The following is a 72,089-nucleotide window of genomic DNA, read 5'->3' as shown; positions in this document are numbered from 1 at the left end:
CAGATCTATTGGAACTGTGTTTGTCTATAATATTGCCAGAGAATGTTGTATTGGAAGTGGTTGAAGCAGTCGAATACTGTGGAGCAAAGGATTCTGCTTCCACAGTAACAGTAGTAGGAGGGGGTTGTCGAGAGAAAAGCAACACCCTAAGAAGAGGTATCCTGACAAAGTGTATTAAAGACGCTGCAGAGGTTCTAAACATGTGGGCAGTTGCTGAAGTAGAAGTAGTCCTTTTGTCTTTGAACTGTTACCAGAATATCCTGGAAGGAGGATATCCAGGATTATCAATGGTGCCGTTTTCTTTGCTGGAATTGGAAGGGGAACTTTTCAACAGAACGACAAAGAACTTTTATCAGTGGATTTTTGTTTGGTGAACTTTTGTTTCTTTTGGAAAGATTGACTTTGGAGAGATTGACTTTGGACAATCCTAGGAAAGGGACAGGACAGGTGAAGATAATCCAAGTCACTGGTTGTTTGGTAAACACTTGTTTATGATTTATTTTAAATGGTTTGTTGTTTAGTGTGAGGGCCAGTTTTGTGTATGCTAGGAGAATTTTCATTAGAACCTAGACAAGGTAGGGAACTCAGTGGTAGAGTAGGCTTATTTAGGTTTTCTATGCAATTTGTATTATTAATAAAATGTTGAACATTGTGAAAACTACAAGTAGTTGTCTGCCTCGTTTTACTGACCTCTCACATAATCCAGGAGTTCCAGAGACCAATGCTTGATACAATGCAACAAGGCTGTTGCTCTCTGACCGCAGGTTTGTCCACATGTGAGACCTAAGGACCTATGCTAGATACAATGCTGCAATCCAGTGGTTTTCCGACCGTGTATTACTCCAGGGAAAAGATACAATTACCAATTCATCTTCATCCAGCGAAGACCTGAGTGTTCACATGGCTAGCACTTGCTCTTCTTTCTACATGTCAGAGGAGGTGGCCATTATTGCCCTCAGTTTCGACTGGCATATGCAGATGCCTGCCTGAGTTTGTGTGGATGTATTCCTTTGTTTCAGAGCCCTTACTGTGTGCATTGGTGTACTTGGAAGTATGACTGGCCATTGGCTCACCATCCCGCTGTTTGAATGAAGATTAGTATGTCAATTGGGGCTGTCTTCACTCACTGCAGACCCCCTTGCCCACTTACCTTGTCAGAAACTGGAAATCTGAACCTGCACTCTGGAAAACCTGCTGCTCAAGGAAGGACCGAAGCCCTACACCATCATCCTTTGACACTCTGAATAATATGACAGCGAGGCTTATCCTCTCCAGGATGACCAGAAGGAACCCACAACAGTGCTCCTTTCCTCTAATTGAGTTGGGCCAACTGGATCACATCTCCTGTTCTAAGGCCTCCTCTCTCTGAACCTTCTGGTCATGGCTCCATTGGTCATTGGCCATGACTTGGAGGCCGAATTAACCAGAGAATCTTCGACCCAGGACACAAAGCAAGTGCCCTGGTTCTCTATGCCCCAACTGGGAAGTTCCAGGGACTTATGCTTCCTCGATCTCTGCAATAGCAGGGCTGAATTAGCCTGCCATGTCCTCTTCGGATGGCTATTCTCCAGTGTGACCTCTTCAACCATTCTTCAATATTTATTCTTCCTTGGGGTCCCTTTAAGCCGGCTCAATCCTCAGAAGTTGAATCCTGACAATGTGGGACTTCTGCATCATCAGTAACTGCCAACGGCAGATGACTCGCATTTCCGCTACTCTGTCCCTGACACGTTAGCTGGTGATAACTGGATCAAGAGTAACTGCTCTTCCCAAGAGTCTAAAGGTGCCACCTGAAAAGGTGTGTCATCGCTGGAGCCCTCAGTGTTCACTGAACAACTGTTACGCTCACCTGGTATCCACAGGGACGCCACCCAGCCGGGTTACTCACTGGTATGCTTCTCAGCTTTGCCCTGATGTGGTCTGCGGGGAAGGTTCTGCCTGAAAATACAGGAGAACTGTGTTCAAGACTGACCGACTGGGGTAAGTATACTCCCTCCACCCCCATATGATTTCAGTCCCTCTGGCGCCCTCTCCTCACCTTGTGGTAGAATTAGGCGTGCTCTCTGTCCTGCCTTCTTTGCAGGGACGCGTTGTCTTTCATGGGCGAGTGCGGTCCAGTTACTTCACTGACGCCGACCCGTTTGATATTGTTCAGGTAGGTCTTATTGCTGTTCTTTAGTTTTGTTGCTATCCTGCATGCCTTTCTTTGTTTAAAATGTCTCTTTTGTCTCCCTTAGGTATGCTGAGCTTCAGCGCGGCGAGCTGGCTTGGTTGAGCCCCGCTGGTAAATGATGGCGCATTAAGAGCGCTATGATGCGGTAAGTAAGCGCTGTGCGCAGCGCTGCGAAGTCTTGCTTTTGCTAACCTGTGTTTTCCTTCCTTGTAGGTCGCGGTGTTCTTCAGAGCGAGTGGAATGTCCGGACTGGTGCCAGCCGAGAGGCGACCAGCCAGGTAAGCTTTTTGAGCAGTTCGTAATTTGTAAATGTATCTACTGCTTTCTTTAATGTTGCCTCTATCTTCCTCTTTCAGGTCGTTCTGTCCGGGAGGCGTGCAGATTCGAGGAACCTGTTCTCAGTAGCTGTGAGTGTTTAAAGATGAAGACTGCAGGTAAGGTGCTGCTGCTAATGATGTTTCTTTTGTCTGCTTGCAGGTTCTGCTTCTCCGAGGTTCGAGGGAATAGCTGGGCACAGTGAGTGTCACGTTGCAAGCTGCAAAGTAACGCGAAGCGTGTTGTCTTGCTCGGGTGTGGTTTAAATAGCCCCAACAAAATAGTCCAGGTAAAGTAGTCCCTAGGCTACCACACCCAAAACACTAGACCGCATAACTTGGTTCTTAGGAATCAAGCTATGTGGATGCCTCCATGTTGGCTGACAATACAATGAAGTAGTTCCCAAGCACATTGTTTTTCATGGTGTATGAGCCTGGCCCCATGAGGGCTTTTGAAGAGGATGCCCGGCTCTAGAGGCTCGAGTCCTGACTCCACCTGGCCAATGGGTTTGCCAGAGGGGGTTTTGGGCGAGGGCCGTGACAACAACATGCACATCAGTGCATCAGGAAACCTCTGTCCACCTACAGCAGAAATGCTTTTTTGGTCAAAAGTGTATTGGTCTCCTGGCTATCCGGTGCTGCTGGGTAGTCTTTTCTTCATACATTTCTACATCTCTGAACTTCTTCATCTTTAAGGAACTCTTGAGGTCTTCCCTCCATTGGAACATCAGGAACTGCTTCAGGCAGTACTATTACACAAAGCTAATTATTTCCTGTCAAAGACTGCTCCTATTCGCACTACCAGTGTCCTCTTGAACTGGCCAGCCTAGATGGAAAAGTCTTTCCATACCTGGTCCTGGACTCTACTAACTCTTAAGAACTCTCGGTTGAAACTGTGTTACATAGCTTATACATTGTGGCATCTTCTCTTTTACAACGTTACTTACCTATGAGTGTACTGCTTTTTCTCGTTTCCTTTTCTTACATAAAGAATATATTCTTTTTAAAAATATAGCTTGCAGACATTATATAATGTTTATTATAATTCGTTATTTATAACGCGCTTAATACCAAAGAGGTTTCTATGTGCTGACCTGGGATTCAAACCTGTGTTGCTCTGCGTTGTCTAGCTTCCAAGATGAGTTACCCATGCCTTTTGCTTGGTATTAATGCAAAGTGTGTATTCTACCTGTGAACCACTACTCTACACCTCCTGAGAGTTAGACTTGGGCTGCTCTGTCACGACTATCAATTGGAGATCCTGGGGAGCTTGAGGGAATCACTAGCATTGTTGAGTCAGGAAGATATAGCTAAAGACCCTGACCACAGGGCTTATGAAAATCTCCCCAACAACAATGTTGCAATTTTCATGCAAATCAACACTAGTACATATTCAGAGAGTTTAGAAATATTTTCATAAATTCCTCCAGCATACAATTCACATGCTAATGGAACTGAAAAAAGGTTCCTGCACAAGCAACACCATAGCGAGCTGGGAGGGCCGAATGCAATTCAAAATGGTGGGCAGGCCGGATGAGGGCATGATCTGGCCCTGTAGGCCTGAAATGCACACAGATACACTCGGGAGCTGCATCCTATCCCAACCTTGACCCAAGATGCAGCCATCACTGTGAGCCCTGCTCAGGGAAAGCACCAGGGAGCCCAGTCAGCTAGAGTGGGTTTGAGGAGCAGGTGACTTAAATTTGATATTGGCTGGTGATTGGAGAGATTTGAGAGAGCAGTGGCTGGAGAGATGAAGGAGGTTGGGGAGGTGGCAAATGAAGAGCAGGAGGAGGTGGTCAGAGCTAAGAGGGTCAAGAAGGCAGTAAGATCAGGAAAGCAGGAGGAGGTGGCAACTACAGGAGGAAAGACTGAAAGTCAGTAAGAGGTGGTAAGACCAGTGGAGAAGGGGGAGGTGGAGCCAGCAGGAGGAGAGGGGCAATGTCAGGAGGAGGTGATAAGACCATGGGTGAGAAGGAACTGAGAGTCCAGAAGTGACAGAGAGGAGGTAGTAACATCAAGTGGAGAGAGTGATACAGAGGAGGTGGGGGTAAAAACATTTACTGGAGAAAGTAGTATAGAAGGTGGTGCAGAGGAAGTGGGAATTAAAACAAGGAGGGTCAAAAGTAGTCAATAGTAGATCACACCAAGAGGTCTATGTGGTTTGTAGGTGGTAACAGCAGCTGGCGAAGGTGACACAGACCAGGTGGTAACAGCAAGAGATGAGAAAGACAAGGTAAAATCTGGAGGTGAAGGAGAGGCAGAAAAGGAGGATGCACAAACATCATTCAGTGAGGAAGTGATGGTGGAAAAAGGAGAACACAGTCCCTTAGGCAAAGAGAATTGGAAGGTTCTGACAGGGCAGGTCAGGCCTAGGGAGGGCAGGCCATTGAGAGGAGGAATGGGAGGAGGACGCTGAGCTTATTTTGAGATCATTGAGGCAAGGAAAGAAGAATCAGAAAGGAGTCCAGGAGAAGAGGAAGACCCCCAGCGACACCTCTATGGCTCTTCCTGCTGGCTACTCCAACTGACCTGTCTGCTGGCAAGACTACACATCAGAGAACGTCTTGGGATATGAGACCTAAAAAGCTTTTAACTAGTTTATAAACAGAAGGAAGGTTGGGTGTCCCTAAAACCTTCAACGACCAGGAAGCAAGGTGACAGTCCCTTTGGAACTGTAAGGTCTGGAACTGTCATTCAAGGGGGCAAGAAAGGACTGAGAGCCCTAGGAACCTAGGACGATTTATTTAGGGTTCTCCTAGGGGTGAAGAGACCCAGCAAAATGAACGGGAAGATCCATCTGTGTCATTTAATTATTGTTGGAAAAATCGCCAATTCTATTGAACTTAGGCGTATGGTCTTTGCGTCCTTTGATCCTGTGAAAGGTGGTGTCAGAGTGGGATAATGAAAGCTTAGACTGGTGTGGAAGAAAAAACATAGTCCACATGATATAATTTAGAAGATTAGCAAGGAACAGAGACAGTTTATTGCACTGCAATGCAATACAAAATTCGGCAGCATATCTCTGACTAATCTTTACAATGCAACCTCAACTCAGACCCCCAAATTAGAGATTTGTATAGCCCAAAGACCTGATAAATAAACCTTTTATCTCTATGAGCGCACTGTTACGCTCACCAGGTATCCACGGGGACGCCACCCAGCCCTGGTTGGTTGATTTGCACTCTCAAACCCTCTCCTGGTCCCTTGGTAAGGCCTCTGGTTAAAGATGGGTCTGCAATATAGGAGAGCTGGATTGTCTTTATGTGTTCCCACCTCCCTTGGCCTCAACTCCTTCCTCCCCCTTGGGCCTTCTCCTTACCTTAATATTGTAAACGGTGTATTCTCCGTCCTGCTCCTCGTGGTAGGGGCGCATAGATGTGGGGAGCGAGCAGCGACCAAGTTACTTCACTGGTGCAAGCCCCCCTGTGGGAATCCAGGCCTGCTGCGACTCTGTAGGTTTGCTGCTTTACAGTCTTTATATGCAGTTCTTATGTTTCTCTTAGTTCGAATAATAATGTCTTGCTTCTTTCCTTTTAGGTATGGAAAGGTATTTTGGTGTTGTCATGCAGTTTGAAGATGAGCATGGGCCGGTAGGCGAAATCGCGGTGTGCGCGGTGCTGTCCGGTGAGTAATGCGCGATGCACGGCGCTGTTTCGCCTTTTATATTGCTAACCTGTGTCTTTTCTCTCCTTGCAGGTTGTGATGTTCCTCGCCGAGCGCCGTAATGTTCCAGCAATGATACTGACCAGGAGATGACTACCCAGGTAAGAATTGTGTGGCTTTCTTCATTCGGGAGGAAACGTGAGTAAACGCTTACTAATGCTGTCTTTCTTTCTCCTCTTTTCCGGTTATGGTATTCCAGGATGCATGCGGTGCCGGATGATGGAGTTCGTACCTTCAGGTGAGTGGAACTGAAGTTAGCGATGGATTGAAGACATGATACTGGTCCAGGTAAGCTTCGTAGTGTTCTTTCTCTCTCTGCTGGTCCTTAGTTTCAGGTAAGCTGGCATCAAAGAACTGGACACGGTGAGCGTTACGCTGCCCACAGCAGAATAACGCAAAGCATGTTCTGCTGTTTGGGTGTGATTTAAATAGTCTCAGGTAAAGTAGTCCAGGTAAAGTAGTCCCAGGCCTGCCACACCCAAAGTAGTTCAGGTAAAGTAGTACCAGGCCTGCCACACCCAAAAGACTAGACCTCATAGCTCAGTTCCTTGTAACTGAGCTATGTGTGTGCCTCCATGTTGGCTGAACCCCCCCAAGTTAAATAGTCCCAAGTAAATAGTCCCATTCTAATGTTGGTCTTCATGATGGTTATGAGCCTGGCGCCAAAGGCGCCAGGACTGACTCCAAGAGAGTCTTGGATGAGGTTTTAAGGCCTTTGACCTGGCCCTAACTGGAAGGCTGACTTGCCAGTGAGGGCCAGGGGCAAGGGTCATGACACACACTTGATCTTGGGTGGACTACCAGTCCTGGGAAAATATATTCTTGCCTCAGAGAGAAAACGATATCTAGTTCATCTTCACTTTGCTGTGCTGCTGCATTTAGTAACATGACTTGAATATCCAAACACATGGCCTCATTACACGGACAGCGGTAAGGGTTTACCGGTACCGGTAAGGGCACCGGTACCGGTAAACCCTTACCGCCTTACTACGAGGTCCCTTTGCGGTTTGGTACTATAACGCCTGCTGTTTAGCAGGTGTTAAAAACCAACCCGCAAAGGGACCAGGGTGCTAATTACGGTACTGCAATTTGCGGCACCGTAATTAGCGCCTTCCCTATTCCCATAGAGCCCTATGGGGCAAAAATGGGAATGGGGAAGGGCAATGGGGGAAGGGGGAATTACCGCCCCGCCAACCTTGGAATAGGGCAGTAATTCCCCTTTCCTCCAAGGCGGTGCCAGTATTTTACCGGCATGGACCAAGGTGCTATTAGCACCTTGGTCCTCCGCCTACCGTGTAATGAGGCCTTTGAGGGCCACATGCTACTTTTCTCCAGTATTTGCCATTTTCTATTTTTTGATAAGTTCACTGTTCCATCAGTATACCCCACAAATCCACTCTTGTTTTGTCCTCCAAAGCCTCTCGGCGCCAAAGGCTTTCAAGAAAGGTCAGCATTTGTTATCATGCCAATAGCCCTAATGACTGAGGACTCATAACATTGTCTGTTAATGTTTCAGTTCATCTACAATTTAGAATCTATGCTAATCAGGGAAGAAGAAACATTAAAGGAAGGAATGATTGTTCATCTCCACACTGGTAAGCCGACCCAACATATTAACAAAAAGACCAGACCTGCAGGGCAGAACACTTTCTCTCTCAGACTGGGCAAATAATTAATGTGTTCTCCCCTTCTCAATTCTTAGGAATGTAACCGAGGTCAAGACCATAGCATATACCACTAAGAGTAGCAAACCACCCATGCTCCCTAGTGAGATAAGTGAGAGGAGCAGCCACAGTCAAAGCTCAGAGCCAAAGAAATCCACCACTTGGGCATTGTGAGGAAGACCCTAGCTATCCACTGTGGCACGATTTCTGGGGCTCCCTCCAGATCCGGGGTACAGGGTCCCTGTACCAGCCAATGCACTGACAATGAAAACTCTGACAACAGCCACGACTTAGAGAACTCTAGCAGAAACATGGAGTGGGAGCTCTTGGGAACCAGGACCTAGACCAGAGAACTCATGTCTCATGTAGGAATACAGTGAAACAGGACCCTTGGCAAACTGGCCTCTGCTACTCAAACCCAGTGTTCTGCACAAACCCAAGCGAGAGGGTGACAGAAAGGGACCAGGGCGGATTGTGTCTGTCCAGGCCACCAATCTCTTTTGACAGTGCCAGATGAGCCTGAACAAGATGCAGGCACCCCATTGCTATCCGGTCTCCTGGATACACTGGTGACAGGACAGCTGGTCTGTCTAGGCTATTTACATACTACCACACATGTGCCTTCCATATCCCTACGGTAATAATATCTGGAAGGAGAAGACCATGAAGCATATTTTAATAATTTTGAGTGTGTAGCGGAGGTTGCCCAATGGGAGAATAACAGCTGGACCCATAATATTGCACTTATTGGGAAGCTCCAGGTGGCTTTCCAGTTGCTGAACGCAGATGAGCAAACTGTTTATGTCACTCTCAGGCATGGCATCCTGGAGAGGCTCGGCCAGGATCTTAATACACACTGACATCCTTTGAGGGATATGTGACTACAAAATCACGAGAGTCCCAGAGAGATACCCTAGAGCAGTGGTCTTCAAACTGTGGGGCCGGCCCCCCTCTGCTCGCCTGAAGGATGTCGAAGGGGGCTGCAAGGATCTTCAAAAAGTGAGTACAGTGACTGCTTTGAATAGAAAATATAAGCAGATATGGCATTTGGGGGTCCCAACAACCATATTTGTACTCAAGGGGTGTGTGGGCCCTACAACTATCTTTCTACATCATGACAAAGACAACGTTTGAATACCAGTGCCCTAGAGGATTTAATCTGGTAGAAAAATGGATGGGTGAAAGGCGGGGGATGAGGTAAATGAAGAACCAGTGCTAAAGCAGTTTTTATCCTCCCTAGCCATTCTCCTGCAACTCCCCAAGCCAACCTGGGAATCTGGAATTCCACTGGGGTGCAGCGGGAACAACAGTGTTGACCCACCAGACCGGAATAGTCAGGTTGGAGGCCAGGTGCAGTGCACCCCAAGGAGACAAAGCATTTGTTGGAGATACCAAAAAATAGTTTCAGTGTTTTATTTCAAAGGCTAAAAACCATCATTAAAAGGTCCAGTACATATTGAAAACAGTTATGCATGGAAATCACAACAATAAAACCTTGTACAGAGATTGCAATAACTAATTATTTCTTCTGACAGCATTCTTCATTTAGTGTTACTGCTCCTTCAATAAATAGACAGCATGAGCAACATGTTTGTTCAGCACAGAGCGCAGGTTTTTTTGCGTCATTAATTGTTCGCCACCGTTCTCTTTTAATAGCGGGATTAAGAGCCTCGACCTAAGATTATGTGATAATGAACAGAAAAATAGAAAATGTGAGAGATCGCCCTGGGATATATTGCTACAGGGACAAAGGGCACTTAGATGATGACCGTTGATGTCTGTACGACGGGTCAGCGCAAAGAGTATGGGTACGCAATTAGCCTTTAAGATGAATAATAGTCCTCTCTGACGCGGGCTCAGGAACTGGTATACATAATTAGCTTTTATCTCATGACAGCCACGCGCAAAAGTCATGGGAAACTGAGTTCTTTCTTAACTCGATACTAAGGTGCTGATTTCTTCTTTGTTCTATATATCTCGTTTGAACCTAGATTACATCTCTGTTCAGTGTATTAGAAAAGGAGCTAAATAGGTTGAGGAGATCTAGGGAGTTAAATTCCTTTATTCGATTGATTAAACCAGAGGATTTTTGTACATATATCAGAAACCAATAATTATTTTATAGTATCATGTGTTAAATGTGGCTTTGGATTTGACCATAGTCTACCAAAGTAGTAATGGTTAAGACTGATTAGATCCCTAATATAATCCAAACCAGCTCCCTGATTCAACAGATATGTCGGGGCACTTTTTGCAACTCCACAGAGATATCGTAGGAAGTTCGTTTCTTTCATTTGGATTAATGGCACAGAGGAAAACCCCCACATGTTTTACCAATACACACCGATTGCAATAGACCTGGCCCGATGGATGGGAAGTACTGAATCAAAGGTTAAGCCACTCATATCTCTACCAAAGTTAATCAATTTCCCGTTTTCCTGAGCACATTTTGTAGCCGAACTGTTAAGATCACGCCAGTTCACTGCGCTATTAAGCACCTTCCCCAGATATGTGAATTTGTTAACCCACTTCAATTTTTGTTCAGACTCAGAAATACATGGTAGATAGGTAGACTACCCCATTGAAAGTCAGGCCAGTAACTTGTAAAATGTTAACCTCACCGTCCCAAATGGTCTAAACATTTCTTAATACGATACCTATGAAGCCTAAGTATGTTGAGTGTTGGGATAGGCTGCAACAAACTTGGGCAATTAAATTGAACTGTGACATCTCAATCAAAGACACGGACCATCTGTTGAGAGCAGGATTTAAGGAAAAATTGGACTTGAATCTACAGTTTATCCAACAGGTTTTAGGATGGCTGTACTGGAAACCTGTATGGATGCACTAATTGGCACTTTTGGACAATGATGCTTGTGGGATTGCTGTAGGGAAAAAGGTAGGTTGGTACACACGTTATGGGATGGTCCCAGTGTTCGGGACTTCTTGAGGCTGTGCTGGATAGGCTAGATGTGATATTGAATATAGCTTTCCCTAGGAATCCCATTCAGGTTATGTCATTGTTGTGTAAAGAGAGATGTGAGATTGCCAGAAGGCATAAACAGTGGATCAACAGAACGTAATTGCAGCAAACCAGGTGTTCAAAGTCTGGAAGACCACCGAAAAGCCAAGGGTGGAAGACTGGTTGACTGAATTACAGGTTTGTCCAGCTATGAAAAGGATATGTTTTTAAAGCAGGACCGGGAAGATTTATATCTAGAGTTATGGGTGCTTTCTAATGATTTATATGGATGGTATTGAGACTCTGTGTTGCGCTGCAACTAGATATTTGGGAGGGGCTTGGTTGTGGTGTGTGTGTGTGTGCGCTTGTCAGTTGTGTGTTTTGTGTTTGTTAAGTGCTTAGTTATATTCTTTGGGGATGTTTGATTGTGTTTGTTAATCACCATGTTATGATATTGAAATATGCTTGTTGTACGGTACTGTGAAGATACCTACTGGTACAATGAATTTACTGAACAATGTAGTGTATTTTATCGCAGTTGATGTACTGTGTTTTGCTCTTTGAAATAGATAAATCAGTTAAAAAAAAAAAGACATACAGGGTAGATTGCCACAAGGCTTGATTAAAATGTTAGATGTATCAGGATTCAGGGTCAAATCTCTCAAATCCATATGGAGAGCCTTTGGGGTACAGACCAATAAAACAGCGTTGTCTATGTAGGATAGGGCACTTATGTTTGGTTAAAATAAAAACAGGGCCCACACACACCCTTGGCCGACTTCATGGGAAACGCAGCATGGTGATGTAACCTTGCCCATGCTATCTAGTCTCACCACAGTGCTGAGGTTATTATGCAGGGAAATTAGCAGATTAAAATTGACCAATGCATGCTAAGAGAATGCAACAGGGGCCACAATGTGTGCCGGTTTACACTGTCAACTGCCGAACTCAGGTCCAAAAAACGCAGGTAGACTTGTGCCCGGATATACTTGTCCAGTATCAATCTGAGGTTGAGGACCTGCTCGACTGTCCCAACTCCTGCTCTAAATCAATATTTCTCTTCTGATAGATGGTTATTATTCTGTACCCAGTCAATTATTCGGTTATAAATCACCCAGGCCACTCATTTGGCTGTGGAATCAATTCATGAGATTGGGCGGTAACATCTTGGGTCCAATCTATCACGTATCTTAAATAAGGGTATTTTATTATTGATTCCTTCCAGCTGGAGGGAATTTGTTTATTAGCCATCATTGCATTAAAGATGTAAGTAAATACAGGCACCCATATAAGATGATTACTCTTAATTACATCCAATGCAATTTGATATGGACAGGGAGTTTTTCCTTTGGTAGTGGAGAACAAATCACTCCTTAGTTCTGCACCCTTGAAATCCAAGACATAATAATTGGATGAAACTGATTCCCAGGGCAAGGTGTTTATTTGAGCTGAATTCTCGGCTTGTACTTGAGGGTTGCGAAGCTGGGAGAAATGATTGGCCCAGGCTTAGGCTGTTGTAATTCATTAACAACAATCGGGGATAGTCCAACCCCCTTGGACACAATTTTCCAGAATTCTTTTATTTTTATTTTTTGCTGCTGCTTCTAGCAGTTGCCAGGCCTTGTGTTTCCAGATATCTTTAGCTTGTTTCAGTGTTCTTTTAGGAAGCTGTCTCAGCTTGGCCAGACTTTCTTTGTCTCTATTGGGCTCTTTTATGCTTTTTAGTAAACAGGATTTCACTGTTTTTGTAATCCTGAGTGTCTAGTAGGATGGCATAATTCGTTTTATATTGACTGGGCCTGACATCAGAGGTTAGGTGCTGCCTTTTTTCCATTATGCTGGCGAAGGTTTATAAATGCCCCAAATCTGTGTCTCTGCTAGTAAGGCAGGTTTCTGTGCAACTCAAAGAAGCGCTAATCAGTTTGCTAGAAATTCTATCATTATCCACATTTACCAATGTTAGTGGGTTCCTCGCGGTACGATTTGATGTAACTGATTCCCCCAGGGAATTTGTGACACTTTTATAAGGAAAGTTCACAGATTATATTAGTGGATTGTGATCACTCTCTGGATGCTGTAGAGTGCATAGATCATACAGATTGTGCCAGTTTTGTTGATCTGTGTCTAGTAGTCCTGAAAGTGAATTAATAATAATCTCCTTTTAATTGTATGTATTTCCATTTCTAATCGTTTCAAAGGAACAATTCACCAGCCTTTGATGTAGTCCTGTCCAACACACTGGGAAATGGAATGTTGAGATCAAGGTTAATTTCCTTGGACATGCTGCCCCCACCATTACAATCGCCTAGCCTTAAGTTGAAGTCTCCCCATCTATGCATATTGATCTATTACCACAGTTCAATGGTTGATGGATACTGAGCTTGTCAAATGCTTTTAATAATGTTTTAGTGTCAGGGCTCAGTGCTGGTCTTTGCGAGGCATTATAAAATTGTATAATTGTCAGTGGTTTGCTAAGTCCGCCACTAATATTGAGGCTCAGTACCATGTTTGGAAAATATTTCGGAGTTACAGATGACACGTAATTTCATATTCACCTATGTAGTTTAACCACATGTGCTCCTTTGTCTATTGCTTTTTAGGACCGGAATGTGGAAGCTATGAAAACTGTTCAGTTGATTTAAAGTGAGCTCCTAAGTCTCCCGGAATAACAATATATCCAAAGAGGATATAAAGGTGATAGACTCTGGGTCCCCCAGCTTGTTCTTTAGTCCAGTTATGTTCCAGGAGACTCGTGTTAGACAGCCTCATATGGATCTAGTCAAACGTAAACCTCCCTCTGTATGGAAAAAAGGATTGCTGTTGTTGTAGGCAGGACCCCTGACCTGTGCTGACAATTCTGCTCTTGTAGGGCCTGACAGTACTCTTTCAAGAGCCATGGGATTCATATTAATAATTTCTGCAGTGCCCAAGGATCCTGCATATGCCAAGCCCACTAATGGCCTTGTGTTGTCAGTTAAACAATAAAGGTTATTGTGAGAAACCTGAGGGTATTCTCCCAGGTAGACCCCGGGTGTCCTGTATTCAGGTGGCCAACAAAGAACTGGCCCTCTCAGATTCCAACCTGAGGGGTAGACGAACAGGGGAGATGCAGTATTATACAGAGGGAGAAGGTGAGGAGGGTGAAATCCATGAAGATTTTGTAGGCTGCTCCAGATCTACCCCCCTTCCTCGCAATGAATGTACCTTAACAAAACATCACCGTTCCCACAATCCCCTCTGTTCAGTTCACAATCCCGGTTATTCCTGTTTGCTTCATAAACCCTACCAATCACGTTGCTCTGATTATAATTTTCTGAATTCTCAGTCGAATGTGACCAACAACTACAGTCCCCACACACCCTCTTACTCATTGCACAAGCCATACAAAAACACCCTTCTGAGAGTACCACAAACCCCGCTAGTGCAAGGGTTATAATCCAATACAACACCTTTTCATCTCTATATCCCGTAGGATACTCTAACATTCTAACCCCCCTTTCTGACATGAACACTTTCGCACACCACAGACAACGGACTAATATCCGAGCCGTTAACCTGACATGTTTCAATGAAAGGGTCAGGCAAAGTCAGGCAATTGAGCAAAACCACACGCAACTGACGGCCCTTTCCTTTTTCCACAGGGATAAAAGGTGGAGCGCAAGACGAGCAAGGCGGATCGCATGGCATGAGAGCTAACTCAGCCTGGCAGTTCAAAAAGAGGAGAAGGACGGCGTGAGTCAAGAGGATACCAGGGGGAGAAGTGACCTTGAACGAGACTGTGAACAATAGCCAGCGTGTGTTGCAGCAGTTGTCAACGGCACCCGGAAGCCTCCTCCACTGACAGCCGGGAAGAAACGCATGGCCCAATGCTACCGGCCTTGACTCAACATACAAGAAAGCAAAAACAGTTCATCACAGCCGGTGAGTCAAGGGGAGAGCCAATAAAGAAACCGAACTGTGTTGAACAAAAATAGCAATCAGCTAATTGAACTTTGATTAAACAAAGAACTACTGATATAAGAAAAGGGGGAAGCCAGCATAGCAGAACCAAACACCACATGGGTGTTCGCTCGAGAAACTCTAGGCAAGTACCCTGCTGTTGAACTACAGTTACCAGAAGGCCTTGGGAGAAAGGCGAGAAGAGGGGTCAAAGTGGTCATACGGGGGTCTTGTAAGATCCTCCGTACAGTCTTTGACTGACAGATGATTGGAAAGCAAAGGGAAACGAATCCTGTGGGCTCGAAAAGACATTAAGACTTGGAGAGTCTAAAGTTCGATGAACAGTGTGTTGACAGGAGTGAACCCGGCAAAGGGATGTCCACAGTGAAATGTATGAAAAGACATTGTGATTTGTGAATACAAGGAAAACCATTGTGAACCTGAAGGAGGGAGGCTGACGATAGAAAAGGGGTCCGATCCCAAAGGAGGGAGATCCGGGGGTGGAAAGTCACCACCCAAAGTTCATTGGGAAAGCAACTGTTTAATTGTTTTGTCGAGTACGACGTGTGAAGGGTCTGCGCTTGGAAGAAGGGGATCCAGGGGTGAAGCCGTCCCCCGGAGACATACGTGAAACAGAACTTTGTGTTTGTTTGTTGAAATTATCAGGCCCTCGAAGGTAAGAGACTTTTTGCAAAGAAACTTAACCATCGAAGAACCTGATAGCTGGAACGGAACTTTCGGCTCGTGTTTGGAAAGCTCGAGTGTCTACTGTGCTCAGGAGATCCATCTTGTCCTGTGCTTAAAACTTGGGAAAGAGAGACCCGTGGCAATCACATCCTGACTTAGTATTTGTGAACACTTCTTTCTTTTTTGAAACCCCTATCCCACACTCTTTCTAATTAGTTGTAAAGATTTGGCAATAGTTTTCTTTTTAATATAGGCCTTTTACTTTGACCAGACGGCCCAAGGACTGCTTTATTTTTCATTTGATGGTTGAAGCTTGCTCTCATCTTAGATTTAGTTTAGGTGTTTTTCCACCCTGCATTTACAGATTAATAAACATCCTTGAGCTGTGATCACTTGTGTCTGTCTTTACTGTTGCCACCGTGAGTTCCTTACATATGGTGTTAGAAGTGGGATATGGCTCCACTGAAATAAATTGGGGACCCTACCACAATGGGGACCCGAGTTCTAGGGAAGCCAATCTTGAGGAAACTAATCAGCCTCACAGGATCTCCACCTATAAACTGGGGGTTGCCTTCCACCTTTGAAAACCCCAAGCAATTTTTACTGACCGGAAAAACAATCGATGGAAATGATTATTACCTTTTTATGCCCCCACCACTATCCGATACCAGAGAGAGAGAAAATGGTGTCTCTCTAGACTTATTATGAGTCACTCTACCACTTCAGCCATCTATATGGTACCTCACAGGAAACTGGGTGTTGCGATATTTCCAATTTTATCTGGTGGAAATGAACTAAGATTCGTTATCCTTAATTTCTCTCAAACTCCCAGAGATATTCACTGAGGGGAAATACAGGGGACCCTTATGTATGACATTTGTGGGACGCTATCTTTAAAAGAATCCCTAAAAACCCAGGGGGGATCGATAAAACTCTGATAAATCATCCCTTGCTCTCACCTGAAGGTCCAAATCCAGTAACACAGGAATTGGAAGCCCCCATCGATCACACCTCCCTTGGCAGCGTAAGTACAAAAATCCGTCGATAGAGAGTTTACTTGCAAACTCATTCCGGGGAAGAAGAAAAGAGATACAGGATATATCAAATTCCCACACTTTTAGGATGGAGGAACAGGGAAAATTGGGAGATGAAAAACCTAGGGAACCCGAGATGGGAAAAATACCCAAAGAAAAACCAATGTATGAGATCTTGGGGGAAATACCATCTTGTGAAGTATCAGGAGGAAGCCTTAAAACCCCTTCTATAAAGAATGAAATCCAGGAACCCCATCCTTCAATAGAGAGTGACAAAACAAGAGAAGAACAAAAACTAGAGAACTATAACATGAGGGATTTATTGAAATTTGCGCACGGCCTGCACTGGATTCAGTCTCTAGTGTTAGCTGGCACTACTTTATGCCAGTCAGATTTCCATCCACATTGTTTCTTAGGGCCTCATCATGGATTGGGCGGAGCGGTAAAAATGTGGCGGTAACGCTATTACCACCACATTACTGCTCCGACCACTCCCGAGGTAAATCTCCAGCTTTCTGCCCATTTTCGGCGCTATTACCACCGGTGCTATTACCAGCACTAATGGTGCCGAAAAAGCCCCATAGAGTCATATGGACTCACAACAAATAGGGACTAACAGCACCAGCACAACTCGGGATCCGGTGCAAATTGCGCTGGACTGAGTTGCCGTAACGCTAATAGCGTTGGCCGGTATCCCAGCACAATTACTGCTGGGTTACCGCCCAACTCATGATGAGGCCCATGCTTTCCTTTCGCTACAGAATGCTGCTGATCGTGAGACTCGGGCCTCATCACGAGTTGGGCGGTATTGCAGCAGTATTACTGCAGGAATACTGCCCAGGCTTATAGTGTTACCGCGACGCGGTCCAGAGCTATTAGCGCCGGATCAAGGGTTGGCCGGTAATGGGTATTGCCCATTCCCCATTGGTCCATTGGACCCAATGTGGTATTTTTGGCACAATTAGCGCACGCTATAAGCTCCTGATTGGGTGAGCCCTTAAATGCAGCAGTAATAGCGTTACTGCCGCATTTAAGGGCTACCGCCCAACTCATGATGAAGCCCTCAACCGGCTCCCCGCACTAGCTGTGTATGGCAGCTTGCACGGCATTGATCCCTCCAAACGATAATGCAGGCTTTGTAAGGACAAGAATGTGTTTGAGACTAACAGACATGTCTTGACGTCATGTGCATCTGTAACTATAGCGTGAGCTCCACCTAGGGAAAGTAGTACATTCCAAAGAGTCCCAAAACACGGAACAATTTTGGTTGCCCTGTTTGGATTGCTCCAAATTCTTATTGTCAACTGCTTTTGTCAGAATGTGGTTCATCATTTGTAAAGAGTTGGAAAACAACAGCGTATATATTCACTGCCAATGGTACACACTCTAATATGTGCATGGAATAATGGGATAATCACTTCTAGACATTTGCTGTATTAACACTAGCATGTCTATTTAATCTGATGACACAGGATGCTCTAACGGTGTGCAAGTTTTACATGAAAAGTTGGAAAGGAATATGATGTGTACGACGTATTAACTTTTGGGGTATTTTAGTATTTATATGAATTGTTCTATGATATGCTGTATGATGAATTAATGTTTTCTGTATATCTTTTTTATAATGTTTAGAAAGATCGTATATTTATAAGAAACTTGTATGTTTAAACTGTAACACACTCTAATTAAATAAATAAAAATATAATGCTTTCCTTTTGCCATATCTCATCAGCAATCCTCAATGTTCAGTGACTGTCTCAGATTCAGCTCCAAGTGTAAGTAATAGGACCAGTTTTGAGCAATCATCTCAATGTTTGCCCTTTAAATATTTCCCTCAATGTTCCACAATTGTCCCACTCCCAAGAGAAATGCTTAAGACCCTCAAATGCTCCTGGTATCCCAGATCCAAGTCAAAACTCTGGTAAGATAGCTCAGCGGGTTGAGCGCACGCTGCTGCGATCTGAGCGTGATCTTCAGGTCGCAGGTTTGAATCCCGGAAAGGCCAACTCAGCCTTTCATCCTTCCGAGGTCAATAAATGAGTACCAATTTCGGTTGGGTTATATTGTATGTAAAAAGGTGCTCTGTAAAGCGCTTTGGATTGAGGAGCTATATAAATAACACATCATTATCATTATTTGCCTTTGTCTAAAATCTCCAAACACCCAACTTTCCATATGCTAAGAGAACATTCAAATTCCCCTCCAAACATTCTTCAGGCAAATTATGCGAATTGCTTTACTGCTGCTGTTCAAGCACTTCTCTGCTGTGCTTACCGCTGGAAGAACTGGTTGAAAGCAGCGTGCACGTAATGGTTAGGGCTTTAAGAACTGCAAAGTCCAAAATCCAGTAGGGCCATCAGACTTCTAGCTGGATTATTTCGAATGCTGGGATTTGAAGTCTGTTTGCTCCTGTGGGGGTCTTTGAAGACTGCCAGTGTCAAGAAGCTTGGACGCCATTGCTGACCATGGTAGTCCACCCCAATCAGCGAAGCAACACTTTGAGCCCCTCGCTTAGGTAACAATTCCCCCAAAGTTGAACCCTCGACCTGCCCCAACCTTGGTGTGTGTGAGCCCAGTACATCTGTCCCCGCGTGCATTGCGACAGGACCATGAACCCGCTGACTACTGTTCATGGCAGCCAGAGTATAGCAAAAATTGTGGGCGGGCACCAACTTCCTTTTAGCAATTTAGTAAAAATTGGAAGAGGGTACAGCAAGGATTTTGTGTGTGTGTTTGCACCCCTTCCCTGAACGAATGAAGAAAGGATTGTGGGCAAGCACACCCTTCCCTGCAGAAGAGCAGCAAAATGTGTTGGTGTGCATCTCCACTCCCATGGCAGGGCGGCACCAATTGTGTAGGTATGCCCTTTTACTAAGTGACCTCGGGCACATCCTTACACAGATCTAGGAAATATGATCTACTCATCCATGTAGGCAGCTATAACACAGGGAAAGTCAACCAGACTATTGTGGGAAACTGATCGGTCGGGGACTACACCTCTCAAAATTCCACTCTGTATCAAATGGAAAATGGAAAACCCGGAACAGATCCAGAAAAGTCTCAGGAAGAGGAAGATTTTACAGAAACCCTAATTCGGTCCTTAAAGCCAGGTAAGACACTGGAGAACATGTCCCAAGCTCAAGTTAACACAGTTAACACAAACCAAAACTCTCGAATGATACAGACCACACCTGTAGTGCAATAACTCCCCAGATCTACGAAAACCTACCAAACTGAGTCACCACCTACGCCCTCAAATCCATCTAAGTCAACCAGTATCAAAGGTGGATTTATCAACGTCAGATCCTTACTCACACATGCCCTCGACATCTCTGACCTCATTACCACCAACCAACTTTACCTACTAGAGGTGACAGAAACATGGGTACACCCTGCAGCTGGTCCAGCACTCTCGCTGGCCGTCCGAGAGGGATTTACAATCTATAGGAAAGACAGAACCTCTGCCAAAGGAGGCAGAGTCGCCCTGATTGCCAAATCTTCTTTGTCCTTTATAGAATACACCAACTTCCCTTTTTCCGCAGGGGAACTACTATCACTCAAACTCTCCCTTCCCAACACTGTTACTAACACCTTCCACATACCCCCAGGCCCACTCCTCTCCTTCGACGAGGACATATCGCTCCTCCTTTCCAGAGACAGCAAGCCATCATCTAGAATCATCATTCTAGGTGATTTTAACTTAGGCCTGCATGACAAATTGGACCCTAATGCAACTATCATACAAAACACTATTGCCACCCAAGGCTTCACCCAGCGCATAGACCAGGCCACACACGACAAAGGACGAATTTTGGACTGGCTTGCCGACCTGAATGCTCTAACAAAACAGCCAACTGCCCCTGCCCTTGTTCAGACCACAATGTCATTGCTTACACCCTACCCAGACAACCTATGCCTAAAGCAGCACCACACCTGGCTCCAGCCTCCCTTGCAGGAAATATGCGGAATATCAATAGCACTAACATGCTCCCGCTTCTAGACCCCATCATGGAGTACAACCACCAGCCTGACAATCAAGCCGCCCTAGTAGATCTGTATAATACCACCATCCTTCAAGCCCTGGACAATATTGCCCCACTCAAACTCTACAAACCTAAACCCAAAGCTCGCCTCAATTCATGATTCACACCTAAACTCAAAAATCTAAGAATTAACAAATGCATTGCAGAATCCCACTGGAAAAACGCACCAACCAACTCCAATAGAGAACTCTTCCTTTTCTCTGCAAAAAAATACAAACATGCCATATTCCAAGCAAAGAGTCTCACATGCAACGTGCGAATTGCCAATGCCAAATCAGGGTCCAAAGAACTCTTTACCATATTGAGGGAATTGGAGACACCAACACGCCCACCTGAATCATGTCACAAAGATGAAATATGGCGCAACAATATCCAGAATGCACTCATTGACAAAGTCTGCCTGCTGCAATCCAAAATCTATATAAATAAAAATGTAAATGTTCCTTTGTTCAAAATCTTGAATCTCCGAAAGTTCTTCACCGATTGCTTTGAAATTCTGACACAATGTTGCATTCGAATACGCATGTGTTTTTATATACCTACCAGACATAGATGTCACTGTAAGAAGAAATGGAGATGAGGCGCACACTCTGGTTCCCAGTCAGATTTACCAGTTAGTCTTCTCCTCCAAACGTTTTCTTGATTCTATCAATCACCAGGGAGGCTGTTTTCCTTTTCCTTTTCAGGTGTGTCTGGTTAATTCTTATTAAAGTCTCTAAAGATTCTGGTACATGTAGTCGCACACTTTTTTCAATGCAGGTGACTAGGAACGAACTCTCCTCCAAAGCACACATCTTTCCCTTAATAGGGGGAGAGGGAAAACCATGTTTATCGCTCTCCATAGTAAGCCATGATGCCCCTGGTGCTGCTGCCTACATAGATGTCACACCTGTGACAGGTAAAAACATGCTTTTTCCAAAAAACAGCACCATCTGTTGGACGTAAAAACAACACACGCTACACTAAATATTTTAATGCTTTTTTGGAAAAAAAGCGCCATCTGCTGGACATAAAGTCAGTTCAGTGTTGGCTTGTGGATATTAATAAGAAACTATTGACTTTAATTCAATAAACATCTTCTTTAAAAAAAAAAAAAAGTACAGCACGGAAAATACACGGCCCTGCTGCCTACCCTGTACAGCCAAATCAACCCCAAGAGAAGGGGAACCCTTCAGCAAGAGGTAGGGAGGGAAAGCAGCATCTGCAGCCTAATCAGAAGCAAATGAACATAGAAAAGAGATTCAAAATTGTAGCTGGCCTATTTAAAGTCTTCTCTCAGGGACATAGAACTACAAATCATTTTGGCCACTGTGCATACTCAGACAGGTCATGTGAGCCCTCCACCAGCCTTTCTGAGAGGAGCTTTTCAACACCAGCCCTACAAGAGTTGGCTCCCAGGAGAGCAGTGAATGGTAGTAAAGGAGTGCAGAGCTGTAGCGTTGCAGAGGTGAAAGGCTGTTCAAAGAGCAGGAAAAGGCTGTGAAGCAGAGAAGGTAACAATGAGAGGAGTGAGAACTAGGCAGTCTGTAAGACCTCGAGGAAAGAATAGGCAGGGTGGAGAAGAGGGGAACGGGTGACACAGGCAGGGTAGAGAAGTGAAGAGCTGGGAGCATGGAGGAGATGATAACCGAGGAGTGCAGAGGAGCTCAATGGGAATGGGGAAGGTGCTAACAACGGGTACGTTAATAACGGGCCTGTTGTTAGCACCCTGGTCTGCTCGCAGGACCCGCTAAAGGCGTCTGGTTTTACCAGGCGGCCTTAGCGGGTCCCGTGAGCAGAACTCGTAATGAGGCAGTAAGGGGTTGATGGCTCCGGCACCTTTACCGGCGCCATTAACCCCTTACCGCCTACCTCGTAATGACCCCCAGAGAGAGGCAAGGAGGCTGTTCCAGAGGGAAGCACCTGCAGAGGAAAGAGATCTACCCCCAAATCTCTGTTTTGAAAATCGGCTCACCCGAAGAGAGTTGGAGGACGAGAGGACATCTCGAGAAGGAGAGTATTTAGGGAGAGAGAGTTGTAGATAGTGCAGACCCCAGCCCCAGAAAGCCTTATGGACTATGTAGAGGGTCTTGAACTTGATCCTTGCAGCCACAGGGAGGCAGTGGAGGGATTTTAGTGCCAGAGAGATGCAGTCCCTGGGCTTGAGAGCAAGGATAAGTCTTGCGGTTCTGTTCTGGATGAGTTGTAGAGGTCGGAGAGTGGAAGTAAGAAGACTGAGGAAGAGACTGTTGCAGTAGAAAGAACCAGGGCTCTGGAGACAGTAAGCTTCTGGGGGAATACCTCTGAGGGGGTGCAGCTGGTAGTGGGATTTTTTAGAGATGTCTGAGATGTGGGAGGAGAAGGAGAGAGTGGAATCAAAGATGACCTCTAGATTTTTTGCCTCACTAGTGGGTGAGGGCGCAGGGCCAAGGGAGGCCGGCCATAGTGACAGTGGGAAAGTGGGAGCAGGGGTCCCAATGAGGACGATCGTTTGTTTGCAGCACACCAGGACTGAATTGCGGACACAGTCAGGGATGAGCGAGGAGGAGGAGGAGGCCGAGGGTAGCCTGAAAGAGAGCTGTGTGTCATTCGCATAACACTGAAAGTTGGAGGTGAAGGCAGAGATCATGCAGGCCAGAAGGGCCATATCGATATTGAAGAACCAGGGGGATAGGTTAGATCCCAGTGGAACACTACAAGTAGAGAGAGTAATAGCAGAGAAAAAAGGCCCCAGTTCCACCTGGGAAGGACGGTCAGAGAGAAAGGAGGCAAGCCATACCAGGGCCTGATTTGTGATCCCGAGGGTGTCACGGAGATGAGATGGAGCCCATGAGGAGGCAGGTGGAAAGTTGTTAAACTGAGGGAGGAGCCTATCAAAGCCTATCAAAAGTAGGAGGTTGGATTGAGCCCCTTGTACTGGGATGGTACCATTCCGATAGACATTTATGATGACCCTGGAGGGGGGGAGAGGGCAAGAAGGACCTCCCCGCAGGTGCCGCCATTTATGTGTGAGGAAGAGAAAGGAGAGAGCAGAGCAACCATATGAGGAGTCCATATGTCAGATGAAGGGACGACAAAGAGGATATTGGTGAGAGTGTCTCTGGCGTAAGCGCCGACGTAGGTGTCAGAGATAGGAAGGCCTGAGTTTCTTCCTGCCAGACTTAGTAAGAGGTGAAGGATAGGAGATAGAGAAGCAGTTCGAGAAGATAGGAGATATAGTAAGTGCCAAAGAGAGGGCACATAGTGTGGTCAACTTAACCAGGCAAAGAAGCTGAGGTACGTGGGTGGAGAGAGGGAGTAGGCAGGAGGGACAAAGGGGAAATACAAACAGGACTGGGAAAGAGAAACAATGGAAACTGACAGGTAAGGAGCAGAAACCAGACAGAGCATAGGGCAAAGGGAGTGGCAGGCCGCACAGACCCAAGAATAACGATTTTAAGCTGCAGGCATACAAACAATGGAGGATGAAAACATGCCTAAATACAATTTTGAAACTAGCAGTCACACACAATGCAGGATGAAAACACACCTAAATTCGATTTTGAAACTAGCAGTCACAGACAATGCAGGGTGAAAACACACTTAAATTCGATTTTGAAACTAACAGTCACAGAGGATGAAAACACACCAAAATTCAATTTTGAAAGTAACAGTCACACACAATGACAGGATGAAAACACACCTAAATTTGATTTTGAATCTATCAGTCAGAGAAAATGCAGGATGAAAACACACCTACATTCGATTTTGAAACTACCAGTCACAGACAATGCAGGATGAAAACACACCTAAATTAGAATGAAGTGACACAGGTATTGCAGACCAGCAGTACAGAGGTGGAGGCAGTGGAGGTTATGACATTAGGGAGTGAAAAAAGCAATATGACGTATGGCCGTGAAGGAGACAGCAGAGAAAGAGCACTAAGAATAATGGAGGGGCCAAGGGTAAAACGTCAAGGAGGGATGATGTGTGACCATTCCCTATTGGAGTACAGCAAAAGGAGAGTGTGCGTGTGCCCCCCTTCCCTGCTGCAGTGCAGCAAATTGTGTATGTGTGTGTGTGTAATGTGACGATTCACAAGGTGCCATCACTTCTCCCCAGGGGGAGCCCTTTTCCATGAGGCTTTGGCGGGGTGTGGCCGCTACCCAATAGTCCCCCTAGGGGTGGTTTAATGCGGGAGGACCTCATGGGGAGGGACTCCCACTCTGTGGATAAGGAAAATCCCTGGGGTACAGCCCAATGAATGTTGCCACTCACTGACATTCCTTAGCCCTCCCTAATGTCGAGAGCCACTACATTGAGAAAAAGCCTATGTATTGTTGTAAAATAGAGTATAAGACCATAAGTACTGGGACGAGGAAGAAGACAGGAGACATAAAGATCATGAACTGTGATAGCACTGGTACGAAGTGGCCACAAGGAGGCATGAGGATTAAGCCGATAACAAAGAAGAATGACTTGTGTAATCCGCATGGGGGAACTGGATACAAAGTATAAAAATGAACAAAGGACTGCTAGATCGGAGAAGCCCGGCCACGGAGCCAAACACAACCGTAACGAGAAGTGCAGTGTGGCAGGAGCAGCAGTAACCAGTCCTGTTGAGCAAAGCAGCCGGCATTCAAAGTCTCCAGCACAGGAGATTTGCAGGCCGACCGACAGCTGTGGAGAAGCAGAGAGCAGCAAGAGGACACCAAGCGAAGACAGACCCCATCAGGGCCATCTTAAGCACTTTTGGGGCCCTGGGTACGGACATCTTTGGGGACCCCCCTCCACCAAACCAAAGGAATTAAGTGATCAAGAATATCTGCCCCGCTTCCCCCCCGCCGCAATCACAACCCATAGGGTGATATGCTGCCTCACAGCATTAAAAATAAGGATGTTTACTCCCTTTTAAGTCCCCTTACCCTCTTCATTCTTGCTCTAATCAGAATGATAACCAAGTACCATTTGAAGGGCAACATTATCAGTCTACGAAGAGGTTAATTCTGTTCTAGCATAGATTCAGGAGACCTTTATCAATAGAATCCAGGAAGGTATGCAGCCTGTAGTATTAATGCAGGACTGTATGTAAAAGGTACATGTAGCCCAGAATAGATAGAGAACTCACATTTGCTGCCTCACAGAACGCAAACGTGCTCAAGCATGGATAGAGGAGACCAGTTGGTAGGAAGGCGACAGCTACACATACCATAGTATAGATAGTGGTGCAGATTAGAAGCTACCAGGAAGGTGTCTGTATCCAGACAGACAGATCAGAAGCGGTACATGGTTTTCAAAAAGTGTTGCCATTAGAGATCAAAGGAATAAAGTGCCTGTGGTGTGCAATGTATCAATGCTCTCTATTATAGTGGAAGCAACACTATAGCCAGTGAAACCATGATTGAGGCTAATTTGAAGATCACACCCTGAGAATGGACAGACAATTTTGAAAGGTTTAGGAACTGGCAAATTCGAGAGGCTATGCAATACAAGATTAAGTTAGATGCACAGCATTACCCACACATTAGTTTAGGGATGAATCTGGGATTTGTGCCAACTCTGCAATTTCTGCATTTGAACACTTTCATTACCAGTTCTTACCATGAACTAAAATAATCTCATTTTTATAAAACTGACTTGGAAAGTACACCAATCAAATTACCAAACATGACCATTTTTAAAAACAAAATGTTATAGAAGGGAGTAAGAGCTTCAGTCTCTCCATCATCAAGAGAAGTGTATAAGTATCAGCATACCGATCAGTTTGATTTAACAGAGGTTGGTCTTTTGTATTTTGAAGCTTTACATAGTTCCAAAACACTGGATTGTGAAATTGTCATTTATAGACGTGCAGAAAAACCTTTGACTTTTACAAAAATGTAAAGCATTTTTTGTGTCAAACGAGCAGATTTTAAAATATGCTTGCCCAATTCCTGCACCATCTGGTTCGCTCCCTTCTGTCTACCACCCCTTCCACTCAAATGGCCTACATAAGAAAAAAGATCAAGTAATGGGCTAAATGATGCCACAAGCATACGAGGTGGCAAACTTCACAGAAGACAGTCCAGTAATGTACAGGATATTAGATGATTTGACCAGGATCACTATATTGTCTGTTGGCAAACCCAGGATACAAGCATGAATGCTTTGGTTCCACATTTGGATACTTATTCATCTCTTGGACTAACAGTTTATGCTCATCGCTGGAGGTGATTGCCTAGGTTTTACAACACCCCATCTGAACAAACCAATTTCTAGACCTTCACCATAAAGATGACATGTTAATTTTTATTGCAACCCCTATCTGGTGCAGCTACATTGCTGATAATAGCACTTGTTGTGCTGCAAGACCAAGTACATACTCAGGCAAGTTTATAAACTTCAGACATAGGAAAGGCTCAGCCAGCGCCTTACAGGAATGTGTTATTCTAATCTTGCATAGGAACACACATCTCTGCAATACGTACTTAACACACTGAGCTAACTTCTGAACCATTGTGGCACTCAATTTACCAATATGCATTTCAAAATTGGCTATTGCACATGATCATCAATATAATTCCCACAGGAAGGGCAGAATGCTACAGGCGCTGTGCTGCAAGGAACGAACACACAAACTATATATACCACAGAAAGCATTACATGATGAATTGATCGAGGCAGAATGTACTTGCCAAAACAGACAGGCAGTAGGTTTAGAGCCTCAGCACCATGACATATAATATCCTGATGTGTGATATTTAAGTCCGGTGAACAAAGGAATCTTACTTCTTTAGATCAGGCAGCCTTGTGGGGCCCCCTCCAAGGTGGGGGCCCTGGGCAAGTGCCCCTTTTGCCTTCCGATCCCGAAGCCAGGAAGATGCAGCAAAGCCAAGAGTAGGAGGAGAGATGCCCACAGAGCCAGAGAAGGGTGCCCCTATCCATGAAAGTCCCGGCAAGGTGCCAAAGCCCCGTAAAAGGTAAAGGGAAGTACATGAAAACCCAGGGGTTGACACAGAGGCTAAGGAGGCTTTTCCCCAGCTCAGAATTTGCAATTACCCAATGGGGAATTAGCAAGGACCCAATGGGAAATATTTGGTGCAATTACCGTGCGGTAATACCGCCGGCGGTAATTGTACCGAAAATGGGAATTTTTCCAGCGTGTTTACCCCCAGCTTTAAGCTGGGGGTAAACATGCCAGACTCAAGATTGTGCGGACCCTTAAATGCGGCTGTAACACAGTTACCACCACATTTAAGGGATACCGCCCAACTCGTGATCAGGCCCATAGTGTGACGGTTAGAGCAGGATTTGACACAGGATGGTGTAACTTTGGTTTGACTGACATTCTGACAATTCCTTTAGTTTTAGTTTGCGACTGGGAATCTCCTCTTAGAGAAAGGGACAGTGAGGTAATTGTTTTGAGAAATAAATGTTTATAACCAAACCCATGCCACCTTTGTGTCAGCTTCCTTCTTCGACACCCTTACATTAAGTATTTTTCTAAGTATGTGTGTGTGTATATACATATGTCTTCTTTCCTGTTCGAGTGTTGCAAAAGTGTGTGTCTGTGTGTGAGTGTGCTTGAGAGAGAGAGAAAGAGTAAGAAAGAGACTTAGTTCACTTGCCGGTACATCAAGGATAGATTGCTCTCATACCTCTATGTTGCATTCTAATCTTTGTGTTTAGAGCCTGAGCTACTAGCATCTGTGGCGACAATAGTACGTGCCACCCCAACTCCACTGCCCCAGCTATCCTAGTTTCTACAAAGACACAAAACAGCCTCTTACTGAACTATGATCTGCTGCTTACTTTGAGGAACATGTTGTACCTGTGAAAGCACTGGTATCTACATGTGGTACAGAGAGACTCTCCTGTGGTCAGAGCCTATAGGACCAGCACTACAAAATAATGCACTCTGACAGCACACAACACATGGGCAGCTAAGGATGTCAATGGCACAACAGACAATGGAAGGTGGCTACACAGACTTCTTGTAGAACCAGTACTGCAGTGGGTCATCATCCTTTTTCAGCTAGCATGTGTCCCTCAAATCTACATCTGCCATCTGTACAGATCTAGGCCAGCCACTCCTAGCTGTTATATACCTGGCCTCGACACCTTGAAGAGGGCAACATTAGAAACCAAGTTCTGCCGGGTTTAAGATTGAGGGTTGCACACCTTATGTGGACTTCTCCTGTACCCGATACAGTTGCAGTTGGGAATATGGGATCTTGTGGCAGTTGTTACCTGACCTCTGCTCTGAAAACAAGTCTCTCGCAAACCCCTCTCGAGTGTATTCAAGAGGTGTTGTCTTACTGCCCACAGTCTGGAATGCAGCCAGTTTCACCTTAAAATGTGAGCCAAGGAAAGATACTTAAAGGTATTCAATATTTAACTTCATGTGTTCTTTGGGCAGATGATCAACAAGAGTGATATTAATTGGCTCGTGGGTTGTGCAATGTCTGACTCACCTGTATTGTTTGGTTCAATTGCCCTTCTGGACAGTTAATTTCCTGCTACCAAATCAATGCAAGTACCTCACTGGCAGATAGCTTTGGCTCACAAGCTATGTGGCTTCCTCAAAGGGACAAAGAATACAGCAGACACTGCATATGAGCTTCCACTGAGTCGATGTGAAGATGTAATCATCTAATGCTCGCCTGTGACGTTAGCTGTAGTCACGTATAGCACTGACGTGATCACACAGGCGGTCAAACATATGCAATGTAGATTTCCAGTGCATCATGACAGGCATCTTCAGATGGTGGTGTTGGAATTTGTGTTGCACCTGCAACTATTGAATATAATTTCTGGAACTGTATGGCAATCTGAAATGAGAAAAGGTCTTATGTGGTACACCAAACATATTTGCTGTGTGTCCCCTAACCCTTCGGCCGACCAACAATCCAGCTGTTGTCTACTGATAAAAAGGCCGTGGCCTGCTCCCAGGGATGTAGCCACTCTGCCACCACTTGCTTCACTTCATCCCATATGTCTGCCCCTGTATGGCTTGTTGGTGACTCCTCCTGCTCGCCACTAGATTTGAATGTGGCCCACTGCATTATGACAGCCACGTTGCCAGGGCTTTGCCTACTCATTAACATGTCCAATGCATTTCTTATCACAAGAACATCTGGATGGAATAACTAGGGTACATCCCAGCATGAAAATGAATTCACTCTGGGAATTTGCCAGTGGGCATCAGTATGTAGCAGCAGCTCCTTCGAGCTTTTGTTGCCAACAAAAGCTTATTGCACAAGGTCTACTGCCAGTATTAGAACCATTTCTGCCATTCAGTAGCCATTCTAGTGGACGGTTTTGAGGATAGTCACTGGAGGATAGCTCAGGGGCAACGTGCTCGGAAGCAAGACGACACGGAGCACCACAGGTTCAATTCCCAGGTCCGTTCTTAGAAACCTCTGGGTATTAAGCACGTTATAAATAAACTATCATATCATATTTCCGGCAGCAGATAAAGGATTCACTCAGACTGGACTGGCACAGAGCTACTGATCCTCTACTGCTTCCATGTTTTGGGGTGCTGCTGGTAGTGCGTTGTGATCTGATTGATGTACCTCCTTGTGATGGGGTGACCAGGGGGGAAGCACCAGCATACTGATTAGTGTTCCCTGGGTTCTGTGGGGCTGCTGCATATATTGGTCCAATTATTGTGCTCGATGTAGCTTCTTAGCATCCAGCATCAAAGAGTGATCCGATAGTCCCTCCCCTGCATTCTCACAACCCCAACTGTACTGACAAAGGGTGCATGTGGCAAGATGCAGCTTTTGGCCCTGCACAAATAAATTCCACACAGAAGAAATAGAAATAGTCTGTAGACTTGCTGTAGATGCACAACATATTGTATGCTTTCTTAGGGTATATCAATAACATTTTGGGAAATATTTCAGAACTCTATATAATTCAAGTTATGCTTCACATTATTTAACATACTATTCAATGATACTTCTATGTTATCAACTCACCTGCAAAAAATGAATAGAGGACACAGTAGGATAGCTCAGGGGCAACGTGCTCGCCTTGGAAGCAAGACGACACGAAGCACCACAGGTTCGATCCCCGGTCTGCGCTTAGAACCCTCTGCGTATTAAGCACTTTGTAAGTAAGCCATCATATCATCACATCATACCATGCTAGATCACAGAGTCTCCTTGAGGAAGTGGTCAGGTTTTAATAATGTTAAACAATTAAATCAAGCAACGATTGATCGAGGCGGTAATCATACTGGTTCAGCCATGTATGCCTTAAAAATTGTCGAAAACGATTATTGTGATACACATTCAAGATCTTTTAACAACATCATTGTTGTTCTACTTAATAGGAATGTCTTTATGAAAACGTCACATTACTTTCAATTATCTTGTATGGAGTGAGCATTCATTCTAATTGCTTGCTTCAATTAATTCCTGTAGTTCTAGTCCTCATGAGTAATTCTTTAGAATTACTAGTAGAGCATTGTCTGTCATTAGTGTAATATATTTATGGAGATTCCAGTAGCCAAAGAAAAATATCCTTACTGAGAACATAACAGTTCATAAGAACTTTGTTTTCACACACTGTTCATTTCTGGTTCTGAGTGTGTGCGTTTTTTTAGCTGTGTGTATAATGGCCTGAGCCTGGAGCACTATTGAAATGACTGCTTACGTGTATAGTCATGTGTACTCCATCCTCTTTTTTTTCCCTAGTTCCAATCAGGGCCATCTGACACCTTCGGGGGGCACTTTGAGCCAAAGAAATAAAGTGATCCGGAATCCCTGGCCACTCAATAGGCAAGGGTACTCCCTTAAAGTTCCGATGACCTCTTCATCCATTCTGGAATACGAAATACTACTCAAATGAGAGTTCAAGAGCAACATTATCAGTTCACAACCATGGTAGTTGTGTTCGAGCATAGGTACAGGGCACCTTTTAACAGTAGCAGCTACAAGAAGGTAGTTGGTCTACATGCTGGACACAGATCACTAGCTGTATGAAAAAGGAACGCCAACCCCGGCATAGGCACAAAACCCAGACTGGCAGTCTCAAAGAATACAAGGTTCTCAAGCATGTATTCATGAGACAGACAGACTGGAAGCAATGAGAACGGTACACATATCAAGCATAGAGAGCGGATAAAGATTAGCAGCTACCAGGAAAGTGCACATATCAGTACTGAGATTAGAAGTGGCCGTGATTTTCACATGTTATTACTGTTAGTGATCAAAGAAACAAATGACTTTGTGGTGTGAAATATACTAATGGTCACAGTTTTTATTTAAGAAGCAACACTATAGCCAGTGAAATCCTGAGTGAGGTTTACTTGATGAGTACCCTGAGAAATTAATCACTCTTAGGGGCTGACAATTTCACACACTTTTGCTAAGAGGTGAAGCCGGAACATTAGCCCGATGTGCAGTTTCTACACTTGACCCAACTGTTTAATGTTCTTGCCACACATCAAGATGCAGATATTTGTGAATGTTTGGCTTCCATGAACTATATTAATATACTCGGTTTTGTAGACCAGACTCGAAAAGTATACAATACTTTATTGAAGCATTGTATCCTAAACGTGAGTGATTTTAGTTTAATTGTCTCCATCATCAAGGGAAGTATACAAGTCCAGAATACTAATTGGTGCAAGCTTAAATAACCTCATCGATGTTTTTCTATTCCAGTGTATTTCAAAGCTTACCAAACACACAGCCTTGTGAATTGATGTGCAGACGATACAGATATCTTAGGAGCCCATTCATTGTGAGGAGCCATGGCTTCAAAAGCCTCGGGCTCAATTGGAGCATATACTGAAGGCAGCAGACTGGTTGAGCAAATCAGTGTTTGAATGTTTTTCTTTTCAAACCAATCAATCAGGTGGCCTCATTGGTGGAATGTACATTTTAAACAAGCATAATACGAGACTCCGGTCTTGACATAGAATACAGATTTCCCATACTTTAAGAAAAGTCATTAATCTATTAGAAACACAAAGGCAAAGTATTATCTCAACCGGTGCGCTACACTCCAGCTGACATGTGCAAGCAATAAGGCCAAGTAAACACAGCTTTGCAGCATAACGTTTCACTGGAGGCAGTAGTTTGCTCTTTTGTTTCCTTTTCCCCCATCTGCAGGGCCAGATATGAAGCCAGCTGCTCCTGAAACGCCAGGGCTGACATGGCAGAAATAAGTTCACGTTGTTTTGGAAAGAAAGAATGTATTTTTCAGAGACAGACTTTGAAGGCAGACTAAAATGTGATTGGAGGAAATTAACATGTGTTCTGGCCCTGCTGTGCAATGAACTTGGACTACAATTTCTCCTATGGATCTTGGGAAATGAAGTTGTTTGTTTTAATTTTTGCTGCTTAAGAAAAGAGTAAGCAAAGGGAAGTAGAATACTTTGCCTCTGTATCTTTAATAGAATCTTGACTTTCCTTAACATTAGTATGGAAAATCTGTATTTTTCCTTATTCGACCACAGACAAAGAAATAGTAAAAGGACTAACTCTACTTTGCTAGGATCGAACCATGTTTGCGGTCTGATTTTATATGACCTGAAATGTTTTTCCATAATTTCATGAATTATATTTAAAAAATGTGTTACATCAAATTTGCATGTGCGGATGTTTATGTTAATGCAAAGAAGGGCCAAAAGGTGCCCTGCGAGTCATTATTTAAAGAACATCAAATGTTCATATTGAATTGATATACAATAATGAATATGTCATCTCCCTATAACAAGACAGCCTGAATTCATAGGAGTGCGTGAACAATCATCTTCATTTATTAATTTAACTTAAAACAACAAAACAATTTAACTTGAACACTAGCTCAATATCCACATTGAATGAAATCAAGTCACATAGAGCAATCCATTCCCATTCTCAAACTCAAAACCACTTTGTGAACATTTATACACAAACAATCATCATGCTGCACTTAATAAATACAAATACCACAGCAAAGTGGCAAGTGCTCTAGCTGTCAACCGAGAGTAACAATTTTTACAAGCAAGTATATTCCTAAAACAATATACCATCTGCCATTTAAACATTGTTCATAGTAGTTTGAAGTTTTTTCACAAGACTGCTTAGCATCCACAATTTGCTGTTATCCATAATCATTTATGGTCTACTAACAGAGGTCCTGCTTCGTTTAGTATCACCACTTGATAATATATCAACAACCTTCTATAGCTAGTTTCGACTATGCGGTGAACACATCACTAACATAGACAGTCTTCTTCAGGGCCAAAACCGTTCTGTGCAAGCTGCAAAGACAATAATAATCTTAAGTGAGAACTACTAATATATAGGGAGAGCAATTGCATAATTGTAGAGGTTTTTGCTTGTTTGGTGAATTAATCGCCAATGACATCAATTGCAACCGTTTGTATTAAACCTGCAAAACATATATTGAGAATGTCATGCTCCTAGTAAACACATCGAAGAGCATACATTCAACTACTCTTGGCTACACCCTCCCTTTCCCACAAGCCCAACTCTGTGCGACATCAAAACCATGACAAAATATTTACTTAAAAATTAATTCTTGACCAACTGGCAAAAACTACCAATGGTTCCTTTTTGTTCCAAAGCTGCTCTAAATATCCACCAAAGCCCCAACTTACTAATAATGTACTGTCGAGCATCTGACCTCTCCTTATGTAAGGTAGTCTTAGCTAAATGAGAGAAACCCCCATCTTTCCATATCTACTCAATGAGATGTTAAATCAGTCTTAGATTCACTTCCCACTTCACATCCCAGCAAGCATGGATTCCATCTGCCCAGCTGCAACAAAATGATAGTTCTTATGTTGAAACCACCAGGTCTACATATACACAACTGGAACAGTAACTCTAGTTAAGCAATGTCATGTATGCTATCAATGCTGGATAGTAATTCTAACACTTTCCGAGATTTATATCAGTCTTAATTAATTTGGTCCTCCTTGTTTGTATTATGTGCTCTTTGTAATAGACCCAGAAGAAGCACGTACTGCCAGATTTTCTGTGCAGAAAAGTCTGAAATAAATGTTGGCATGTTTGGTTATCTTTTTTGAAATGATGTAGCACATATTTTCTAAGATGTGTATATGTGATAGTTACTTGCACTTTGATTAAAACATCTTTTGTATTGTAGGCAAAGGAACATGGCTTCCTTTTGAATTAAGTTGAGGTCTGCAATCTGAGACTCCTTAGATGTTTTATACAACAACACCCAAGACTCCTCACCATTGACTATGCTGGCAAGGTCTGATTGGACCATGCTCAGGTTTGGGCTCTAATTAATAAAACTAATTCAACTTCTCAAAATTCATTACAAATCAATGATGTTGCACAAAGTCAGTTGATTTCACACTTTTTGCATTTATATGTTAAATTAGAGCCCATTACTCAGCTCGATTTTGAATTTTCTGCTATGCTTTTTACATTCAAATTCTCTGAAGAAGATATATTATATTTTATTAACAAATCTAGCAGGTCTCGGGCCCCGGGCCCTGACGGGTTTTTGAATCTAATGCTGAAACAACATCCCGAAGCATGGGATTCTATTCTTTTTCATTTGTTCAAACAGATTCTATATACGCAGAGATTACCAATTTCCTGGCGACATTCTATTATCATCCTAGTGCTCAAGAATGGCGATAGAAGAAAATCTGTCTAATTATAGACCCATCGCCCTTCTTGACACTCTGGGAAAATTCTTTGCAAGAATTATATTGAGTGACCTGCAGAAGTGGACACGTTCTTCTAAGAATCAAGATAGATTTCGAATGTTATCCAGTCATTCCATCGAATGACAATGTATCGAACAGCAAACCATCACATTTTTTTCATCGAAATACCATTCCATAGAATGGCCATTTCTTTGAATACAATTCGATGGATCCATCGAAATGTAAAGTTATGATTAAGGGTTAGATTAGGGTTAGGGTTGTGTTAGGGCTAGGGTTAGATTAGGGTTACATTAGGGTTAGGGTTGGGGCTAGGGTTAATTTAGGGTTACATTAGGGTTAGGGTTAGATTAGGGGTTACATTAGGGTTAGGGTTGGGGCTAGGACTAGATTAAGGGTTACATTAGGGTTAGGGTTGGGGGTTAGGGCTGGGGCTAGGGTTAGCATAGGGTGACATTAGGGTTATGGTTGGGGCTAGGGTTAGATTAAGGGTTACATTAGGGTTAGGGTTAAGGTTAGCTTAAGGGTTACATTAGGGTTACATTAGGGTTAGGGTTGGGGCTGGGTTAGTTTAGGGTTACATTAGGGTTAGGGTTGGGGCTAGGGTTAGATTAAGGGTTACATTAGGGTTAGGGTTAAGGTTAGCTTAAGGGTTACATTAGGGTTAGGGTTAGTGTTACGGTTGGGGGGGTGGGCGTGGGGTTAAAAACGTTACAATTTCAACACTGGACAGCGCCATGTAACGTTTTAAAGTTACAAAAAAAAGCATGGAAATGCTACTTTATACATGTAAAAGTGCATTTCCATTGAAACCAATCCATGTATATTGTCGATGTACTGGTTTAGATGGAATTGCACTTTTACATGTAAAATATAGGTTGTCGATGCTTTTGCAGATGATGGTTTGTATTAGAAGCTTTAGTATGTCGACGGTTTATTTTCAATGCTATCACTATAAACCCCAGGTGGTGTGCAGTCTTTCCATCGAAAATAGATCTATAGACACTTTTTCCATCAAAATGTATTGATTGAAATACCTTTCCATCGAAATTAATATTAATTGAAATTGTTTTCATTGAATTTCGATGGAAAAGCATTTCATTCATTACATTTCGATGGGAAGGTGTCTATGGATCTTAAAAAAAATAGATGTACTGATGTTTGGGTGGGGAAAAGTGTTCAGTTGTGTAAATGTAGGTTTGGGCATATATGTATGTTCTGCACCGCTTTGCAATTTCCCATAAGGTCACAGCAACAATGGCGGGTGCACGGATACGTGGAGCAGCACTTACACCGCCCGACATATGACAGGACACACTTTTTTGAATCAGTGCCATCCGTCCCTGGAGCCTTACAGGCTCCACACTGATGTGACAGGAAAGGACACTTACTGTAGAGTGAACCCCACCGCCCCCCTCTGACGCCCCCCCAGCCCGCCACGGCTGGTAAATATTCATCAAACACTTAAGCGATTGTTTTAGAGCAGCCTTTGGTATGTTTAGGGCATATTTCCTCCCTTCAGCTGCACAATATTTATTTTAAATGCTTTAAACAACTTCAAAAATATTCATTGCACGGAAATGTTTTTAGGTTGTGGCAGTTCCCATTTAAAGGGCCAAATTAATGTTATAAGTTGTATTTGCATAATGTGTTCTTCACAAAGCCAAATGTGTTTTTGATTGTGTGGCTGGGGCTAATGTGTGCGCTGAAGGAGACAACACACTGCTGTACATTTTCACTCATGTGGGTAATTCGGGGGGCGCTTGGTTTATAAAACAATTGCGCGCTTTGGCGTATTTTCTCTGGATTTTTTCTGCATATGAATTTAATAATAAAGCATAATGTCTGCGTGCGAGCATGGACGATCACCTACTAACAAAACACACCATAATCTTCAGCAATACATGAATGATGTGAAAGCTAATATTCGTATGTTTGTTTATTATCCGGAACAAAACAAGGGGGCTGCAGGGCAAAAAGACCACCGGTGCGGTGCTAGCAGCAGCCCTGGTGGGTTCTGATGCAAATGAGCCTAACAGCCACAGACAGGGGTTAACACTTAGAGCAATGACAGTCACATTTCAATGAGTTAGGGCAGTGGTAGTCAAACCTTTTTATACTGAGACCCCTTGAGTAAAAATATTGTTTCCTGCAACCTATAACTGCTTATCTGTTCTATCAAATGCTTATATTTTGTATTATAAGCAGTCACCGTAATCCCTTATTAAAGAGCCTTGCCAGCGCCCCCTGGATATCCTCCACCAACCCCAGAGGGGACATCCCCCAGTTTGGAGACCACTGAGTTAGAGTAAGATAGAGGGGCAATCATGACGTCAGTTCAGTTGATGGTGACTTGCAGGGCTTTAGTTGATTTCATGCTGTGGTGCGCCAGGTTCAGGCTTGCCAAGAGGGCCCCAGTGCAATATTTGACAGGCCCGCTGCCCTGCTGCCCGGTCGACCCCGCTGCAGTGGGCCAATTCTGTAGACCAATGTGCACCATTTGCTATGGGTCTCATACACAATTCATTAGGGAAACAACGCCTACTTAGCATACATTTAAAAGCAGAGCAAATATACTTAAACGTGAGATTACATTGTGTATTTATCATATGGTACAGGATTATATTGGTAAATATTGTGACAAAACATACATGTGAATACATTCAGGCTCATCACGAGTTTGGTGGTAACCCTTAAATGTGGCATTAACGCTATTACCGCCGCATTTAAGGGTCCTCCAAATCACGTGTTTGGCTGTGAGCTGGGGGTAAATCCGCCAGGAAAATTCCCATTTTCGAGTGCAATTAGCACCGCCCTATTAGCACGTGCTAATTGCGCCGAAAATTCCCCTTTGGGCACAATGTACCCAATAGGGAATTACCGTTACCACCAAACTCGTGATCTGGTGCTGATAGTGCCGGAGGGTTTGGTGGTAACACTATTAGCCCGGGTGGTATACCGGCGGTAATACCACCAGGATACCACCCTACTCATGATGAGGCCAAAGATACATAACTGCCACATTTGTACGTGTGTACATGTTTTTAAAATTATTTAATGTATATTGACATACATGTCATGCACATATTACATTTGAAGGTAAGTGCCCATATATAACAGCATTTACCCAAAACAAATCCAATCAATACAAAAAACACAATAGACATAACTACTAAATAGCATAAAAATACTGTAGCATTCTCCACACGTAGAATGCTTTTTGATGGAGTAAGGGAGATGTGTAGCATTCTTCATATATGGAATGTTTTATGTGAGATGTAGAATGATTTATGTGGAATGTAGAATAAGAACCTAGAGTATGTAAAGAAGGTTCTTGTCAGTTAGGGAAGGCTTGATGAGAGGACTGGTGGGGCTCTACATATGATCCTAAATGAGATCAATAAAGACGTTTTCACACTTACCTATGTGGCTCGATCATTTCACTGGCGATGAGGATCACCTCTGCAGCCCCATCGAGTAGCAGTAGTGTAAGAAGAATCCATATGTAGTTTCAAGATAACGTCAGAGTAAAAGTGACGCCATGCCCCTTGAAAAGGTCAGAGCACTCGCTTCAACTGCTTCTCCTAATCCCAAAGTGGTACCAAGGAGGGACACGGAAGCCCAGAAGAGCACAGTTACAGCACGAGCAAACCCGCGAGATCGGTGGCCTAGCGCAAGCGCCCCACGCCAAACAACAACATTCAATCATTTAATGGAGCGAGAGTGCGTGCTATTGCTCACCTTTCAGAAAAAAGGACCAAGTGACGTCTCTGTTGCCTGGTAACCCGCAACAAATACAGTGCGTAATCCAAGGAAGAAAGCAACACGCCTGGACTTTAGAGGAAGGGACCCACCAATGTTCACTTTGCGTGCCCGCCATTTTGGTTTCTCGGCAACCATGTAAACACATTCATACATTTAGTTGACAAAGGAATCCTCATATAAAGGTCGCTGCATACCCTGCGCTGCTTCATTAATAAAGAAACCCTTATATAAAGGATGCTGCATGCTCCGCGCATTTCGGTTTGCTTGGCAACTATGCTCAGGAACAATTTGAAAACCTACCACCATTATCTGAAGAAGAATCTACGGGTTTATTTGAATATGAAAAATGTGTAAAGATGTTGGATAAACACTACAAGAAATGCACACACATTATTCCAGAGAGATATCACTTCGGAAAAAGGAAGCAATCAAGGGATGAGTCCGTAGAGCAATACATTACAGCACTGAGAGGATTGGCAGCTTTGTGTGATTTTGGAAGCATGTTAAATTAAAGGCTTAGGAATCAGTTCATGCTCGAGTGCAGCAAAGAGAAAGTGAGAGAAGCATTATGGGCCAAAAGCAATCCTACTGTTGATGAAGTTGTAAGAGTGGCAAAAGAAGTGAAACATACAAATAGATGTGTTAAAGAATTAGAAAAACGAACTGAGTAAAGGACTGAGATGGATGAAAAAAGGAGAGATGAAGCCCTAGTAATGGAGATATCAGCAGTTCAACAAAGAAAATTGACAATAAGAAAAACAATTTCAAGAAAGAGTGCGGAAAAAAGAAATGTGTAAAGTACAAAGAGCAAAAGGAAGAAAGTGACAAGAAGAGATGCTTTCACTGTGGTAGTTCCAACCACTTTGCAAGCAGTGATAAATGTCCAGCGATCAAGGCCATATGCAAAAGATGCAACAGAAAGAGACATTTCACTTCATGCTGTAAGACCAGGAGTGAACATATAGCTTGTTTTGATGAACTATGTGAAGAAATGGAAGATTGTACATGCCTCATTGACTTTACTTCAGAAGATACCTTTGCCGTTCAAGATGATGAAGCAGATACTGAAAAACCTATGTCTGTTATTGAGATTCAAGGGATACAATTAGGCATGGTCATAGATTCGGGAGCTAAATATACTTTGTTACCCAAACATATTTTCGAGAACAAAATGGAAAAGAATGTCCTTCTCAATCCAGTTGACACTAAACCCGTAGCATATGGTGGTAAGAGAATTAATATTTAAGGCTGGTGTTGGGCCATTTTGAAATTTAAAGATAGGTTGACCAAAGGGAAGGTCTATATCTCAAAGGAGGGCAGTAATCCACTTTTGAGTTAGTCACACCAGAAAAGACTTCAGATAAAACTAGATCCCAATGCTGAAGAGAGTGTTTATGCTATAGATAACATGAGAGATCTGTCACAACATGCTGTTTCGAGAAGAATTAGGTAGTCTCAAGGGATTCATGCATAAAATAGAATAAAAGCAGGTTCTATTTCCGTAGTACAGAAATTAAGAAGCGTTCCATTAGCTATTAGAACTGCAGTAAAAGAAGAATTGTTAACTATGGAAAGGCAAAGGGTGATTGAAAGGATAAAAGCAGCTGAGTGGGTTGCTCCTTTAATGGTAGTACACAAACCGAATGGAGATCTGTCAATAAGTGTGTAATACCAGATACACACCCTTTACCTACTATCACTGAGATGTTGGGTACCATAAAAAATGCGAGGGTGATGAGCATGCTAGGCCTGAAATCTGCTGATCACCAGATTGTTCTCCGCCCTTCTTCTGGAAACATAACTGCACTTATTACCCCAGAGGGGCTGTTTCAATGCAAACGCATGCCATTCAGTTTAATATCGGCAGCTGTGGTATTCCAACGCATCATGTATCAACTTTTAATGATATTGATGGTGTCCGATGCTTCCAAGATATAGCAAAGAACATGATAAAAGATTGAGAAACGTGCTAGGCATCTTTATGACAGCTGGTTTTGCCTTAAGTAAAGACAAATGCAGGTTCAATAAAACAACCATTCAATACTTAGGCCATACCATATCAGATTTAGGCATTCAACCTAAGGCTGATTTAGTGGACAATATTGTGAATTTCCAAAGTCCCTCAGATAAAGAGAAAATAGTATCTTTTATTGGAATGGCAGAATACTATTCCAAGTTTGTGCCAGGTTTAGCGAGCAAATCCACACATATGAGAAATCTAGTGAAAAAGGGGGTGAGATTTCATGTGAGTGAATCATGGGAGAAAGAATTCCAAGAGATTAAATTGGCTTTGACGAAAGCTTCCACATTTAGCAACTTTGACCCCAGGAGAAACAGTGTGTTGACAACTGATGCCAGCAACCATGGGTTGGTGGCTGTTCTCGCGCAAAAGGGTAGGGGAAGGAACATACTATTGCGTTTTCCTGCAGGGTTTTAAGAACCACAGAGAAAAACTATTCCACAATAGAAAAATAATTGTTGGCCATCAAATGGGCAATAGAAAAATGATGCCCTTTCTTGTGGGCTGTAAGATTTACCATCGGGTCCGACCATAAACCTTTGAAAGAGATTCCCACCACAAAGGGCTTAGATAAGGTGTCGTCAAGAATCAGGAAATGGGTTTCCAGTTTGCAGGATTACAACTGGGAAGTTGAGTATTTACCAGGTATAAAAAATAAAGCAGCAGATTATCTTTCTAGGTTGACCAATGTAGTAGAAGATGAGAGTGACGAAGAGGATAAAGACGAGCAGGTTCTTAATGTCAGTCAGGAAGTAGTGACAGAGAATGAATGGCGTGAAGCAATGTCAGTTGACCAAGTACTTATTGATGTCAAAGAAAGGTTGAAGTCAGGAATGAAGTCTACTGAAATTAATAGAGGGAACTTACCTGATTACATTACAAATGTTTTTGATGAACTTCGAGTTAAGGATGGAATGATTTTAAGAGGAGAAAAAATATTTCCTCCACTGGGAGTAACGCAGAGAATTCTTGAAGCAGCACATGAAGGTCCTCAGGGAATGATCAAGAGCAAACAATTAGTTATACAAGATTACTGGTGGCCAGGAATGGATCTACAGATAGAAAGGATTATCAGGGAATGTGCTATTTGTGAGGATTTGGCCAAGGGCTGTGTTAAGAGAGTGGAGCCGATGACTCATGTCCATTCCATCTGTACCATGGGAAAGGGTAGGACTCGATATTGTGGGACCTGTTACATCTCAAGGGACATGTAGATATGGCATAGTGCTTGTAGACATTCTTTCAGATTGAGTTGAATTGTCAAGGGTAAGAAATGTGTGTGCAAAGGATGTGATCCAATTTCTTGATTACATTTTTAAGAGGGAAGGATATCCTACTTTTATTGTGACGGACAGTGGTGTACAGTTTGTTGCAGAAGAGATGAAAGAATTTTTAAGGGTGAATGGTATTGAACACAGAACGAGTTTGGTCTATCATCCAGAAACAAATGGAATAGTTAAAAGATTTAATAGAGTCATCAAAGAAAGCATTGGAGTAGCTATTTCGGAGGGGATCGATTGGAAAAAGGCTGCAGAGGATACTGTAGTTGCGTACAGATTTACCCCTCATGTGACCACAGGCATTTCCCCTTTTGAAACGTTACAGGGAAGGAAACCCAATACCAGGTTTTCCCCAGGATGGTTAGGTAGAACTTGTTAAAAGGGTGTCAATATGGACATTATCAAGGAGAGTATTGGCAGTGAACAGATTGAAAACGAAAGGAGCTTTGACATAAGGAAGGCAACCAAGGAATGACTAGTCAAGGAAGGGGATTGGGTACGGATTAAATTGCCCGTAAACAGAATAGAAGGAACTTTGAAGTGGTCTAAACCTGTGAGAGTGATTTAAAAGTTACATGGTGCTGTGAAAGTGACAGATGGAGGCGTGTGGTACGTTAATAGAGTTTGCAAACATATAAGAAGGTGTGAGACTGTGCAGGGGAGGAAGAAAGATAATAGTAAGGAAAGGAGAGGAAATGGTCAAATAGTACATAAGGAGATAGCACAGAAGGAGAGTTGTAATACACATAAAAGGAATATTCAGAGCAATAGAGAACATTAACTAATAGTGCATAAGGAGAGGTGTAAAGTACATAAAAGGGAGCTTCCTGTTAGGGGTTGTGGGAAGCCATCATTTTTGAGAGATTACTTTGAATGAGCAATATTTGTGTTAATGCTGCTTTGTTTTGGATGTTTTTGTTTTTAATGTGAATTCTCATTAGAATTTTCATTTGCAACTTTTACAATGTTATTTGTTCTGTTTTATGGTTAGGAATGTTAATATAGAGAATTATCATACATTTTCCTCCATGTTATGTGTTATTGGTACAATGTTAATCATCGGTCTGTTAGTGTTATTAAGCTCTTGTGGGTAAATGTTGTTTCACATTCTCAATGTTGGTTTATTTTGATGGAGAAAGGGAGATGTGTAGCATTCTCCACATATAGAATGTTTTATGATGGAGAAAGGGAGATGTGTAGCATTCTTCATATATGGAATCTTTTATGTGAGATGTGGAATGTAGAATGTGAACCTACACTATGTAAAGAAGCCTCTTGTCAGTTAGAGAAAGCTTGATGAGAGGACCGGTGGGGCTCTACATATGATCTTAAATGAGATCAGTAGAAAAGTTCTAACACTTACCTGTGTGGCTCTATCATTTCAAATACTCTGGTGGAAAGACATGCAAATGTATAGCTACTCCTAGGGAGAATAATGCAACAGCACTCTAGCAGGACAAAAACTCAATACTTATGACCCAAAGAGGTCCTCATAGTCTAAAATCATAACAAATGGCTAATCCTAGCCGCCTTGCCCTAAGTGCTTCGGTCCCTCAAACATCATTCTCGGACCTTCGTCAGGGACCTCTCACTAGCGTAACGGGTACCCCCGCAGCCCCCACAGTGCAGAGGGCCCCATGCTGCCCATGCCCAGTAGGGGGCAGTCTGCAAGGGGGGCCTCAACAGGGCTTGCAGGGGGGCCCCCACGTTTGTGGTACGCCACTGGGACCACTAACAGTGTTGCAGTATTGAGACATGTCAAGATAGACTCTCAAGTATCTTTTAACCTAATGTCATAAAATATGAACAAACTCACTGTACACAATGAAACACCTCTGCTCCAAAACAAACCTCTTCAACAAACAAATCTGTTGTGACAAAGCATCGAAGCTGAATCTAGCTTGCTAGTGTGGTTACTGATAGAATCTTCAGGGATTTCAATCTTTTCATAAGTTTCAGGATTATGGCTGGAGATGCCATGGACAAACTTCCTCTGCATCCCTCAAGTTTCTCGTGTCATCATTTGAGCAGGGTACCAGGGTACCTTGGAACATGTCCCTGCCAATGAAAGAGCAGGGATGGGGAATGCAAATTAAGACAAACAGAAGCCAAATAGATTTGCAAACCATGGAACGTGGCCTGAATTTGGACAACGCCATGTCTGTTTTCCTGTGACATATTAACACCATATTGATGTAATATGTTCATCAATATCCAACGAAGACCCCTTGAATTTAAAATTATCAATAAGGAACTGTTAACCAACATAAAATGTGCATATGTGCAATGTAGAAAGCTGGTTCGACATATGACAAAGTATATATTTTCATAGTAGCACGTTTCCTGCCAGGTAACCTTTTAAAAAAAGATCATACATTGAGGTCCAAGTTAGTGAAGATATGAAATTTACAAAATTATACCTGCAATTTCAAACATGTCATGATAAACTGTGCATCAACATTAGATGTACATATTTACAATGTAGAAAGTGGTTTCAACATCTGACAAAATATTTGCTTATGTAATAGCATGTTTCTCTTCAGGTTACCATTTAAGAGATCATACAGCCATGTTTAAAGAGGCACAGATATCAAAGAGGCATGCGAATTACAAAATTATGCCAAATCATGGCACTCGATCAGTATATTTTAAAGAAATTTGACTCTGTGGCATCTAGCCATTATATACATCCAATGCACACTGTTGAGATGGATTTCTGAACTCTGAACTGGTGGGCAGAGGTTCAGAAGGTCAGCTGAGTTTCTTGGAATAGGGTAACCTTCTGGACAAGCCAGACCAATCAAGGTAGCATTGGTGGCGGTCAAAACTAGGTCTCTGGAGGGGGAGGGGTGAGGGTGACTGAAAGACCTCAATGAGCACACAGAGTAAAGGACATTACGAATCAATCCCAGTCAGGTGTATATATATTAAGAATACATGTACATTTATTCAAGGACTTTGAACTTCAACACAAAGCAATTATTCAATAGTAATACATGAAACCAATACAACACTACTATAACACATATATATAATACCAAGTGGCCTAAAGGGTTAAAAGCACAGAATGGGTCCACAACCTTAAAGGGAAGGAAACAAGTTGTGCAAATAGTCTTTAGGCATTTCTTCATTAAATTTACCCTAACTGAGAGACAGTCCAGTCCCTACGAAAAGAGGAGCTTAGCGCTCAATGTACTTTCAAATGCTGGTGCATGCGATAGTGCAGAAGGGTGAAAACAGGGTCTCTTGCAGGGGCTGTAGCAGCTCAGGAAGTGGGTGACACAATGGAGAATAAGTTCCCACTATTCATGGAGGGTATGGGGCGGTAGCACAGGCTACCTGTAGAAAGGTGAGTGTCCCTCAGGGCACACTTGTGCGTAAAAGTGGATGAATGCACAAGGGGCCATCGGTAAGGGTTGCAGGTACTCACCGACCCCCGGTGCACTCCAGACCAAACTTCGGCCATCAAGTCAACTTCGGTTGCAGGTTCAAATGTGGTAGTGGTGCGGCGCTGTGGCTTTCAGCAGCAAAGTTACAGCGAGACAGTGGCGATTTCTCCGCTCCTGGTGAATGGATCCGGCCAATTTCACTGTAGCAGTATTCAGGGCACAGGGGGGCACAGCAGCAAGGCACCTGCAAAGTTCGTCACCACGGCTGGGCGACACGTTAACCGTGTGTACTCCGGTTTGGACGCCGTCTCTTCATTCCACACCTACGAATATGAAGTGTACGAAATTCTGTTTGAGAGTGCTGTGAACACAGAGCTTGCGATATACCAAGTTTCAAGGGTCTCCTCGAAACTGCGGCAGTGTCAGAGCAAAGGTCCTGCGCAAGCTGGTCAGCCCACTGGTTGGCCCAGTGACACTTCCGAGAAGGCTTACTTGCAGGGTTTGACGAAGGTGCTGACAGTAGTTGGTCCCACTATACCAATGGGTCGAAGCATCTTCGCAGTCCTTCTAGTTGGATCAGATGTAGAGCGGTCCAGCGGGACAACAGCAGGCTCAGGGTGCCAAACTTTCCAGCGATTCGCGAGCGGTTCCTCGAGTCGGCTTCTTAGTTTCAGGATACTTGGATCCTATCCTAGGTTCAGAGCGAACTCCAGAGATTGACCTGGTGTGGGAGTTTGGGGCCAGCTCTTATCCAGAATCTCCAAAACAAAGATGACCCAACGGGAGATCTGCTCACATACAGGCACACCAGACGTGGACCAATCACGGGCCTTTGTGGTCCCAGTCATTCACAGGACACCAGAATCTCTGGCACCCAGAATGTGCATTGGAACTAGACAGTCCAGCCACATCCTGGAAGTACACAGACCAGGCATGCAGAAGCTTGTGACAGCTTGGCGTTTCGCAGGAGAATGCATGCCCAAATAAGGACTGGCCTGGGTCGGTTCGACCTGGGGAAGGCAAAGGGGCAAGATGGCCAAAGGACAGGACAAAGAACCTAGTGGCATGGCCATTTTGGAGCCAGGCCACCTTCCTGTGCCAACTGCGGTAAACGCGGTTTGCATGGCAAGAAAGAGCTAAAAACATGTGAAAAAATAAGCTGCCACCAGCCCTGTCCAAGGCACATCTGCACTTCTCCTAAAAATTCCTTTGAGGGAGTCTAGGGCATTTGGAAATGAAAGGAAGACCCAAGTGCACTGTACTGTGAGGTACATTGGGCCTCATTACGAGGTTGCCGGTCTGGTAACAACTGTACCGGTATGCTTGCTGGTACCGTTGTTACCGGAACGGCAAACTCCGAGTTGTGCCGCGGGTGCCTTTCATTCCGCCAGTTCTGCCCTGGCGGAATGAAAGGACCCGTGAGCACAGCATGCCTATAGCACCGGCACAGTTATGAACGGTGCTGGTGCTACAGGCATCCCCATTCCCATTGAGCCCTATGGGGCTGAAATGGGAATCTACTGGCACCGGCACCCGCAAAAGGGCAATTCCCAGGGTCCAGCGTGGTTGGAATACCCCAGTAATTGGCCATTCGCGGGTGCCAGACTTTCATGCCGGTATGGAGGTAGCCTTGCCGCTGTTACCGACAAGGCAACCTCCAAACATGTAATGAGGCACATTGTGCACTTGTAACATGTTGCAGAAAAGTTGCAACATTGGGAAGGACTAAGGGAAATACTGACTGTCTTTAAGGGCATGTCAGTTTCCCCATAACAAAGTGAGGGAAAGCCCAGTGGAGTCGGAGGGTACACAATTGGACGGAAAATTACACATAAATGGGAATCTTTCCTAACACACACGAATTAGAAACCTTCAGCATATTAAGCACTTGCAAATGCCACAATATATTGGGAAATATTATTACAAATGTAATGATATGGAAGAACTCCTACTGTTTATAGTTTATCCACATAGATGTAACATCCCCCTTTCCTTCAGTCTATTCCTACCCAAAGCCCACTCAATCTGACACCACTGGACCCTCATACACCACAGAACCCCAAGGACTGTACCAGTGCACTTAGTGCCCTCTAGATAGATTCCCTCTTTCTTTTACATTTATTATAATCCTCAAATCACTTTCATTTCCCCTTAAGCACAGGGCATCAGAGACTAACTCCACCAAACAGCACTTTAAAATAGTGTTACCAATTCTCATATTTCACTGGTGTAGACTCATTTTTATTTCATCAAACCCTCCTTCCATCCTCTCAATGCATGGCAGCAGCCCTACTTAAAAAAATTATTTCAGTTTTTACAATAAAGCATCACATAACCAAATGACACTGTGCTGAGAACAATATGGACGTCATGGAACTAAGCACGAGACTGTCACCACATAAACATTGGTCTGCCGACGACACATAGTGACGTCACACCCAACCGGATGTAATTAGCAATGGGTAAAGGTAGGGTATAAACTAAGTCTGTGGCCCCCACAATGACCTTTCCACTCAGAAATGCAGCAGCCACTCTAGGAGGGACGATGGCAGGCATCCTGGGCCTCCAGGATTTAATAATTATTTAATGATAATTTACAACAACCAAAATATATCTAAAACATCACCACGATTAAGCAAGATTATTCCTTACATGTCCTTTCCGATCCACTGTACAACCTGAAAGATTGGTGCATGTCTCTGATTTAGCTCCGCTAATACCTTTGCGTACTGAAGACTAGTTCTGTGATATCACTGCTGTCACTATTTATGCAAATTAGGGGGTCCACCAGGGGTGTTGCTAAGTCTGGAAAAGATCTGGGGCTACACTAATGTCAGGACTGTCAGGAATCGGGGCTATAGCTCCCTAAGCCCCCCCACCTCCCCCTTAGCAACCACTCTGGGGTCCACACATAATTTGCTGCCCAGGGCCCCGCAAATCCTAGGGCTGGCCCTGCGTAAGGGTAAGTTGTTGATATTCACGTAGCACATTAGAGTAAAGCCTTGAAGTAACACACTCCCTATATTACTACTTGATGGTCCCAATACCCTATATGCTAAAATCATAAATAAATGTAAGACAATAACTTGATGTCCTCAAATCAGAAGAAATACATTTTAATGCAACTTACTTAAACACATGAATGATAACGTATCACACAAAATCGAGTTTTCTAGTTTATGTACTCAACATTGTACTTCTTTTGTAAATTGTTCTACCTGAAGCTTTGAAAGATACAGAATAACTGTGTTGCAAAATGTTTTAAGTTTAGCGAAATCTCTATTTTTTCATTAGATTTTTCGCTGTTTATTCTTAATACAATTCTGAATTCACTATAATTTCTTGAATACTATGTAAGTTCACAGGTGAGACACAAATGACTGATAAAACCCAATGTAACGGCTTTGAGAAAGCACACCAAGCGTGAAACCAGTCAGCTATATTTCAAAGTAAAAACACTTTTCCAAAAAATGTTACACAAAATCACCAAAGATGTACTAAATTCGACCTCAATTGAGTTAAAATTGCCTATGCTCACCTAAAACAAAGTTCTGTTTTTTTTGCCGTGTGTGCAACATAACATGATTGTGATAGTGAGTGGTGCAGGGATCACCCAAACCCCCCTCATTTTGAACCTGGACCCACAATCGACCCAATCTCATTCACTACCAACCCTCCAAAGAACAGCTGGGAAATTGTTCTCGCTCATCCTGCAAAACATCCATGGAGTATGACATAGCACTATATACATGCTAGATATAATATGCCCATTTGCGCACATTGTTGGGTTACCTTCATGTTAGGTGAGAGGTTTCTTGCAGCCTAGAAACTGCTGTGCCAGGGTGTTGTATTTGTGTAAGTGCAAGGCGCTGGTAGGAACGCACTTCCCATTTCTTTGGGACTCTGCGGATGGTCAGCATTAACTAAATTTCGACTTGTACAAGTACAAATAAAAGAAATAAAGAGAGCTAGAGCACAACGTGGCCTCGGGTCTAACCATTTCGTTTGGAAGCAGGGACAGCGTTTCTAAGGTTTGCTTTTCTTGAGCAGACTTATGTCACTGATTGACAATTTCTTGGCCTGACACTCCTGTAGCAGACAAGGCCCTCTTGGTTGTGAGGTATCATGTATTCCCCGGCAGTGGATGACTTTTGAAGAAGACGGCATTTTAATGCTAGGGGGGCATGTCTGCTGTTTCAGAGTTCCAGTCAGATCTTCTATGATATCCGCAAGGGATTTTAGGCAGGTAATGGTACTTTCTCGGTACATGTTGTGGTGCTGTTAATTGAGTAATGTGTGTATCAAATGGAAGGCAAAAGTCAGCCGGTCAATGCAACTGCACAGCAGAGGAGATACGTTATTCTCATGCATGTTTATCTGGCTTTTTCTTGCCAGTCAAACTGTGATTCGGTACCAAATTATTAAGCCTCTTGACTAAGGGGTGACATTCCTGAGTGAATCTTAATAGCATGTCTTGCCCTTCCAATGTATAGTGTTAATGCCGAGGAGAATGTATAGTTCTGTAACCGCTGACATTGGACCTCATTACAAGTCTGTTGGTATTTCAGTGGTAAATCTGTCAGAATATCACCAAACATATGTACCGTTGCTGCTGCTTGCTCCTGTGGAATTACTGACGGATTGCAAGTGGTGGAAGGCAGTGTTAGTCTCCATTTATAGGAGTCCATAGGACTCCAGGAGTATTTCACCGGAATTACCATGGCCGGTAATTGCACTGATTTTGTTGATTTTTTGGTGGTAAGGTGGCAGATTTTCCTCCAGCTTTTGGCTGGAGGAAAATCCTCCACTTCACCACCAAAGTTGTAGCATGGTGGTGCGGTAATGCAAAGGTAATGGAGTTGCTTAAGTTCTACTGCAGTTTTTACTGCACCACCGTATGTGTGTGTTATTTCTACTTCAGGAACCCCCTCCTCATTCTGTACTATATCAGGCCCATCTCTTATTCCTCTGCTTGTAGAGAGAAAGTTCTGCAGCTATCTCTCACACCTATCCTTTGTTGATGCCAGGAGAACAAGATACATATTGTTCTGCATTCCTCAAAACACCCACATCCTGCAATGTTGCAGCCTCCACACCCTGTCTTTATTGATACAATGCAACCTTCGCACATTGTACTGGATGATCAATAAAGCCAGCAACATAAAAATAGGGAAATACATGGGCCTCATTACACGGTAGGCGGTAAGGGTTTACCGGTACCGGTATTTTACCGGTACCGGTAAATCCTTACCGCCTTACTACGAGGTCCCTTTGCGGGTTGGGGATTTTAACGCCTGCTTTTTGCAGGCGTTAAAAACCAACCCGCAAAGGGACCTAGGGAGCTAATTATGCGGTACCGTAATTAGCGCCTTCCCCATTCCCATTATGCCCTATGGGGCAAAAATGGGAATGGGGAAGGGCAATGATGGAAGGGGGAATTACCGCCCGCCAACCTTGGAATGGGGCGGTAATTCCCCTTTCCACCAAGGCGATGCTGGTATTTTACCGGCATGAACCATGGCGCTAATAGCTCCGCCTACCGTGTAATGAGGCCCAATGACACTAATTTTCCAAGTTCTCGGATCATAAAAAAGTAGCATAAAATATGTTGAAACAGTTTACGCCTTGCCTTCATAGATCACCCTACAGTTCATCTAAACGCTCTTTAAACCCAATGGGGCTTGCAATTGAATTCCTCGATGGAACGGTTGATAGGTGGATGGAGATCACTGACCTCGAGCTATTAGAAATAAGTAAGAGCGCCGACAAACTGCCTCTCCTTCCCCATGAGTATAATGGTCCTGACACGCGATCCAGCACACAGTGTAGGGGAAACTCAGACATTGCAATAACTGACGCAACGAGCGAAGTTGAAGTTGAAGTTAAAAGTAAGGTGATTGAATTATTGCCTCGTCCTGGCAGTTTAATGGAAAAGAATGACACCCATCCTGAAGCGCAAGACGCCAAATCTGCAAGAGGTGGTGTGTTGGCGGCTAAATGTATGAGTGGAAAGGTTACAGCGCATACCAGTAACACGCCAGATGACGATACATGTGATAAGCAGAAGGAAACTGTGATACAGCCAAAGGCTCTTGGGCAGGATCATAATGAGATCCGAGTGCAAACGGGGTGGCCATATTACTACAAAACCGTCTGGCGTTCATCATCCTCTGGCTGCCGCTGATACTGACAAAGCAGATAATGAAGCAATGTCGCTGCAGATACCTTTTGCTGATGTTGCGGCCCGTGAAGCAAGGCTTGCTATTGAACTTAAAGAAGACAGTGGTAGGACCTTGCCACCCTTCCTCCTCTAGAAATGAAGACGAAGATACTGCCAATGTCGGACATCGCTCTTTTTTGACAATTCCTACAAGTTCAGAAACTGAAACACACACATTGTAAACTCCATTCAAGAGTCAGCTGAGTTAGCCAGTACTCCAATAGTAGGGAAAAGGTCATTTTCCTCATATACGAACAAAAAGATGTTGCCACACCTTACAAGAGAGGAAGCAGTGAAGAACATCGATAGGCTGCATGGTGAAAAGTGTTTAAACATTGAAAATTCAACCAACTCTCCAAAAAACGCAGCTTCAACTTGACGCTGAAAAAGAGCAAGCAAATAAACCCATTTGTCAGTGGCTGCGGGCCTACAAATTCACAACAACGTCATGGCCGCCACATTGACTGACACCGTTTGTGAAGTCATACGAATCTCTACATGACTCAATGAAAGCCCAGAGCACTCTGTTGGCACTGATAAATTCTAAGGTCAATGCCTTGGAAGCGTTATCAGATCATACTCATAAGAGACTCGATCATGATGCGGAAACCTCATTTAAATGGCAATTGCGACTAAGTGATATAGCGAGGGACGAGATAGTCCAAAAAACAGTGCTCATGGAAGCCGTCCTGGAATGCACAAAATGGATGAGACATAATGTGCAAAATTCAGCGTCAATCGCTGTTGCCTGCAGGTGTGAATGTCAAAAATTCTACGAGTCTGTTTCAATTCCCCTACCCAATATTCAAGGGGAAGTGTTGTCAATAGCTTTGATTGGACGAGCGACTTAGAAAAAACATCAAGGTTTGCCAAAACAATAAACGGGGGCAGAAAGTCGCAGCCCCCTCGATACAGCATCCATAATGGCTGTCCAAGTAGCTGACAATTCAAACGACCCTAAGCCTTCGACAACCACAATTAGCACCGTTGAGCAAGCGAAAACTAGCAACCCCTTCTCAATCCCATATGGATTAGTGGCGCTGCGAAACCCCAACACCGCAAGTCTGGCCTCAAGAGGAATCCAGTCTGTCCCAACACCTGTAGCTGTTTCAACAACTGTTCCTAAAATTGCTACTTTTGGGATTTTCATTTACCCAAAGAAAACTGACAGGTAAAAGCAATGCCAAAATGAAACCAAAGGAGATAGTTAAAATTCCAGCAGTCACAGTAGGCATTGGTCGGAAGCTCATGTCCAATACCGCAAAGAAGTTTATTAGGAATTATTTTTCTTAGGAATTTAACAACTCCACCACCAATTTAGACGTACAGGTCACAAATTCAACACACAAAGCCATAGTAGATGCGTGATGGAAAAAACCTCAGACACGAGCAGTCACCATAATAAACGCTTGAGAATTGACGCCGATGACATGGACGAGAGAGAATCTTTCACTTCAGAGGATCTTGCAAACCTCTCTACCTATTTGATTAACGGCAAAGATGAAGCATGCGTTACAGTTTTACCCTTGAATGGGGTAATTGTTAATAGTCCTGGGCAAGCGAATGCAGATGGAAGCCTCCAAGAGAGTGACGTTAAAACTCCTCTTGGTCGAAGGTTTGAAGTCGCCAAACGAAATCCGATGACACTGACATAGTCGAGTATATGTCCGAACAACGTTAGGACTGGGTATTGCTACATGTTAATTCTCATTTGGTAGCAAACACACTAAGAGGAGCCAAAAATGAGCTACTAACATTTGGCTACGAGATAAGCGACTTCACAGCTTCAGGTAAAACGATTCCAATTAAAACAAATGCAGACAAGTCTCCGAGAGTCAGTCGGCTCTCAGCCAACAAAATCAGAAGACGCTCTCTGCAGGAACACTTTGAGAGAGGAAGAGAGGACTGTGTGTCTAAGAGAATCCAACATGAAAGGAATTTTTCACCCAACAGCTGCGAGTGGAACCACTTCGAAGCAGTACTAGCTGCCCCCTCCAATTCAATTCAAGGAGTGTTCCTTAATTTTGTGGAACATGCAAGGTTTTATCCATTTATTCCAGGACAATGAGTTAAAGAAAGGAAATCACACTCTGATCTGTTTACAAGAAACTTGGATGACTACTGCACCAGTGTGCGAAGGTTATTCCCTATTTTTAAATCCAGCACTAAAAAATACATTCGGTCGCCCCTTCTCTGGGCTATTAACATTGGTCAAAAATAAGCCAGGTTGGTCAGTCTTGAAGTCATTTTATCCTAACTCATTTGTCCAAGGAACTATTATTCAAATATTGCATGATGGGACAAGGCAAGAGAGTTCCTATTGTTGGTGAACGCATATTGGAATCCTGCTAAGGGAATCCTGCTAAAATTGTGTGAACTAATTTCATAACATTAGTAATCAGAATAATGGACGAATTCATGCTCGACTATCAGAATTTCTTCATCATTATATGTGGCGATTTGAATTATTCGTGGGTCGATGCAAGGGGAAATATTAAAAAGCTAAATCAAGATCCCAAAGCCGGTCGAGGGAAACAATGGCTTGATGAACTAATTAATAGGAACTGTGATATGCTCAATGGGCAAATAATTGGAGACATACCAGCACGTCCCACCTGGCATAAAAACGACTCCCATAAAACAAAGATAATTGAGTTAACATCGAAATTGGGCAATGATAACTCAGGTGGTGAAAGATCAGCTGAGTATCCTCCACTTTTGGCCCAATTTACATCTTCAAGAAGTGGGTTTAGGATGGACCAATGGAAAAACAAACATCCATTTAGTCATAAAATAAGGGAGGAAAAGAAAAAGTTGCAAGATGATTTGAAGTCACTCAAGAAGGGTTGTTCGTCAGTTGTGTTTCTGGCAAAGAAAAGAAAGCGACAACAACAATATATAAATTGGCTAATCACATTCAAGCATTTCCGCGAACAAGAACAAGCAGAAGTAATGCTAAAAGTGATATGTGCCCGGAAGAGCCGAGACCTGGGCTATAAAAAACGCTGGATCCTTAAATCAGACTGCCAACATGATAGTTGGAGTTAGTGCAAATTATTGGGTCAATCATTTCTCGAAGGTTTTCAAAGCTCTCACCCCTCAAGATCTTGAGCAGAGCACAGGACCAGTTGTTGCCTGGAACATGGACTACAATAGGGTTGACATAGGGGAGGCGATTTCCAAGTTGAAAAACTCTGGAGCTGCAGGTTCTGATGGCCTTACGAACCTGGTGTTAAAGAAGAACAAAGTCTAGTGGGCCGCCTTCATTGAAACCCTATTCAAGAAAATTGCTGTGACAAAGAAAATCCCGTCTTCTTGGCAATTAGCGGTAGTTGTGCCCATATTTAAAAAAGGCAATAGGGCAGATCCATCCAACTACCGTCCGATTGCCTTGTTAGATGTAATTGGGAAAATATTTGCTTCATTCTTGCAGAAAAGACTGACAAAATGGGCAATGGAGGCCGATATAATTGATGATAGACAGACCGGCTTCACTAGAGGTGTAGGTGTGGAGTAAAATCTTGCATTGTTAAATCTTCTAAAACTAGATGCTATGAAAAACAACAAAACTCTCTTCCTGGCATTTGTGGATTTGCGTCAGGCTTTCGACAGGATCAATAGAGCGACCCTGTGGAAAAGAATAGTAAAATGGAAATGCCCACCAGACTTACTGCAAATCCTCATCCAACTGCATTCGAAAACATTGATTAGAGTCAGACTGAATGCCAATGGTGAACTGTCTGAAAGTATTGTGACTGAAAGAGGTGTCAAGCAAGACTGCCCGTTGGCGGCATTAATTTTCTAATTATATATCGCAGATCTGCCTGAAGCCCTTTCCGAATGTAACAGCTTTCCACCAAAAATCAATGGCACCACATCGGCTGGGTAACATATGCTGATGACGTTTTATTGGCAGACACTACACAAATAGGCCTACAACGCTTACATTGGAAACCTATTTGCAGACCAACAGTATGAAGATTAACGTTGAGAAATCTAAGATTGTTGTCTTTGGTTCTCAGCTAGGTAACAGAGGTAGAAATGTCAGATGGTACACAGCTGGGAAACAAGTGAGAAGAACTGAAAAAATTAGATACCTCAGAATCTTATTTGATAAATCAATAAGAGAATGTGAATGGACAGAAGATTTGAAATCCAAAATGATTAACTTATCATTACAAGGTGCCAACCTACACTGTGAATTTGGCAAATTTACTCTTATGCCAGCAATTATGTTCTACCCGCAAAAAGTGGTTGCTGCAATCACTTTGGAACTGAATCCGGATTTAACATAAACAATACTTTATGGAATTTGTTAGAAGGGCAGTATTGGAGGAAAGTTTTAAGATTATCGCAAAATGTTTCAATTTCTACGATTTAATATGGGTTGGGGCTACAGTCTCTTGGGTTGTCAGTCCTATGGAAATCTTTCTCCTATTCAGAAAAATTACAATGGACCTCATTATGACCCTGCCAGTCCAGAAAGAACGGTGGTGGTAAATCTGCCGCCACCGTTGTTTCCGGACCGGCTGATTCCGAGTTCTGCAGGCGGGAGGTGTCACTCCTGCCAGGTCTGACCTGGCGGGAGTAACGCCACCCGCCTGCAGGCGGAAATGGAAACACTGGCTCTGTCATAGACGGAACCAGTGTTTCCATTGTTCCCATCAGGGACTCCATGGGAATAGGGATTTACGGAATTCCGCCTCCGGAATTACCGGGTCACCGGGGTTGTAATGCCGCGGTGATTCCGGCAATCACGGAGGCGGAATGGTATTTCGGGCCCGGCGGCAGCCTGCCTGTTTTTCCAGCATGGTTACCGCTGGACTCGTAATGAGGCCCAATGTCTAACTCTGCTCATCCATATGTGATACTGAAGGCAACAACAGCCAAACCCTATCATGGCTTGTTAAAAGATTGGTCCACAAAAATTCTAAAGCATCTTGATCACGTGGGTGCTTCTCTTGAACTGCTACTTGACAACCCATGTGCAGTAAAGAAAAAGATGAGGAATTGTGACTGGATTACGACCCTTGACAATAGAGCGAATTTGAAATCCAGTCTACCACAAATCAGAGAAGCCCGCACAGTGAACCAGATTCCGAGGTATTTACAACTATTCCCGTCAAGATATCACTGTGACCAGTTTCTGTGGTTGCGCTTAAACCAGTTATACACCAAAGAGATGCTCTTCTTAAAACATGAGCCAAATACCGCAGACAACTGTTGTCGGTTTTGCAGTCAACAAGTGGAATAGCTGATGCACCTGGTTGCTGAATGCTCGGTTTTAAAAGCAGAAAGAACTGTGGCTCTAGTGAAATTTGCTCCGGCAAATAGAAATATGGATGACCGGTGGTCTGCCTTATTGTCGGGGAACAATTATATGCTGACCTGTGCAGTTATAGACTACCTAGACAGGATATTGGTGAAAGGACAAAAGTGGTGACGTCCAAATGGAGACTAAAATGAAAGTGACGGGCCCTTGTCATATTTGCTTTATGTCATGTTCTTGGTTGTTTTATAATTAATAGAAACTTTGATGTTACTTGTTTTGATGATGGAGGAAGGAATCGTGAGAGTATTTTTGCAAACGTTTTGTAAAAAACTAACACAATAACAAAAAATAAATAGTGGTGTAGTGGTGTTTGTGCTACAGAACAAAAGCAAAAGGTATAGTAGGTGGTGCCATCACATTACATTTGCACCCAAAATAATGTGCCAGCTGTGGAGACACATCCTGTATTTATAATTAGGTCAATTCCGATACACTTCTTCGCATGTGGCAGAACTCTTATTTGTCCCAATGCCATGTGGGAGTAGGAAATCCAGTCTAGTTGCCATTCCTTGAACTCTGGGATTTATAGAAGGCCTTACCCCTCACAGTGTCAGTACTACAGGTCACAAAAGGCAAGCAGAGCACCCCATGTCCAATTCAGGCAGGCCAGGGTTGGGGGAGCCCCTCTGCTGAGAACATGAACATGGCCAAATAACCTGTTCTCTGGGATGGTCCCACACAGCAGGATCTACCACCATGCTTTATCTCACTATACCTTTCCCAGAGGAGAAGTACCCATTTGCATATCAGTCCGGTTCTGCCATAAAGACAGTCTGGTACTGAAATGGCAATTATCCTCTCAACAAGAGTACCAACAGCCAGTCCATGTTCCTGCCTTGTCGGCCTTCATCAGTGAGGGGAAGCCGTGTCTCTCTCGGCACAGAGAACAAGGGCATACCAGGAGTTAACAATTCTAAAACACAAGAAGCCCTTGTCAGGGAGGTATGCAACATCAAAATGAGTGAGGAATTCGCATTTCAATATAGTCTGCACACACTATACAAAGAGGTTAGTCAGAATTTTAGTCCTTTCATGGATTTTTTAAAAATAAATCTCTTTTTTGTCGGATAATAAAAATATCTTAGGACCACCAATGTGCGATTGTGATATAAAAACAATTAACACACAGGTACAACAGTGAAAACCAAGAAGAGCACAAGTATCACAAATGACAAACAGATGACATCAGTCATTCATATAAAGTTAATTCAAATGTATACATTCAGTGCATTTTTCAACAAGGCACCAATACACTCTCGATACAATGAGTCTTCCTTTATCGTGTATGACATGACACTAACATGTTTTAGAACCATGGCTGGTAAGTGTCCTTCTACAGAGGGTGGAAGTGGCCATGGTGACGTCTAAAAAAGAGGGGACTTAAATAATGATGAAGTAAAAAGGACTAGTAGAAGGAGAAATCTAGTGGGACACAGCCATACTTTTAAAAAAAGAGTGCCCTCTGTTTAGATGCCCTCTTACTTTTTAAAGGGGAGTTAAAGAAACCAGGAAAGAAATAGGGAGGTCAATCTATCAACAACCCCACAGTAACGTATTTTTTTACATTGCATGTCACAATGGGCAAGACATACGGGCAAAATAAAAGGAAAACTCACCAGTTTTGCAGGTGTGCTGGGAGTTCCTTTTTATGATGGGAGTCTATGTAAGAATGGGAGGGAAAAGCGGGTGGTAAGAATAAACCGAACATAGAGAATGTGAACAATGTTTACAAATGTGGAAAACCTCATGACAAGAAAGGGGGCAAAACACCCTGTTCAGACGCACTCACCAGAGAACTCTCATGTCATCTTCAGAGTGTGCAGCATTGATGCAGTGATTGACTAAAGGCATCTATATATTCTGTATTGCAACTGCAGCCCGGATGTTCAATAGGATGTTTATTAATCACTCTGAGAGTTCTGCCTATGTATCGGAGGTTGCAAAGGCAAAGGATCACGTGAATTGTTTTTTGTGAGTTACAGTTGCTAAATTGCCTTTTTTTCGAAAAGCACAGGAGGCCTAAATCTCGCTCTTTGGTATGTCCAGTAAATCTGAAAACAGAACAATTACAGCAGGGCCGATGAGGGCAGTAAACCCTAGAGTTCAGTCAGAGTGGACTGACAAGTAGGTGTTGGTTTGATTAAGTTGGTGTACAACAGGGTGATCAAGTAGATTACAACTTCACTTAAAAGCAAAGGACTTTTCAAGACGGGATGGACCATTCTGTATGTTCTTCCAATGTCTAAGGATGACTTTCTTAATTTTATAAAATAATTCAGAATAGATATTGGCATAGACTTGCTTTTCTTTCCGAGAATCTCCTGGTTTATGTTCTAAGAGCACCCCCCTATAATCGAAAGACTGGAATCCTTGGAGACCTCGTGGCTGTGAAGAAAGATACAGTAATTAATAACCTGAATATTTATAACAAAATTCGAGCAAGATATCTATTACACTAACCTGTGAGGTTAGTGGCAAGACCCAGAATTATTAGGACAAGGACTCTAGTCAGTAGTCGTGGAATTTCCTGTAACAGAAACCACTGCATGAGAACAGAATAGACTGAGGGATCAATGATACAAATAATAGCCTAAACCCCTATGTTAGATAAATAGTATGAGGAGGTAATAATATCCCTTGGATAGCCAAACGTGAGAGAAAAGTTCCTATCTAACCCGTATGGTTTGGAGTGACCCACTTCCCTGAACCAAAAAGTAAACAGAAATGAAGCACAAGTTACCGTACCGCAATGGTTCCACTAGATCTCTCCCACGGTGCAGCTGAGACTGAGTCCGGGTCTGGGTCTTCAAAGAAGCCTACGGGGTGGCCAGGATGGAAAACACAACACTCCCACGTAGCAGCGGAGGCTGGCAGGATCCCGCGGTGCAGCTGAGGCTGAGAACTCCTATTCCCACGATGCAGCGGAGGCTGATACTATCCCGCGGTGCAGCTGAGGCTGAAACACTCCTATCCCGCAAGGAAGCAAGGGTTGAGAAAGTTATCGGTACAAAATACGTGGAAGTAACAAAAAGTGAGTACACAAGAAAGGAACTCAAACGAGGAAAAACCTGAAATCCATATAGGCGTCAAAAACCAAGGGGACAAGAACAGCAAGTCAAATACCAGTCCGAATCAAAAACACAGGCGGGCGGCGACAGAACCAAGGAGCAGGCAAGTAGAGAGTCCAGGGACGAGTGCCGTACGTCGAAAAACCAGAAGTTCCAGGTACCAAGACAGACTAGGGGAATCCAAATGCAGGTCCGAAAAACGTTAGCAGAAATCACAAAAAAGGCACAGATCGAAGCAGAATACCAAAAAGGCTCAATCAGAAGCACTGATCTTCGAACAGGGCGGAGCTTAAGAAGAACAAGTCATGTGACTAGTGTTTGCTTCCTGAACGCCGTCTCCCTCCCCTTGACAACGGCTTCCACTGTTGCCAAGGTAACTTCCAAGCCCTTCTGTATGAATCGGGTTGGAAACGCAGGAGTCTTTTGCCGTATTTCCATACTACATTAGGTTAAGCAAGACTCTTGGCGAATCGTGGAATTCTTGAAACCTGTCTCGAGTCCCGTGGCATGACACTATGCCAATCTCTTCTCCTTCCCTCCTTCTTTCCTCTTCCCTTTGCTCACATGCTTCTTTTTGAAACTTCGCTACTTCTGATTTTTCTGGCTTTCACAATACTTTTTGGTTCCCTTCACCTTGGTCTTCCCTTCCTCTTCCTCTCTCCTACTGTTCCCTTTCTTAAATGTCTCTTGTCTTTGACCCTTCTCCACTTTTCCTTTCCTTTTTGTGCATACTCTTCCAGTTCTAATGTGTTTATTCCAACCAACTCCCCTTCAGCTATTCTGGATCTTCTACCTTCCTGCCCTCATTCCTTTTTGGTCCCTTCTGTCTCTTTTATTATTCTGTTTCACCCCCCTTCACGCCTTCCTTTCCTTTCCTTTGATCTTCCCGCGTTACTTTCACTGTCTTTATTTCCTTCTTCTCCTGTAACAGTCGAGGTATCAACAGACAACTGATCATAGGATAAGTTGGACTGGTTGCAAGATGGGGGAACAATACAAGAAACAAGAGATAAGCAATTGCAGATTATTTAAGTAGTGTAGTTCATCTGCCATTCCCTCTCTGCCATTGCGCTCCTCTTCCTGGCAGTCAAATGAAAGTCACTCACAGACTGCGGGGGTTCAAGTGACCTCTGTACCTCCTGCTTGTCTTGGCTGAATAGCCACCGGGTCATTTTATGTTCAAGCTGTTGCATTTTCCAGGTCGTCTCTTCCGCCTATCAGGGTTCGAGTGGACCCGCAGCGATTTATATGGGTTTCCAAAGCCACACACAGTCACTGTAAGTCTGTGAATGATGGGGCAAGGGTACCACAGTGCCCTTTTCAGACTCTGTCACAGCCGTTGGCAGATTCTACCACAGTCTCAGTAGGCACTCCATGGTAACTTAGGAGTCTTATCAGGCAGACGAACCCTGGCCTGGAACCGTCCTCACCTTCTTCCCTCCCCTTTTAACTTGTCACCTTCTTTCTCCTCTTCCTCCGACCTCTCCTTCACTCTCACTTCTTCTCAGTTGTTTATGGGCCAGTCTCTTGGTATCAGCCTCCTTTCCTCTCTCCACATTTCTTCCTCCTCTCTCTCTCACTTGGTGTGGCTTTCTTCTTGTCTACCTCCATTCCCTCTGTTTCACGTCTCTCTTTCCTCCTGCCACCTCAAAACAATCTTCCCTTATCTCACCCTCCTGCAACCTCTCCTTTCCACCCTCCTACTTTTCTCTGACCCTCGTCCTCCTCGGGAGATCTTAGATTTTGGTCCTTCTCCACTTTCGTCTGTCTGTCCCTCCTTTTATCCCTCCACGCCAAGGCTTCCCAATCTCCTTCTGTGTAACTGTTGGTGCCTCTGACCTTCCTCTCCTCTCTTTTATTCTCCTTCACCTCCTTCATCCTTCACCATTTGTGTCACCATTCTTTCCTTCTTCTCTTTCTCCCTCTGTAGGCCTCTCTATCCAGGGTTTTTCACTTTCTTTCTGCTCTTGTTCTCTCTTCACTAAGTGCATGCATTCCTCTGGACCCGCCTCACAGGCTCGCTGTTTTCAAACAGTTTTTCTTGTAACTTCTGAATGGTCTGAATTTCCAAGTGTGGGCCCACAGACTGACCCTTCAAGACATTTGTCACCTTGGTTATCATATTCTTACTGTCTTTGGTCTTGCCTGCTTCCCACATAGCAGGTAACAGTCTCCTTGATCTTTCCATGGCCGTTTCAGCTCATGGGATCACACAGACGAGGCCAGGGGTTGTCCCTTATTTCCCCTTATTCTTGATGCGATCAAAGCTAATTCTGTATTTTTGATGATCTGTGGCTGCGGGCTCCCACATGGGTCCCACCGCTTCTACCAGCCCCTGCTCACTTGGCGCAGGCACGGATCTCGGTCACCAGCAACAAGTTCTCAAAGCCAAATGGTGCCCTGGAATTAATACTTTCTTCTAAAGATGGCCACCACTTCACAAACATCTACCAAACCAAATGGGTATTAGGAGAGAAAGAATTACCAGCTGGGATAAAAGAGTGGGATTTAGGGGTGTGTAATAATAAGTTAAAGTGGCAAAGACTAAGTGTGCCATTTAGTAAATTGTTGGGCTAGGCCTCTAAAAAAAGGGATAAACAAGGAATGTTTGGATTACACGACTACCTTAGTAGGGAGAGGGGCATTAAGATATCGCCCGCCTCCTTATGTTGGTTAATGGGCACCTCCCATCTCACTTTGCAAGGCTGTTTTCCTCTATCACGAGGACTCTGGGGGTACATTGGCAGTGTATTTCTTCCAGGGCTGGTTATGAGTTAGGCAGCCTGGGTGATTCTCTCTCACCTCTTCAGGCCCTATACCACAGAGCAGGTGGTGGCACCTGGCCCCCATGGTCAACTCAGCCCCATCACCCAGCCCAAAACATGGGACTTCGTAACACTACCCTTTCTTTGTATTTCTCCCCTTCTCTTTCTCAGCTTTCAAATCGTTCCACTCTCCTTCCCCCTCATTTTACTTTCTTTTTTCCTTCTCCCCATTCTCTGCCGGCTCCCCTTTTCTCCACTTCTGCACCCCTGCATCTCCTTCCCTACTGAGAGCTTTCTTCCTCTCTCTTCATTCATCCATTGTTGCCACTTCAACACGGCACTATCTTCCCCCTACAAACACACACCCACAGCTCTAAGGAAGAAATGTGTTTGTTTCAGAGTGGACCTACCCACAGATCCTGTAAATGCTGAACCTCTCTCAGCTGCATAGCTCAACACCCTGAGCATTGGGATTGGCTCCCTGAATTCAAATGACGTTCCACAACTGTTTTTGGTTAGTCCTGCTTGCCCTTCGCAGAGATATTCACTGGTTTGTTTTTCAAATCGTTATTGCCTTGGTTACTACTGATCCCCCTGCCTGTGGTTGTCTGCTCACAGTGCCCTCCCCGTAACTGTGATCCTCATCCCTAAAGCTCGGCACCCCTCTCAGGGAAGTTGATGATTGTCCTTTGCTCTTTCCGGGAATGAAACCATTGCTGGAGATTTGCGCTCTCAGGACTATGGGACCTTGCTTTGTGTCTCTTGGATTATATGATGCACATCCAAATCAAGTTCTGCCAGCAATGCTCAAGACAGATTTGATGAGTGCAAAGCACATTTACCTTTGGTGACCGCCACAGTTCTGCTGTAGTCTGGTGAGAGGAAGTTGCTTGCGGAGCATGGGGTTTGCAGATTATTGACTTTGCAGTGGGTAGGGCAGCATGGAAGCGGCAGCCTGATAGGATGAACCAGGTAATAAAGGGCAAGGAAGACTCTCAAACAAACAGTGCACATCTTCTGCACTAGGGAGGTTTTGGGGTTCAGGGGATCCACTCATGGGAAAATGGTTTCCAAGACACCTTTCCTGCTCATCTTTTACTGGCAAGTTGTGCGTCACTTTTAAGGCTGACATGTGCTTTCCTTCAGCCAGGGCCTGAGGTCCTTGACCCTGATATCAGTCCTTACACCTCTCAGAACCCCCACTCCCTCACAGTGCTCTGTCCTCTCCTGTCTTGGCGTCCCTTAGGGTTTGGTGAAAGGGTGTTTCCTCTAAGGCTGGTTATGGGCTGGGGAGCCATCGGTATCCTCCTTTACCCCCCTATGGGCCCTTCATCATAGACTGAGAGGGAGCACCAGTCCCTCTGGTCATCACTCAGCATGCTCAGTCAGAAAGATGGGGCCTCGTCACATACTTTTTTTTGTTTCATAGATGCCCTCCCCTTAGCATTAACTCTGAACAGCGCTCTTTGGACGGTGTGTGGGTAGTCCCTGCATGACCCTGGGGTGAAACCTGATGTCCTACCCTTACCCCAGTGAGTCACCAGGCTGACTCCCTTCCAAACTGGTGGTTGTCCTTCAGCGCACTTGGGCCTCATGATGGACAGTGGTCATCCTCTTGGAAAAGTGTGTAAAGTCCTGTTCCCAGGATCATTTCATTTGGCAGACCAGGCATTATGTCTGCCTTCATAGAAACATTAGGCCTAATAAACTACAAACAGATCCTAACTCGGACCTGTTTGTAGGTTTTGGCATAAACATCTTGACCATCATGGACATAGGTGATGGGGACAGTCTTATCTTTTAACATATGGTCACTGAACACTAGATCTGGTCATATGGCTGACAGTCAGTTCCCAGAATCCAGAAGTGCATCTCGGGGTGCCCCTCAACTTTGGCTGTAAGATAGTATTGCCATCCGGTTTTCATCCTTATGATTTTCATGTACCACCCATCTGCTTCATTCTGGGACCTGGCAGACATCAATAACTGGTGCCCATAGTTATTTGGTTGTTTCTATTTGGTCTGCCCTGTGGTACATGGCCTAATTTGCCACCGTCACTGCATATGATGGAGACTGTCACAAAGAGATGGTGAAACATCACCACAGACTTCAAGAAGTTTTCAAGAAGGGGAACTTTATAATTGCTTTCCTACTACAAGGGACAGAAAATAAACCAAATACGTACACAGATGGGGCTAGGATCCTAAACCTAATGAATAATCCCTCCACCATTTTACACCCCTACGTGAACAACAAGGTTTTTCTCAGGATGTCATTTTACTTGGCAATTATCTTTTTGTTCTTTGTTACAAAAGTCAAAGTTCAAGATAAGGTCTTGTCCAGGCTTTCCTAAACATCTAATATCTCTTCCTTGCAAACAGGTGTTTCCTTTGACCATCTTCTGTGGGGTTGCCTACTCTGTTTCTGGCACTTCTGCCAGGTAGTGGAGCCCAAACCGTAGATCAAGTTTTACAAGTCAGTTTGTTTGATTTACAAACATAACATTTATACTACCAACAGTTCCAGTGTCACTCAAAATCTGCTTCCACAAAGCAAAAAGTCTCTAGTTCTGATTGCTTTGAACCTGGTCCTGGTGTCACTAACAGTCTCTGGGATAGTGGGTGATTGGTCTTCCGGGAGCAATCACTGGGTGTATGACATTGCTAAGTTGTGGCAGACCCTCACTGTAGCACTAGATATTATTGAACAGGCTCAAGAGCACTTTACAGAGGTGAGTTGGAACCTGAGGATGCCAAGGAGGTTGGCAGAATTCTAGATCACCTCCCTGCCTTGTGGTCTTGAGCCTAGACTTTCCCAGCACTCTCTTGCACTCCTTTTTCATGGGCTAGCGCTCAATAATGATGCATAAACTTGTCTCCAGCATTGAGATGGCTGTTGTCTAACCTCCTTATGGCTCTGCCTTGTGCCCACCCCACCAACTTCGTCCTAACACAAAATAGGCTTTGTTTTCTCAATTGTTGTGAGGTACTCTCCCTGCATATACAAGGCACTTCCCACGGCCCCCTCTATGTCCTTTCAATTCTTTACCACCTATTCAATTGCCTCTACCTCAATCTTACATTTTGTCAACATTCCCCTCTGCGGGTAGTCTTCTACATTCCCCCTTCTTCACATCTTCATGTATCGCCAAGTCCTCCTACACCCCAACTCCTTCTATGACACAAATCGTCCTGGACCTTCAACTCCTCCTGCACGACCAACTCATCCACTCGTCCATTTTCTGCTATGCAACTCCATTCAAAACTACAATTTATGACTGTTCCCTAAGTAGCCTTTTAAAGGGGTTCTTGCCTTTCCCCTGGGCAGGGCTTAGACTAAGGACTTGCAGCTGAGTGTAGAAATCCTTCTAATAAGAGATTGGCTAACTTGCATGAGCGCCATTTGTCCAGGTGTGCCTGCACTCACTCTCCCTGCCTTTTTTGCCCAGTGGACGGGGCCTTTAAAAGGCGAATCTGCCATCTTGCAATTCAACAGACAGCTCATACCTGCGGGGCTGTATGCCAGTGCAGCGCTCTGTGAGCAGAGCTTGTGGGACCTTCGTCTGATTCGTGGCTCCTCCCATACCTGAGCAGTGAGCCTGTCATAAGCAATTAATTGCTACTTGGTAGATGCAGCATTGAAGTTCCCTCTCTATTAGGTCAGTGGACTTCTGAGTCTCATTAGTAAAAAGGGCTGTAGCGGCTGCATAGGTCATGTGTCAGTCCCTTGCCCCAGGCCCCCAGTATTCTGGAGGAAATCAGGGGATTCTCCCCATACCAACCTCAGTCCACACCTCTTGTAGAGGGTGGCTGTGCCTTGCCCTCTAACTCACCCCCATAGACTCCTTAATGGCCAAGCAGAAGCATCATAGTATTTGCTCTGCCAGTCCGGGACACTGAATTTCAAGGAATTCCCCTCCTTATCGGGTGATTGGACTAGTATGTGTTTCCCTTCTAAATCCTGCATACTTGAAGACTCTGGGTCGGAGAACAAATGGGCCAGCTACTCTTCAGCCTTGGGCATTATTTCACTGGGTTGCAGTATCAGGGTGGCTTGACTTAGCTTTATTGGCCTTGTGGTATCCTGAAGTTTATTTGAATTGCTTGTTGCAGGATAGGCTGTTGCCTTACAGACCATTCCAAATAAGGTTGCAGGGGTGCACAGAAATGCTAGCAATTCCTTAAATTCCTCCAGTGAGAGCCCCTTGATACACATCCCTTGAGCATTCTGTCTGTCCTGCAGCTGACGAGGAGACACTGGTATTAGAGGGTCCAAGCCCAGCCTCTCTAGAGTATCAGTTTTTAGATCCTCATATTCAGTCTCACCATTAGCATTAAAGTCTTGATATGTAGTCTGCAGATCTCCCGTCAACATTGGTGAGATGAACTTGCCGCAATGTTCCTTCTCAAATCTGACGATCTGACCTATCTACTCAAAATTGGTAAATAAATTCTCCCGGATCGTCTCTGGCGACCAATCTGTACAGGACAGGGGTGTGGGTGAGGTGCTCTACTAGGCTCAGCAAGTTCGCCAATTGCCTTGAGAGGGCTAGATGGCAGTTCCTTAAAGATAGTTTTCGGGGACATTAATTTGATTCTTCATTGGTTTAGCAGTTTCTAGGGCGAAATGGTAGTCTCCTTATAATGGGTTCTTAGGGTTCCTTTTGACTGTTAGCAAGAGTAGGTGATATGGGTAGCCTTTTGATTTCAGAGGACAAGGTCCCCAGATACAAGCTTCAGAAAACAGGGGGAAGTAGCTTTCCTGTGATGGCAGCTCAGTTGTGGAACTCTCTGCCAATTTTAGAAAAGAGACCAAAACTTAGCTATTTTCTCATGATGTATAACTATGTTGCCACCATTGCTCATATTTATATTTCTCTGCCTGCCTGCGTGTATATATATATATATATATATATATATATATATATATATATATATATATATATATATATATATATATATATATATATATGGGATACATTACTCACCGTAATCGTATTTCTGATGCTTGTGTCTGCTTAGATTCACATGCTGTGCTGTGCATAGGTCGACATCTAGTGGAAGCTGCGGAGTATTACAGTTTGTTTTTCGAAACTCGAAAATGGGCGTCGACACAGGGCGTGCCAGTAATACTATCCCTAGTGTGACGTCCACTGTACCCAAGATCCCTCACGCGTCTAGGATCCTCAGATTGTATTTTTTCTGACATGAGGTAGCATGAGGAGTAGCGTGAGTACAGATAATCCAAGCAGATAGATAGAAAGGTAAGACTACAAGCAACCATGCGCCTTCTCTCAGAGGGGAGGAAGGGTGGTTCGCATATGAATCTAAGCAGATACAAGCATCAGAAATATGATTACGGTGAGTAATGTATCCCTTCTGAGGCTTGTGGAATCTGCTTAGATCACATGCTGTGCATAGATTAGCGAGCAGTACCTGAAGAAGGAGGTGGGATGTGAGAAGGGTCATGAGCAAATAAGTGTCTTAGAACCGCTTGTCCCACTTGTGTATCTGCCTTGGAATGGGTGTCAATGCAGTAGTGCTGAGTAAAAGTGTGAATAGAGCTCCAAGTAGCTGCCTTGCAAATGGTGTCAAGGGGTACATTTGCAATGAAAGCCAGAGGGGCCCCAATGCCTCTAGTAGAGTGGGCTCTTGGCGTGAAAGGCAGAGTTCTTTCAGAGAGTGAGTAACACAGCTGGATACAGTTAATAATCCACTTCGAGATGGCACCTTTAGAGACGCGATCCCCCTCTCTGCCTGTAGCTACGGAGACAAACAGTTGATCTGGTTTCCTTAGCAGTCTGGTTTTATTTACATAGTAGAGGACCGCCCTACGCACATCTAGGGTGTGTAGTTTCACCTCAGCCGAGCTTTGAGGGTCCTGGAAGAAAGCCGGAAGCTCGATGGACTGGTTTACGTGGAATTTAGATATAAACTTAGGTGAGAACCTAGGGTGTGTGCGTAAAACCAGTTTGTCTTTATGGACAGTAAAGAAGGGATCCTGCACTGACAGAGCCTGAATTTCACTGACCCTTCTTATAGAAGTAATAGCTACTAAGAAGGCCGTTTTATAAGTCAGGTGTTTGAGACTGCTTTTATGCATGGGCTCGAAAGGGGGGCCCATGATCTTAGATAGCACCACATTAAGGTCCCACCCTGGTGGTGGGTTTGAAATAGGAGGGTGAAGTCTCTTTACTCCTTCCATGAAGGCTTTAACTACTGGTACTTTCCACCACGAGACCTTGTTATGGGAAGTGGTGTATGCCGACAGGGCTGCCAGGTGTACTTTCAGTGAGTTAAAAACCAGCCCTGCATCTAGCAGGTGGAGCATGTATGTAACAATAGTGGAAGGAGTGCAATCAACTGGGTTGATTTGTTTACTCTGGCACCAGATAACAAATCTCTTCCACTTGTCAAAGTAACAGGGTCTTGTGTTTGGTTTCCTAGATTCCTTTAGGATGTCCATACACCTCTGAGGTAAATCGAGATGTCCAAACTCTATGACCTCAGGAGCCATGCTGCCAGGTTCATTGAGTTGGGTTGCTGATGCACTGTTTGACCTTGGTGCTGGGACAGTAGATTGTACCAGGCTGGAAGTTTGATGGGCTCGCACACCGCCATCCTGCGTAGGTGTGGGAACCACGGTTGTCTTGCCCACAAGGGAGCAACTAGGATGAGCGTCATCGACTCTCTGTTCATCTTGTTGACCACCTTCCTGATGAGAGGAGTTGGTGGAAAAGCGTACGCAAACATCCCTGACCAGTTCATCCACAGGGCGTTCCCCTGGGAGTCTGGTTGGGGGAACCTGGATGCAAATCCTGGGCATTGTCTGTTTTCGCTTGTGGCGAATAAGTCTATAGTGGGGAAACCCCACTGAGAGAAGATATCTTCTACGACCTCTCTGTGTAGAAACCATTCGTGTTCCTCTGGGAGGGAGTCTCTGCTCAGAGCATCCGCTAGGGAACTGAGCTCCCCTGGAACATGTTGTGATGACAGGAAGATGTTCCGTCTGAGTGCCCATATACAGATTTTCTGGGCAAGCTTGGACAGATTTGGCGAACGAGTCCCTCCTTGCTTGTTCAGGTAGAACATGGCTGTTGTGCTGTCCGTCCGGATTTGCACTGACAGGTTTAGTAGGTGGGGCTCGAACGCTTGAAGCGCTCTGAATACTGCCAGAAGCTCTAGCAGGTTGATGTGGTTCTTGGCCACTGAGGGAGACCAGAGACCCTGAGCTGTGTGGTGGAGATGGTGAGCTCCCCACCCCGTCAGACATGCATCGGTAGTGACAACTGCCTGTACTTCGGGATCGTAAAAGGGTTTCCCCTGTGCAAGATTCTCTCTTGTCCACCAGTGAAGGCTTTGTACCAGTGTTGGCGAAACGACCACTAGATCGTCCCTCTGACCACTTGCCTGAGACCACTGTTTCGCCAACCATTCCTGCATGGGACGCATGCACAGGCGCGCGTGTGGGACCAGGTAAATACATGACGCCATCATGCCCAGCAAACGCATTGCTTTGCGTACCGTTATTTGGTGACCGGACTGATATTGCAGAATTTGCAGTAGTATATTCCGAATTCTTTCCTCTGAAGGAAATGTCAACCCCTCTTGAGTATCTAGGATTGCTCCTAGGAACTGTTTGGAGGTGCTTGGCACCAGGCTTGACTTTTTCTCGTTGATTGAGAAACCTAACTCGTGGAGGAGGTCGATGGTCCTTTGAATGTTTGTTCTGCAAATTACTGGGGTTTCCCCCGTTATGAGCCAGTCGTCCAGATAAGGGTGCACCGGGATTGCCTCCCTGCGTAGGTGTGCAGCTGCCACCGCCAGTACCTTGGTGAATACCCTTGGTGCCGAAGCTATCCCGAAGGGCAGTACCTTGAACTGGTAGTGCCGACTGTCCACCTTGAAGCGCAAGTACTTTCTGTGCGCTGGGAACATGGAAATATGAAAATAGGCATCTTTCATATCCAAGGTTGCCATGTAATCCCCCTTTTTTAGGAGGGGATTACCTCTTGCAGCGTAGTCATACGAAACTTTTGGGGCTTGACATACTTGTTGGCAGGCCGTAAGTCCAATACTGGGCGCATTGTCAAATCTTTTTTTGGCACAAGGAAGTACATTGAATAAATACCCTTGTTTACCTGGTGTCCCGGAACGAGTTCTATCGCGTCCTTTGCTAGCAGATTGGCGATCTCCTTGAGGAGAATTTTCTGATGTTCTAAAGAGTGTACTCTTTGTCGTGGAGGATGGTTCCGGGGACGCTGCAGTGTTCTATACAGTACCCTGAGGATACTGTTGACAGCACCCATCTGTCTGATGTGATCCCTTCCCAAGCCTGGGTGAAGTTGGAAATGCGTCCCCCTACTGGGGGTGCGTGAGAAGGGACCCTGAACTGAGCGTCACTGCTTTGGTGGAGGCGTGCCGCCTCCTTTACTGGGGCTGCCTCTGCCTTTACCACGTCCCCTCCTATTACCCCTGCCGTAACCCTGGGTAGACTGTTGGCTGTTGTTCCAGTGTGTACCCTGCCCCTGGGAATAGTTTGATCCTCTCTGGGAATTTTGGCCGCGTGGGCGACGAAAATTACTATTCCCTCTCTGGTTAGGGGGTTTATTGGTTAACTGGCCAAGGGACTTGAGTGTCTCGTATTTGTCCTTGGCATTCTTCAGCGCGTCCTCGACCGCCTTACATAACAACAGATCGGCTTCCACCGGTTTGTCCAACAATGATGCCTGGGTTTCTGCCTTAAAACCAGACTGCCGTAACCACGCATGTCTCTTGATAACAGTACCTTCTGCTATCAATCTGCCTGCGTTGTCTGCGGCATCAAAAGTTGCTTTTAAAATGCAACCAGACACGGCTCTACCCTCTGCGGAAATTCGTGCTAACTGGCCCTTTAAGGGTTCCGGTGCAGAGGCTATGAGTGCTGCGACACCTTCCCACTGATGGCAGTTGTAGCTGGCCAACAGGGTGGTGGAGTTTGCAATCCTTGCTTGATAGGCGGACGTTGAGGCTTCTTTCCTGCCGAAACCATATAGTTTTTTGCTCTCCTTGTCTGGAGGAGCTTCGGACGATGACAAGGGTGTTCCAGCCCTCTTACGAGTGTTAGTGACAACTAGGGAGTCAGGCTTCAGATGTCCTCTTATATAGAGAGGGTCAGACT

Source organism: Ambystoma mexicanum, chromosome 6p (genome assembly GCF_040938575.1).
Source record: "Ambystoma mexicanum isolate Mex_15411 chromosome 6p, UKY_AmexF1_1, whole genome shotgun sequence".
NCBI lineage: Eukaryota > Metazoa > Chordata > Amphibia > Caudata > Ambystomatidae > Ambystoma > Ambystoma mexicanum.
This window is presented reverse-complemented; position numbering follows the sequence as displayed.